The sequence below is a fragment of the Sturnus vulgaris genome, chromosome Z (genome assembly GCF_052056855.1).
Source record: "Sturnus vulgaris isolate bStuVul1 chromosome Z, bStuVul1.hap1, whole genome shotgun sequence".
NCBI classification, from domain to species: Eukaryota; Metazoa; Chordata; class Aves; order Passeriformes; family Sturnidae; genus Sturnus; species Sturnus vulgaris.
This window is the reverse complement of record NC_142283.1, coordinates 1,835,460-1,907,026: the sequence shown is the minus strand read 5'-3', so window position 1 is coordinate 1,907,026 and position 71,567 is coordinate 1,835,460. Positions and strand designations below refer to the sequence as shown.

Genomic DNA, 71,567 nt, shown 5'->3' with positions numbered 1-71,567 from the left:
CATATCCCATATCCCAGCCCACATCCTGCATCCCGCTCCGAACCCATCCCACTCCGCATCCCTGCCTGCATCCCACATCCTGCCCTGCATCCATCCCTCCCTGCATTCCTGTCTGCATCCCGCATCCCTCCCTGCATCCACATCCCGCATCCCGTCCCGCATCCTGCCCCGCACACCTCCCTGCATCCCACCCCTCATCCCACATCCCACCCCGCATTCCACATCCCGCATGCCAGCCTAAATCCCGTCCCGCGTCCTGCCCCACATCCCGCATCCCATATCCCACATCCCATATCCTGCATCTTGCTTCACGTCCATCCCGCACCCCACATCCCTCCCTGCATCCCGCATCCTGCCCTGCATCAACATCCCGCATCCCGCATCCTGCCCCGCACACCGCCCTGCATCCTTCCCCCCAATTACACCCACCCCGCATTCCTCATCTCGCATCCCACCCCGCATCCCTCCCTGCATCCCGCACCCCGTCCCGCCTGCTGCCCCACACACCGCCCTGCATCCTTCCCCCCATCCCACATCCCACTCCGCATCCCCCATTTCGCATCCCATATCCCACATCCCCCATCCCAGCCACATCCCATTCCACACACCCCGCATCCCGTATCCCTCATCACGCATCCGACATCCCCCCCATCCCGCATCCCCCATCCCCCATCCCGCATCTCGGATCCCCCATTCCACATCCCGCATCCCTCATCCTCATCCCTCATCTCGCACCCCGCAGCCCCCATCCCCCATCCCGCATCCCGCATCCCGCATCACTCATCCCGCATCCCCCATCCCCCATCCCGCATCCCCCATCACTCATCCCGCATCCTGGATCCCCCATCCCGCATCCCGCATTCCCCATCCCTCATCCCCATTCCCGCACCCCGCATGCCCCATCCCGCAGCCCCCATCCCCATCCCGCACCCCGCATCCCCCATCCCCCATCCCGGATCCCCCATCCCGCATCCTGGATCCCCCATCCCGCATCCCGCATTCCCCATCCCTCATCCCCATTCCCGCACCCCGCATCCCCCATCCCGCAGCCCCCATCCCCATTCCCGCACCCCGCATCCCCCATCCCGCATCCCCCATCCCCATTCCCGCACCCCGCATCCCGCCTGCCCGCGGGGCCCCGCGCTCCTCCCGCCCCGCTGGCCCCGGCCCGGCGGCCGGAGGTGTGTTTTCTCTCCGTGCCCCATCAAAGCCCCCTCTGTTGTTGAAATACGAGGCCGCTTCCTCCGCGGCGGAGGCGGGGATGGACGGGCGGGCCGAGCTCCCGCCGCCCCGAAGAAATGTCCCTTTGTTCGGCCGGGAGGGGCCGGTGCGGCCCCACCCGGGGCTCTCAGCATCCCCCGTTCGCCAGGAGGGTGGGCAGGACCCGCCCGACCCCCGGGGTGCCCCAGGCCGGAGTGAGCCCCAGGGGATGGGGACCCAGCCCCCGGCCGTGTCCGAGCATCCCTGGTCCCTGAACACCTCCCCTGGGGCCACCTGCACCTCGGTATTTTACACTGCAGAAGAGCACTGAGCACCTTTTTTGGTGTTGTTTTTCTCTTCTTTTCCCAGCAATTTTATTAATAATTGAATTAATTTTGTTAATAACCTCAAACTGATAACCCAGATACTTCTTTGTGGAATTGTCGGGGTGTCTTGTGAACTCGGCGACTCCTGTGGGTCCCTTCCACCGCAGGATATTCCACGGCCCGTGTTTATTTTCCCGGGGCCTGTTTTGTTGGGGTTTTTATTTTCCCTTCCAGCGGGCTGTGCTGTGAAGTCGCCGGGGAGGCGCAGCAGCGGTGACCCCGGCTGGGTGACGCTGGAGAAGCCCCTGTCCCCTCATCCCCTCTGATGTGCCTCTGCTCCAGGATGTGTCAGGCTCTGGCATTTCCTGGCTGGGCAGGATTGATGGGCTGCAGCCTCTTTTGATGGTGCGGGCTGGGACTTTGACACCCACAACGATAAAAGCTTGGCGGGGTCCAGGCTGGAAAATGATGTTGGAGATTTTGCGGAGTGGGTTGTGACACAGACACATTCTTCTGCCCGGCGCTGGGGAAGGAGAGGGTGGGAGGGAGGGAGGGGGAAAGGGGAAAGGACAAAATTAATCCACGGGACCAAGCTGGCTGGACCACCTGTGCTTTTTAATCGAGAAAATTTTAGAGGTTAAGAGCTCCACATTTGTTTCCTACTGCTGTTGGGAGATTTAGGCGTCAAGAACCTAATTTCTCTCAAGTGGAGGAAAGCAACACCTGCTTTAAAAAAAATAACATTATTTGAGCCCAAATTTGCCAACATAGTACATCAGCAAGGTTCGGCCTTTTCCCCCCTGTTCCTTTAATCTGCTCTTGTTTGATTTGGGGTTTTTGGTTTCGATTGGTTGCTTTTTAAAATTAGACACGTTCAGAGATACAACGACATCCACACCTTTTGCCTCCACTCGTAAGGTGTGAGATTCGACACGTGTGCTGTTCATGGCGTGGCGTTTAGGGGGTTAAAGCCACATACACCATGGATTTTAGCAGGCCCCTTTGGGGCTGTGTGTCCCGTGATGTGGACAACAATAACAGAAATTTTTGATGCTGGAGGAATGCTTTGGACTGGGGTGGTGGCGTTTAGAAACTCCATAAAGTCCTGGGATCAACGTTTGCTGGGGTTTTAGTGATGCCAGTGCCCTGAGCAAGGTGTGCTCTGGTTTTGGGGTGAAATGAGAAGAGATGGGTTCATTTCCTGGGTTCGTAATTCTGCTGGGAGTTGGGGGTAAAAGAAAAGAACAGAAGAGGATCCTGTTCGGTCCAGCTGTTTCCACCCCACTGCAATCCCCACTCCGGTTCTCCTGCATCCCTTTCTGGATGTCCAAAACCCGGGTTCCACCCCGGAGTTAATGGGAGCGTGGAGGGTGAAAAAAGGAGCGGGGGCTGGGAGCGGGCAGAGGCAAGTGGTCAGAAGTGTCGTGTTTCTCAGGGTGTCACACACCCTAAATCCCTAAATTCAATGGTCTCTTCATGAGGGAACACGAAAAACTTCTTTCTTTTCTCCCCGTTTCCTTTCCTTTTTTTTTTTTTTTTTTTTTTTTTTTAAATTATTTTTTTATTTTTTTTCCCTTCCAAGTCCCGTGTAGTTTTTAGCTCAGGACTTGCGTGGAGTTGAGAGAGGCTTATTTTAGATTTTAGGTGCGGATCTGGGCGGGCTGGACCCGAGGGGCGAGGACAGGGACCTGGAGGGAGAAGAGGGCAGGGTGGGACGGGGGTGGGTGTGAGCGACAGCGGAAAAACCGTGCGGGGTTTATTTTTTTTTTTTTTTCTCCCCCCCCTTTTCATTCCTGGGGTCTGAATGGAAGCACGTTGGGCTGTAATTAAGACATCTTGGAGGCGTACTTAACTCATGACGTGTTGCTTTTCTTTTCCTCTCGGTGAGAAAGTGGCTCTCTCTTCCCCGGATCAGGTCCTGTGCCACCCAGAGCCACAAAGAGACACTCGGGACACGGGGGCACGCACACACACTCTCACACACTCACTCTGACTTAAGGTGAGCACCAAAATCTTCCTCCTGCACTTCGCTGCCCTCCGGGTTCCAGCTGCTGGAGAGTCCCGAGAGCATCTTCTCAACTCGCGCAAGGTAAAAAAAAAAAAAAAAAGAAAGAAAAGAAAAAGAAAGAGAATCAAACTTTTGCGAAAGTTCTTTTTGGTTGCTTTTTTTTTTTTTTTTTTTTTTTTTCGGATGGGAAGACCCCGCAAGCAGAGCCTGTGGCATCGGCTGCAGGGCTGCCTGCGCTTGGAGGGATTTTTGGGAGCTCTAATTTGGCAGCTGAGGCGGGGGGCGAGGGTGAAAGACGGATTGAAACTGGCTAACTTCGGTGTCTTTGACTTTTAAGAGCTCTGTGTTACCAAAGGAGGGATCATGTTGCAGCTGCAGAAAGACAAAAAAGTCGTATACTTCTGCTCCGTGGCTTCCTCCTATGGGATTATTCTTCTCCTTCTCTATTCTTCAAATCCTATGGGATTTGTCTTTTTTAAATTATTATTGTTATTTAAAGTAATCAAAGTATTTAAAGTGAAGTTGGTTTTTGGGGTTTTTTTCCTCCATCTATTCAGATGCTTTTAGGAGTTTTTAGGACGTAGGGAGAAAGAGTGTGGGAGACTGAACAAACATTTCAAGGACTGGGAGCAGAATCTGCACAAAGTACTGCCCATCCAGCTAGAGGCAGGAAGATTTCTGATAAGATGTGATATGTTACATGCTGATGTCATATTTGGCTATTTATTGTCAGGGGAAGCCTGAATAACGCTTGGCACAGGTTCCTGTGCCGTCTCCACTCACCTCAGCGTTTCACAGACCTAGCTGCACTTTTTGTGACAGCTCCCATCATTTTATCTGCCTGTTTATTTGGGGTTTGGGGTCAAACCCATAGGGAGGTGCCATTCAAAACCTTTTCCATGGCAAAACTCCCTGTGTGGCAGGTTTAGACAGCCAGGAGAGCTTTTGTGAGTTTGAATTAAGGAGGTTTATGGCTATTTGTGTATAATTAGTGAGGGTTTAATTGCTGCTGGGGTCTTTCGGGGCAGAGAGTGCTGCCATACACGGCGGTGCCTGGTGTCGTGTAAGTGATACAACATTTTCAGGAGGCTCTGGGGACCTGGCAGCGTGCTCAGGAGAACCCTGTGGGCGACTAATAGCAATGAATTTGTATTTATGTCTACGTTTCCATGCCTGAAAGTGGGAAGAGGGGAGGTGGAAAGAGCCCTGTTGTTCTGTCAGGAGCTGGTGTGATGTGGTGGATGGAGGCACAGATGAAGTGAGGCTGTGTAGCTATGGATACAGACCCTCTCAATAAACACGGATTCTGGAGACAGGGTATTTTCAGCACGTGGGGAAAGGCAGATCACAGCCAACAAAACCACCCCTGGGTCTGTGAGGAAGGGACCAGGCTGTCCCATGCCAAGGTGTGGCATGCAGGAGGCGAAGTCCACAGGCAGTTCTGGTTTTCTCGGCGTTTTTGGGTCTGGTGGGGCCGCAAAAAGCTCAGTCCTGTAAAGCGCAGCTCAGCAAAGCTGTTCTGAGTGCATCACCTGAGACCCCAACCCTTACACACCTGCCTGTGTGAGTGCCAGGGGGAAAGGGAGGCAGGAAGAAGAACGCAGGAGAGAACAAGCATTAAAAAATAAAAACAGCTTGTGGCGCTTTTCAACACTACAGTTGGGGTGAAGTTGGGGGGCAGGGAGAGGTAGAGAGCAGCTTTTTCAAGTTAAAAAAAGTAAATGTAATAATGAAGACACTGCCAGTCTTCGCTGAAATTTTGCCAGTCTTCCTGATAAGATTCCCAAATGTGTAAGCAGATTCCAATAAGGAAGAGGAAAAAGCCCATCAGGAAGAGAAGTGTTGTCCAGTGCCATGTCCCCGTCAGGGGCTCACAGCAGAGCATCCTCTCATCACAAACACAGAGGGTTCCGTTTCCCCCCAGTGACAGTGAGCCTGGTTAAAACAACCCAAGATACTAAAAAAAAAAAACCAAAAAACCCTAAAAACCCAACCAAAAAAACCCCTAGAGAAGTACAAAGGCTTGGAAAGGATGGAGGGTTTCTATTGCATTGCAGCTGATAAAGTTGGTAAGAAGAGTGTTTTCTAATATGGGTCCCCGAAATTTATGATTTTTATGCTGATATGTGACCAAAAGGAATATTTCTGTCCACTCTTGGTCACAGCCTGGAGCCAAAAGAGCTGTTATCAATACTTAATGAAGTTGCTTAATCTCCTTGCCCCTCGGTAGAAAATCTGGAAGCAGTATGGACCACCCTTTAAAAGGTGCTTTGAGATCCTCAGCTGGAGAGAGACTTCGCAATTGCTTGCATTTAAATATATTAAAAGTTTTCCAATTCACTGTGGGGATTAAGGTGTGAAAACTGGAATTAATGTTTTCTATTCTTCATTTGCTTTTTCACTGAAGCAGTGCTTAAACTATCCCTGGAAGTTGAAATATTTAGCATTTCTGTTTCATTGTAAACCTGGCAGTGTATTTCGTTGCTCAAAGTCTATGGAAATGAAAAATTTTGTGGGGAGGGGAAAGGAAAAAAAGTCATTTTCATATGACAAGCTGCTTCTGTTGCTCTTGAGGAAGTATTAGACATTCTGTCTCCTCTGGTAGGAACTGTAGCACACAGTGCTGCTCTTGAAAAGGCAGCTTGTAACTCATAGGTAACAAAATGTTCTTTGGGGTAAAAAAAAAAAAAAAAATAAAAAAAGAGGCAAAATGAAAAAATTAAAAAAGCCTCTGAATATACTTAGGATTTCAATCAATGGTGTTTAAGGAGGATTAGAGGAAGCAGCTGGCTAAACAAATATTAGGTGTAGAGTGGATGCAGTGGTATAAATTAATAATGCAGTTCTTTATCTGCCGTATGAATGAGAGGTTTTGTGGAGATAAGGCGGCCCAAACACGGTCACTGGATGCCACCTAGTGGAAATTGCTGAGTCTTTTGGCAGAGTTTTCTTATGTTCACAACATCTGTAACTAATTCAGGTGCAATCTAACCGTGAGCTGTTAGTTTTATTCACACTTACCATTAAAAACACAAAATCAGTTGTTTGTTTGGGGTTGTTTTAAATTATTTTTTTTAGGGGAGGTTATCTCTGTGTTTTGAGTGCCTGTTAGATATGATAAAAATCAGTTTGGCTCTTACTTATAATTTGCCACTGACATGTATTTGCAGAGACTTTTTAAACCACTCAGTCACAAACAGCCACAACTGAACACTGAGTTTGATGGGCTGAGCTGTTAGTGTACAAGTGAGGAAATCTCTGTGCAAACATTGTGTCAGGATTTCAAAGCTCCTTCCAAAAATCTTTTATCACACAGGATGTGCTTTTCTTAACCCCCTTTGGGTTTTCTCCTGAATACTGTGTCAATGATAAGCAGAGATGAAGAAAATTTATAATTTCTAACAGCTGATAAAAAGTCATAAACTTTTTTTTCTTTTTTTTTTTTTTCTTTTTTTTTCATCTGCTGTTTATCTCCACCTTCCTCAGATGTCAGACACACTTATAACTTAAAGTGTATTTTTTTATTGGGGAAAGTAAAAACCTTTGTTTAACAATTACAAGTTTATTCAGTGGCAGGCATTCAGATGCTGCCAGTTCTCATAGCTCTAAAAATGATCCCGTCCATGACAAAGTTTTAGGGAGGCAAACATGCATCTGGATTTTGTGATGGGATTTATGGTGTGTGGCCACTTCACAGGCCTCTTCCTAAGCCTTTTTAAAAAAAAAACTTCCACTGCAGCCACCCCCTAGACACCCAAACGAGGAGCTGAATTCCTGGTTCTGATCCTACATTTTTAAAATAAGTGCCAAATTTTAAGATTGGAGCAAAGTCTTATTAAAATACATGGCAAAGTCAAGCCCTCTGTGCTTAACTTCCTTCTGGTTTTCACCACTGGGCAGGAAATCCAAAGGCAACATCACACTCAGCAGAACAGACAATTCCTGTGTCCTTCTTGTTCTGTCAGTTTTGAAAACACTTTTTTTGTTTGTTTGTTTGTTTGTTTTCTTTAGATTAGGACAACAGGATGGGTGTCTCAAACATGATCAATAGCTCTGAAAAAAAAGCATTTAAAGCATAAAGAAGTCACACAGCAGTAGCCTACCCTGGCTGCTCTGGAACCTTTTCCTATAAAATATTGCCACAGGAGGTTGTTAACAAAATCACGAGTTAATGGCTAAAGTCTGCTTTTCCATTAATCAGGAAAAGCTTGAGAATTAAAGACTGTGGAAGGCAAAATATCACAGCAGCAAATGAGCTAAGTGACTCAGTCCTGTGCTTCATAGGTGGCTTACCTTTCCTTCCAGCTCTGCCCAGCCTGGCACTGTGAGTCACAGGGGAAAGAAACACAAATTTCTTATTAATGAGAGCTTTGCAAGGCCACTGAGCCCCTCCTGGGACCAAGTTTTCCACTGGCACAAAGAGTCACTGCCACTTCCTGGAGCAGGGCACATCAGGGCAAAATCTGCATCATTAATGGCTTGGCATAGCAGGGGAAGAAAAAAAAAATAAAATAGTCATGAGACAGAAGAATGTCCCTGGATATATGTGCCTTGCTCTAACAAATGTCATCTTGGCATTTGCCTTGCTGCAGGAGACCATTATCTCGAGACATCTTTCCATTAATAATATCTTCTAATTACTTTAAACACATGCAGCCTACGAGGAAAAACGTGGAACATGGAGAACAGGTTAGAATGGAAATGGGCTTGACAGAAATTTTGGTGGTAAGAAACAAGAAGTTTCAAACTGCTCCGGCGTAAAAATAAGGAAAAAGTTAGAAACATGGAACGATTTTTGGAAAGGGAACCTAAGGGTCATCTAGTTCAGCTCCTCTGCTGTGGGGTCCCCTAGCTCAGATTTGGGTTTGATCAGTTTTGCACTGGGTGTTAATTTAATTTAATTTGTTAATTCGCGCTGCTTGTGTCATGGTACCTGATAATCCAGCTGGTACCTAAATTGTGTCAACAAGTGAAGTGTGCTGTGAGAAATACCTAAATCTGCTGTGATTAACACTTTTTTACATTCAGAATCCCTTTGCCTGCACACTGAGAAGTGCCACAGCCTTTGTGCATCCGCTGCTCTGTGAGGTTCTGGTCCAGAAAAACTGCAGATAATCAACATTACTCACGTCAGTAACTCAGTGAAATCAACAGGAACTCAAACACGCCTCAGTGCATAAAACTATTCATCCATTCGCATGCATAGCATCACACATGGCCGGTCAGGAGGCAGCTCATAAACCTCCAAATCTGCAAATCTGTTCGGTTTTATAGATACGAGCACCTATAAGGTGATGTCGACAAAGGATTAAACACGACTCTGCACATTTGCAAAGAGCAGAGGAATCAAGGCCTGCACCTGTGGAAGAAGTTCATGATTAATGTAGGAAAAATGACTTTCATTGCTAAAATAACTTCTCAGACTCTCCAGCTGAAACTCACTACCCATCTAGTCATTAACGTGCTACACTCCAATATATTTGTGATTGCTGGTGGGGTGCTGTGTGTTGTTTTTTTTCCCCACAAACATATTTTCAGGCAAAAAAGAATACCACCCCTGAGCCACATAAAAATAATACTGCCTAGAAACAGGAAAAGCACACTGAAAAATGTGAGAACGCTGCAGTGTTGGTCCCAATCAAAAGATTTATAAGAACCATATCAGAGAAAAATAATGTTTCAGGATGTGTGGAAGCACTTCTACTGAAATTTCAGTGATGCCCAACAGTGTCACCACTTTCTGATCATGCTGCTGGTGGCCTGAGGTGATTTTCTCAGCTTTTTTAAACACCCAAGGTGCCCCACACACAGCAGGGAAGGCCTGAGATTTTAATTTCGTGCTCAACCTGAAGGATTTATACACTCATTTTTTGTTTGGGGGAAAAAAAAAAACCCTGTGTTTCTGGATTTGCAAATATCTGGAGCGAAATGTCATGTTTTGCTGGGCCTCTGTGGCTTGTTTTTTCTGATAGCTTTGATTTTATTGGTCTAGAACATGTGCACAGAGCATGATTCAGCTTTTATCATCCAGTCAAGCAGGCGGAGAGCTCCTTTGGTTTGCCTTGGGTTTTTGCAGTTGCTGCTGCATTTATTCTTTGATTGGTTTCACCAGGGCCCATTCACGCTGGTGCACTGTAAATAAACTTGGTGGCCTTAAAGTTTTCCTCCAAGCTAAATCACTCAGAGAGCTGTGTAGATGCAGTGCCTGTGTCTGGTGCAGACCCTGCTGGCATGCCTGGTCACTTTTATCATTCCATGTCATTTTTTTTTTTGTGCTGTGGAGACTCCATGGTCACCTCTGTGAGCCAAGAACCAGAGGAAAAAAAAAAAAAATCTTGATCTCCCATCAGCATCTAGATTTTTATACATTTTTCCCAGCTGAAAAAGCAGATAGAGAGAACAGTAATTCACCTGATGTTGATGCAGCAAACATCAAATGAACGAGTTGTTACTTCCAGTTTCCAGGAATTTAATGTTTTCCCCCACAAGCAGGCAAAGAGAAGCATGCAGATATAATTTTTTTTTTTCTTTTTCTCCCCAAAGCCACTTCCACAGCTGGTTCCATCTGCATTTTAATGTAAGTTCTTCTCTGATCAAACCAGACAATGAGAAAGACTTTCAAACCCAGCAGGCCATTTCCCCAGCAGGATGGCAGAATAGCAAGTTTAACATCTTCATAAACAAGCTGGGGAGATGTTTTCTTGGCAAGACTAGTGTGACATGTTTTCCAAACTGGTTAGGAAATAAATGGCTCACTGTGACAATAGAAGCACGTTTCAAATGGGGTTTTGCCAGGGATGGTTGGTACCCTTCAAGTTTTTCATTAGTGACTCGGATAAAAGGGAATAGAAAATATGCAATGGTTTTCAGAAATTGCAAAGTAGGAAGAGACTGAATTATTTTTCCTTCAAAGTTTAAATGGTTTTGCCTGACTGGAGAAATAAAAAAAAGGGGGGGGGGGGGAAATAAAATTTTCATAGAACAGAGTGTGGCAGGCTGAGACACCAATAGAACAACCTAGAAAAATGCTTTGGCATCTAAAAAAGCAGAAAAATATTTAACTAAATCTAAAGAGGCAAATGGCAGTTCTCACTGTGTGGCCCAAATTTGTTCTTGAACAAATTGATTCAAATAGAAGATCTTTGCAGGAGCAGCTCACCCCAATCTGATTTCAAAATGCATTTGGGCTCTCAAGACTTGAAAATTATTTATTTTCAACCACATTCTGCAAATCTGAGACAGAAGAGGGATTCTCACTTGTGAACTAACTGTGCTGAGTGATCAATTTTGCACACCACACTGACAGAAACTTCAAATTTGCTGTTCTTCAAGACCTATCAAGCAGCCAATTATGCAGAGAATTGTGAGATAATGTCCCTTACATAGGACTTTTCCAAGGAATAATGATTGCCTATAAAAAGTTAAACTGCCAGACTTTGGGAAGACTCTCTAAGTGTCAAGAGAAAGCACAGACATTTATTTCCAGGCCAGGAGACACAGATTTTTGTCAAGCCATACTTTAAGAGTAACTTATTTTAGCTGCATCTGATGATTGATAGAGGATCTTTTATTTTATCTGCATTTTAATCTGAATTATTGCATCTTTTTTGCTTGGACTTCAGCCTTTTCCTGACATGTTACTGGGGAAATGTGGCTTTACTTCCAACTGACTGCATTCAGAAAACCTGCATTTATTCCTGTGACTTGCAGTGTGCAAAATAGTGATGTCAGACCACAACCCTCCTTCCACACACAATGACTTTCATCAGCTCTTCATTGTCATAACTTGAGAAACTGCCATGGAATGATGATGGACTCATTTTATGCTTTTTCATATAGATGATATAGATATAGATATAGATATAAAGATATAGATATAGATATAGATATAAAGATATAGATATAAATATAGATATAGATATAGATATAGATATAGATAGATAGATATAGATATATTAGATATAGATATAGAGATAGATAGATAGATAGATAGATAGATAGATAGATAGATAGATAGATAGATAGATAGATATTAGTAGCAACTTTCCAGTTAGCGAGTTTATAATGTAAAATAAAACAAAATCTTATTGTTGTCAGTTAAAAATGGTGGCCACATGGTGGAGGGCAAGAGCTCACCCTGAAAAATATCTAAAGAGGGGAAGGTCTCTAATGTGGAACCACATTGTCTTCGAGTTCCTTTGACGCCAAACAGACAATTTGATTTTTTTTTTGTATCAGGCTTGAATATTCCCGAAACTCTGACCCAAAGCCATTAGAAATGCGGGATCTTGATTCAATATATTTTGGCTTTCTGTTTGTGCCACCTATGAGGAATGGCTCTTTTGCCCATGGAGTCACAATCCCTTTATCAGGGAAATTTTTCAGATGTAAGTTTGTTATCTGGAGGAAAACCACAAGAGGAACATTCCTCTTCTTTTTCAACTAAATGTTTGCAATTTCAGCTAAAATGTGCAAATAAAAATGAGCAAAAGGACAAACTAAACACTCTTCTAGTCAACAGTCATAACTTTTTATTCTCGTGTTTTTAGGATACCTATTGTCATGAAAAAGGCAATTCTCTGCAGGTACTTAATCTCTTCCCAGACTTCACTAAGGACAACAGAACACACAGGAAATAAAAGTGGGTTTACCTCAAGGAAAATTTGGTTCCTGTTCCTCTGTCATGGAAGCTTAAATATGGCAGATAGCCTAGAAAGTATTAAAACAAACAAACAAAAAATTCTCATAACATTTTGTGGGTTTGTTTTATTAGGTCATCAGTTTTGGAGCCATAATATCAGATAAGGGCCTTGACTCCCAGTAGGAAAAGTGTTTTGGGACTTTGTGCTTGCAATGGAAAGCTCAAATATATGAACTGCTGGAGTAAATGGGGGAGAATAAAGAATAAAAAAGGAGAGAATATTACAAAATGATGCCAAAGCTCCCAGTTTAGCAGCATTTTCTAGAGACTCTCAAGGAAAAAGGAAGAAGGGTAAAAATAGTGAGGGAAAAACAAAATACATCAAAACTCTGGAATTGCTTTTTCCTCAAATCTGAACAGAGGGGTGTGAGGAGGAAGCTCAGCCCTTCTGTGCATGGTAGGCACTGCTGTAAAATGTTTAAAAGTCCTCTTAGAACTGTGTTCAAGTGAATGCAGAGAAGGAAGAAAAGCAGGATATTGGTACAGAAAGCACGAGGCTCATTTACATTTTCCTATTGGACTCTCCCATTTCCTATCACCCAGCCCTTAATTGCTGCTGGCTTTGACCTTTAATGCAATGCTCCAGCTCCAAGCTGATCCTCTTCTCCAGACTGACTCAGGAGGATGTGGGTGCTTGGGAGAGCCTTTTGGAGTGCTGCATCTCATCCCAAAATGACCCTGGATGTATTTTATGGAGCGGGATGAGCCAACAAACCTGCCTGGGGTGCTGACCTTTGCTTTCCTCCCTCCGAATTCTGAGAGGAAAATCGCAGCAGAGGATGGCCAGAGGTCGGCAGAACACTTAATTATGAATTCAGTGCTTGCTGCATCCCCCCCCAGCACAGTTTATCTTTATTAAGTCTCTGGAAAGCTGAACCCCAGCCCTTTGCTGCTGGTCTTTGTCACTCAGCACAAAAGAACATCCCAGTGCACAACGGAGAGCCCAGGCAGGGTTTCCAGGCTGTGGTTTTGGCCATCCCAGCCCCTCACTGCTCCGAGCAGAGAACTTGCTGTGCCAGCAGAGAACCTAGCACGGCATCAATCTGAGATTCAGGCACCTGGAAACTAGTATTAATTGTTAGCTCTTAATTATATATTGCTTTTAATAGGAGAGGGAGAGAGTTGCTGAGTGGCTGGGACGTTTTCCTGCAAGGATATTTTACTGGTGAGGCATTGTTTCAGTCCCCTGCTCAGGCTTAAATCCCCTTTGAATAAATTGAGGGGCTCTTGAGTCCCTTCATTCCCCCACCTTCCAAAATGAGATGATAAAACTCCCTCTGCTCACGGGAGTGGTGTGGGGACTCAGGTATTCCTTTGGCAGCCTCAGCAGATTATCTGCAGGTGGCACAGGGTCACCTATAAAATGTGTCTGTGCAGCCAGCTCGGCCAGGCAAGGCTAGCCATGTCATATATTTATATAAATTTCGTATTTATTTCTCCCGGTGGCACCGTCCCAGGAAGGTTTTCATGCAAGCCAGTCTGATCCTGGCCATCCCCAATGGCTTTGGGAGGGATTATAATGAAGGAATCCATAGGAGCTGCATGGAAAATACATCCATATCATCAATATCTGCTCAGTTGGTACCATGTCACTCTTTTTTTTTTTTTTTTTTTAATACAAACTCACTTTTTTTTTAATACCAAGTCATGGTTCCTGCAGGGTTTGTGAGATGTTGAATCACAGCCACTGATTCTAACTCCTTTAGAAGCTGGAGCAGTTCTCAGCTCCATATTGATTTGGGCTACCATCTTCAAATAGTCATTATTCCAAATTTAGGAGAGATGTCTGAGTGTTACAGGCTACAGTGGGAGTGAATGGGAGTGAGATGAAAGGATCTGGACAGCCTGAGAGTACTGGGAATCATCTAGGGGTAACAAAAAAAACAAAAAAAAAGGGTAATTATCTGTCCCAGAAACTTTCCACCTTGCTTCTAGGGAAAAATACAACAAATTACACAGGGAAGATATAGAAACCCTGAGAAAATCTTCATAAAATTAATGCAGTTTGTCACTTATAAATGATGCATTTTAGTGATCAAAATTGAAATTTAAAAAATGCGTGTAATAATAAAATTATATATGGAAATTATTGCATCTTTTGGAATGCAAGAAAACCCCTCTTACTCACTTTGCTTAAGATATATTATATGTGAATGCTGTGCACTTACTTTACCAAGATATAAATGTCTACATGAGTAAAAGGAAAATAAAACTCTGGTCAAAATGGCTTGAGGAATGAGGTTATTGCTCTTTCTGTAGAAGACAAAAAAGGCAGTTCTGGCTCAACCTTTGTTGAAATTAGTCCTGCAGCTTTCCACTATTTACTTTTCTAAAGGTTAATACAGCAGCCTGAAAAATGTTGAGTAATTACAGTGAGGGCTGTGTATGCTAATGTCTTCTGACTCATTGACTCGGAGGGCAATAAAATTTCTTTTGATTTTTCTGACTTTGTTTTCCTGTTAAGGTACAGATAGCCTCTGAAATTACTGAGTTATAGATTCATAGACATCATCAGAAGGATTTTAGGTATTTTTATTCAAAGCAGGTAAAATTATTTCATGCACTGTCCCCGTGCTCTGCTGATTTTCCTGTGGGTATGTGCTTGATAAAAGGAAAGTTCACCTTTATTTATTGCATGAGGAGATGCCATGGATTTTAGATAATTTGGGATTTTTCCAGATTTTAGCATGTGGAAGGGGACATTCTCGACCTTGGGGTTTCAGGAAAGCCAACGTGAACTTGGGCATACAACTTGGAAAATAAATTCCCCAGGAAGGAATTAATTGTGCTGCATTTAAACAGCAATTCCTACACTTCTGACAAGATATTTTCAGGATTTGAAACAAATAGGAGCCGTGGGACTCTCTGGGAGATGGCAGAATACTGCAATTTCCTCCAGCAGCCCTGCCATAGCTCATCTTCAGAAGGATTTCTTCAGGACCATGAACATTAATATGTAGCTCTTGCAAATTGGTTTTCATGCCTGCATCTCAAATGCCAAGAGAGAGAGATGGCAACTAGCATGAAGTCATTTAAGTGGATGCAAAGTTACAATTATATATGTATATAATTTGTATAATATAATATAATATAATATAATATAATATAATATAATATAATATAATATAATATAATATAATATAATATAATATAATATAATATAATATAATATAATATAATATAATATAATATAATATAATATAATATAATATAATATAATATATATTAAATATATATTAAATATATAAATAAATATATTAATATACAAATATTAAATATATAAAATATATTATTTATATATATAAAATACATCTATATTTTATATATATTCTATATAGATATAAATATAACATATATTATATATACATATTATAATAGACAAATTATTATTTATAAAATATACATACATTAAAATATATTTTATATTATAATATGCAGATATAATTATAATAACATGTGTATAATATGTATATTATATATACTTTTTTCTTATTATTATTTTTAATTTAAACTGGTGTTCTGGAACACCTTTAGCAGTCTCAAATCGAAGAGAAATCTTGTGATTTTTTTTCCTGTACTTATCCACAATGCAGAGAATCCTAAATATGCACATATGAACTCAATTTTCTGTGCCATGATTGTCCTGTGCACTGCTCTGAGATGTTGCACAGAGCCACCAGGAGACTCAAGGGAAGGACCAGCAAGGAACATTTGGCCAGAAAACATTTTCAGGCCAGGAAATTCCCCCAGCTACCTTGCAGCTGCTGGAAATGTGTCTTGAATTTTCTGCTGTGGATGTCTCTGTGTGAAATTAATACCTTTGCTTCAGTGACCAAGAGCCACGGACAGTGTTGCTTGACCTCTCCTTTTGCCTGCTGAAAACCAAACAATATTTATCTTTGACAGCACCCACTGGACAAAATTAAGTCACTTTTACTTTTTTTTTCTGGTGGCCAGACAAAGGAAAACTTCACAGCTTTATCCTTGTTAAATATTGAAGCCCAGAGGTCTCAAATATCTTTGTGTGCCTCAGAAATATTTTCATTAGTTTGGCGGTTTTTTGTTGGTTTGGTGGTTTTTTTGTTTGTTTTTTCTTTTTTTTTTTTGTTTTTGGGGTTTTTTTTGTGTTTGGTTTGTTTGGGGTTTTTTGTGAGATTTTGGGGTTTTTTGGCTTGTTTTCTTTTTTGTTTGTGGCTTTTTGGCTGCTTTGCCTTTCACAGGGTTTTTTCTGATTACTTTTTCAGGTTTTCATGGTTTTTTCCAGGTTTCAGCATTATCCCAGGTGTTTTAGGACATCTAGAGGAACCATTTATAGGTGTTGTAGTGGATGCTAGGGTGTTAGACTTTATTCCCTTACATCCTTAACATACAAGCACAAGCAAGGAGAATTTTGAGAATCGTTTCCAGCTGAATGTCCTTTTGAAAGGAGGGGAACACACAGGTAGGAGGAGAGTGCAAAATATTTATAACTTCTCATGCAGGGCAGGAAACCTGGGGAAAGGTAAAGAAAAATGTCATTTTGGCTAAAATTAAAATTAACTGAGAACAGCTATTAACTAAAATTAACTGATTAACATCTGCAGGAGCTTGAAGTGAGCACAGGGAGGTTGGATCCTGGGGTGTAGTCATGGATGTTTTTTTCTTCCTGGGATTTTTTCTTCCAGGGAACTGCCCTGTGTCCCTCCCTGAGCTGCAAACACACCTCTTGTCCCCAGAAGAACAAGACAAAAAATGGTTTCTTGCAAATTTTATTTAAAAAATTAAAAAAAAAAATGCTAGAATTTATTTATAAATAATTATAAAGAAAGAAATCAGCTGAAATCCAAATATTTTTCTGAATTCAGAGCGGGTAAGGAAAATCTGAGTTGTATGGAGGTGCTATTTATAGCTTTTATGTTCAGAGTTTATAGTAGAAATGAGATTATAATGGAAAGTATGTCAGGTTATGACTATGCCAGTACCTTTTTTCCAACGAAATCTAATTTGAGACATTTAAACAGAGGTGTTTGGAGTGGGAGACTAGCTTAGAAAACTTTTTTTTTTTTTGCCTTTTCTTACGACCAACACAAAATCCTTCATAAAATACGTGTGCCAGCCCTTTTATAGTAATAATGAGGGGAATTCCTGAGCTTTTAAATAACATCTGACTGCAGAGCCTTTGGAATGGAGATCACCCAGCACCTCAGAGGGAGGGCAGGGGCACAGCCCCAGCTCCTGGTTTCACCTGGGCTCCTCCCTTTTGTCCCTTTTGCTCCCTCTCCATAATGAGAATTCAGGTCCCCAACCAGGTGCTCCAAAATTTCTCTTCTCCAGTCCCCTCCAGCTCCTCACACACATTCTTGGAGGGAAAAAAAAAAACACAAAAAAACCCAACAAATCACAAACAAACAAAAAAAAACCCCACAACAACAAAAAAAAACCCCAAAAATACCCTAAAAAACCCAACAAACTACAAACAGAAAAACCCAACCAAAAAAACAAAAAATACTAAAAAAAAAAAAACCCTAAAAAAAAAACCAAAGCAAACCAACCAAAATCAAAACCAAACCAAACCAAAAAGAAACCCAAAAGCCAAAAAGCAACAACAAAACAACAACCAAAAAACAAAAACAAAACAAAACAAAACAAACAAAAAAAAAAAAACAAAAAAACCAAAACAAACAAAACAAAACAAAACAAAAAAAAAAAAAAAAAAAAACCAAAAAAACCCCAAAAAACCTCCAAAAAACCCAAAGAAAAAAACAAAAAAAATCCCTTGTTTTGTTGCCACAATTGCTGTCCCCTTCCCGTGGCAAAGAAGGTGTCACGTTTCTTTAATTGATTTTCCCTGCAGCACATCTGAGACACCGTGACTCCCTGAGACTGAAACGCCCCTGGTTTCCAGAGGCAGGGATGAGATCAAAGCCAAATGCCTCAAGTTAGTCTGGAAACACGAGGAAAATGGTCCTTACTCTATATTTGTACAAAAACATACCCATGGCTCAAAAGATGTATAAACCTGAGATTAAACCAGCAGGGCTCAAAGGCATTAATTCTGTGTGGGGTAATGTCTTAGGGGCACGTTGGAGGTGAGAAATTTATCTTCACTGAATGCAGGGTTCATATTCACATTCTTATGTCTGTGTCAGATCTAATTAGAGAAATGACCTGGGTTTTTCTGGGGAAGAGATTTCTACTGTCTACAGCCTTTCCAGTGAGACTAGATTATTAAAAAGCTCATCAAATTACATTTATGCTTCTCAGATTATTCCATTTTGATGCTAGGAAACCGCTTTTTAAATAGTGTCCATTCCTCAAATTGACCAAAAGGGATATTTTCTTTGATTGCCTTCATGTATCAGCTACTGGAATAATATTTTCTAATCTTCTGTTGTCAGTGACATTTTCTTTACTACTTTTTGCTGCATTAACAGCTATGGCCCCTAAAATGAGAAGATATTCTCCCCTTGGATGTGCAGTTCCTGTGAGAATGTTGAGCTAGCTGTTCTGCATGAGTAACCCATTTTAGGAGCAGATTAACCATGCCACAGGTTTGAAGGAGGGGTGGGCATGGAGGTCGCATCTGGGCTCTGCTCAAGCCCATCCTGTGAGATTCCAATAAATAAATATTCACTTTCTGCCTGGGACCCACAGCAGCTGCATGAGCTGCCCTTCTTTCCTCAGAGCAGGTAATAGCATATATTGATGCTTCAGGAGTGAAAAACGCAGGGAAATTATTTTATTGCAGGTTTTGTGTGCGGTGATTTCCCTCCTTGTCCCCAGTAGGCATCTCTAGACAAATTCCTGAGCCCTGGTTGGTCTCGTCAGCTTTTACTGGTGCAGTCATGCCAGTCAAAATACTTCTCTTGGTTTATCAGGGTGTTATCAACCACCAAAGCTGGGCTGGCCATCCATACATGTGCAATGTGCAGACAAACATTGCATTCTGCAATGAGCATTCGTTTTCCTCACCAGCTGCTGCCAATTATGCTCTTGGAGGGGTTTTTTTTTCCCCCCACACCAGGACTAACCTGTCAGCATCTCCCCACCCATCTAGCTAAATCAACAAACCCTCTCTAGTGTAGATTAAACTTAATTAGGGATTAGCAGAGCTCCCAGTTCTGGCAGGCAGCCCCCAGGCTGGGAGGTGGAGCTCTGCTAGGCTTGGTTTATGGAGACCTCAAAGGGGATAGGTTGGGGCATTTGGGGCTCCTTTTTTTAACCCCTGCTGTTTGGCTCTTTAAAAACCCTGGCAAAAACAGCATTTAGAGTGCAAAGCCTGACATTTGGGTGTAAGGGAATCCGTGCCTTTGGGCTCTGAGGAAGAAGTGAAGCTGAGCTGACCCCACATGATTTAAGGTCCTGGTAAGTGAGAGGTCCTAGAGCAGGGTCTCATGCCCCACGTGCTCTGCACTTTTTGTAGCTCGGGGAATTTATCCATGTCACTGAGATGAAAGCTGGCCCGAGCAGGAGTCAGTATCTGTTAATTTGTTTGATAATTTGTGGTCCTGGTGGAAAATCACAACCCTAAGTTCTAAGAGAAAAAGGGAAATGGATAAGCCTTGATGGTGCACAGATCCCTCGTGGTCTGACAAACACCTGAGGCAGGTGATGCTACGTGGGGTGGGGAGAAAAATGGCAAAGTTTTCCACTGGGCTGACTGGGGAGCATCTGGGCAGAAATGAGCAGAAATACCAACTTTTTAGGGAAATCCTCAGCAAATCCTCCTGGTCTCCCCTGTTTCCTTTGGGGCAATGGAAGCCAGCACCTACAACCCCTGCCATTAGCACACCAAAGGGGAAAGCAATCCTTTTTTTCCCAAAAGCAGCATTTTGGGGCAGGGATTCTCCTTTCATGCAGTTTTGGAGGTGCATTGTTTCTACTGCTTCACCCCAGGCCACAGTTTTAACAGCCCCGTTTGCAGTGAGTGGAGCTTATTATGGAAATTTGTCAATGTGTCTGGGGCAGGTATTTGGTGTAGAACTCGGTGGGGCTTTGGTAACTGGAAAAAAAAAGAAAGAAAATAAAAGTAGAGAATGGCTATAATGCATCCAGGCAAAAGTCATCCTTCCCCTGCGTCCAGTGATCACCAGTAATTGCTTAAGGGAAGAATGTATTTAAAAAAATAAATAGGCAGGAGGAGTGCAGACCTTCTGCCTCGTGTACCTTTGTGAGAAATCCCTGTCTGTTGTGGGGATGTCCCTGCCCCAGGATGAAGGTGTGCATTGCAAGGTGTTTAAAGTCCTGGCAGGTGCTTCTGGAGAGCCAGGAGTGATGCCTGTGAAGCTGAAAAACAGCCTGCACAGTCCTGAGGACATGAAAGCACAGACAAAAGCCTGGCTTTATTCTGGGGTGGCTGTAGAACTGCTGATCCCTGTAATTAACTAAGTTTGGAGGAACTCGCAATAAAAAAAAAAAAAAAGTGAGTGAATCCTATCCATTTGCCATTAATTTAATCTTTGAAACACAACTCGTTTTCAGCCTACTAATGTGGGTATTCTTGTTGACTAAGCAAGCATATGGCCTTGTCAGGCTTAAACCAAATCAATACAATTTCCTTGTTAATTGAGTTTCCCAATTCGGAGGTTGTCAAGAAACCCTGCAGCTGGGTTAATGTCTTGGTTTGGCTTGGTTTGGTTTTTTTTTCTGAAATCTGCAGAGGTTTACTTTATCTTCAGGACTGACCACAAGCCAGCAGATATTTCTGGCAGACAAAAATAAGTCTCAAGCCAGTTCATTTACCAATTACATCCATGTTTGTTTGGGGTTTTTTAATGTCTTCTATTTCATGTCACAACTCTACAAATTAAACCCCGTCCCTGGACTTTGGTTCTCTCAAACTCTGTGTACACTAAACTCAATCCTCTCCTGTTTGTGGACTTCCATGTATTATTTTTTCCAAATATATATGTCACTTTTCTGCTTCAGAATGGGTTTTCCTAGGCATAGACTCTTCAGCCGTGTCTTCCTACACCTGAATACCTCTGAACCTAAAATCTGATGCACTAGTGTAATTGTACAAGGGGCACTAAACTGCCTGCTCTGCAAGCCTTTATGCTTACACAGCTTAAGAGGTTTTTATTCGCCAGGATATGCTCTGCATCGTGATTTTACCAAGCAGCTGCCAATTGTCCTGCTAATGCCCTGCTTTGCATCTCCTCAGATTTGCTCAGACCATCATGGTTCTGCACCACGAGGATGCCAAACCAGGGTGGTTGCTCCAGGGAGTTCCTGCTTTTTTTGTGTGTGTGTGTGTTATGCCTTTTTTTACCAGCACGTGCTGGAATTACCTCTGTTTTCACAACCCTAATGCCCTGAGTCACTCTTAGGTGTCCAGAGTGGAAACAGAACTTTTCCTTTCCTTCTGCCACACCTCTGGCATGTGAGGGCTGCATTCACATCTTGCACATCACCACTGCAGCAGGCAGGCAGAAACCTCCTGCACCACCAAACCTTTCAGCCAGCCACAGAGTGCCTGCATTTAATTCTCAGATATTTAATGATCCTTACCAGGGGGGAAACAGCTTAGAGCAAAGGGTCCACTTAGGAAATTAGTGGAGTCAGGCACCGTGAGAGAAGCCCAGTGATGGGAAAGGTGCTTTGCTGGCAGGGCTGAGGGTTAGTGGGAGCAGGTTTGTGGCTCTGTGTGGATCGATGGGAAGCTCCATCTGAGTTTCCATCTGGGTTTGGATTGTGTCATTGTTAAGGAGCATCAGCCAGGAGCCTGGGCCTGCCATGAGGGGGAAATGGAAAAAAAATAAAAATTCTGCTTGAAACAGGAATCGATTGGCCTACTTATACTGAGGTTTTTTTGCCAAAAATATATATATATATACAATAATATAAAATAGTCAAAATATATAAAAGAACACATATATACAAAAATATTTGTATACAAGAACAAACAAAAGGGATCCCCTGTGCCATAACCAAGTCCTTATCCACATTCCCCTTCACCCCAGACAGTTTCTCACAGAGCAAGAAAGCTCTGATTTAAAGCTAGCTGTATTTCTTTCTCCCACCCTAAAACGTCTTTATGAAGGCTGTGAAGCTTTTCTACAGCTTAAAATCATAGCATTTCCAGCTTATACTTATTTATGGCCCCACTAGTTCTGCTCCCAAGTCTTAGCTGAAATATTCTTCAGCTTCTCTGGCATTTGCCCTCTGATATATTTATAGACAGCAATTATATCCTTACTGAGGGGTGTTTTGCCAGACTAACCAGGACAAGCTCCTTTTGTAAAGGGGTTTTCCTTTCCTCTGCTTGCAGCAATAAAACCCTTGCCTTGTCCTGTTCTGATGCACCTCCTCCCCATCCCAGGGCCCAGGAACACGGGCAGTGTGCCTGAAGGTGCTGCCAGTGCCTGGGAGAGGGAGGAGAGGCTGCCAAGGTGATGCTGAAATGCAGTGGCCACTCCAGCTCTTTGATGCCCCTGCCTGTTGCCAAAAAAATTCCATCTCCCGTTTCAGCACTTCTGGAGGCCAGGCAGCCAACCTCCCACTAATTCTGGTGCCACATGGCTGGTTCCCTTCCCTGGGCTCCTCTGGTGATGCTCTGAGGCAAGGTTCTGAGGCTTAGCACAGCTAAATCACCTGTGTTTTATAAAATTCTTCTCCTCCCTAAGCCCTCTCTCTTCCTTCTCCATCCTAAGAGATAATTCCCAATGCTGAGTCACAGCCAGTGTTCTGGTCCTTTCCTTTTCAAGCCCTTATCTAGGCACTTTTCTAGACAATTTTCACCTTATCAGAACTTTTCTGGTGTGATCTACCTCTAGTGAACCTTTTCTCCACTGCTTTTCTCCATTTACTGCTCACATCTCGTGAACAGCCATTCCCCCACAGAGATATTTCTGCAGCACTGTCAGTTTCCCAGCCTCAGTTTTCAAATTATTGTCCTTTCCTCCCGAGCCCAGTAAATCCTTTCCCTATTTCTTTCTAGTGTTGCTGTTCACTTATTTATTTCAAAGTGCAGAACTGCAGTCTGTCTTGTCAGTATCTGCAACTGCAGATATAGAGAGTCTGAGCCTTTGAAGAAATACTGATTTCTGTCATCTTTCTCACATCTGACTGACCAAGGATGACTGTGTAACCCTCTGTTATCATTGCTGTAAAACAGCAAAGAGCCCTTTTTTTTTTTTTTTTCCCTTTGAATAAATGAGTCATGTATTTTTGGACCCAAAACAAAAAGCAGTTTTCAGATCATAGTCTGAATTTGGTGTATTCTTATATTCTTGCTTGTAGTCCTACTATTGTTGATTCTTTTGTAAATCAAGCAAAAAAAAAAAAAAAGGAAAAAAAAAGGTGTGTGCTTGGTACTGAGGTGACACTGTTTACTTTAAAAATTTGGAAGGGTTGTCTTTATCTGGAAATGTTTTCTTACAAACATCCACAGTCTTACAAGTGTTTATTATTTGTTTTCAATTGAATTTAGCTAACAAGACTTTAACTAAACAATCATATGACTCATGTGTTTTTCCAGTGTTCTCAGGCCTAGGATACTGCAATAAAAAGACACTTAGGAAAAGCAGAGAAGGGGGGAAATGGTACAAGCGGACATCTAAATGCTCTCCTGTGTGTAAACATATGGCCAGCTATCACAGGGGCATCAGTATTTGGAAATGAGTGGTGTTTTTCGGTGGTGGACTCATGAAAAAAAGCCCAAATCTATTCTAGGTGCTGAAAAATTCTCCTTGCAGCGATGTTGCAGCTCCTCCTGACTCTAAAAAAAAAAAAAAAAAAACACATTAATTTCCACGACACCCTTTGAGCAACAGAAAGTTTGGTGTCACCAAAAGGGAGGCTGGAAATAGAAAATTAATCCCCACCTCCATCACTTCCACCTTCCCCTGAGGTCCCATTGAGGGGCTGAACTCGTGTCCCCCCCAAACCCTGAACCCCTGTCCCGACCCCGAGACCTTCTCCCCCCTCTCTGCAGAACAACTGATCCCGGCAGAAAAATGTGCTTTTTTGCCATTGGTTGCAGATTAATTCGATTATAAGGACTGCTGGAAGAGTTGTGCTTTCACAAGTGATCCCCACATGGCTTTGATCTGGCTGCACTCCAGCCAATTCTCCACCTCCAAATTTCCAAAGAAAACTCACGTGCACTTGCAGCAAGGAGCAGATGTTTGATGAGAACAGTGCTGTTGTAAAATTAAAGTGTTTACCTTCTCAGAAGCAGTGATTCAACGGGGACTTGCCTTGGCAATTTGAAAATATGCAGGGAGCTGTATAATCGATATTATTTCTTTGTGAAAGTGTCTTCCTAAAGTCATTCTCAATGACATTGGGAGTGCAGACAGTGCAGTTCTCAGACCACAGGACCAAAAAAAAAAAATAATAAAAAACCAAGGAGGGAGGACAGGACTGAGCTCTCATGGCTGGCTGGACAAGGAGTCCTGTTTTATGCCTTGCACCAGGACCAGTGACAGAAATGTTACAGTGCAAGTAATTCCTTACAGCAGGCTGGCACCAGCTCCTGCTCAGGAAGTCTGGCAGTGCATCTGCTCTCTCACAGAGGGGTATCCTTGAAGGATGTGAAAGCCACGTTTGTGTTTTTAATTTTTATTTTTTAATTTATTTTTTTTTTATATTGCTGTTGCAGTCAGCTTGGCCGGGGAAAAGGAGTGGGGACTCCACCAAATTTAAAAAAGTGGGGCAGTCAGGAAGGAGATGCTGCACCTCCCCTGGAGCAGGCAGGGAGTGTCTGGCTCATTTTCAGGTCTCAGAGCATTATCATTGCATGGACAATTCCCTAATATTCCTGTGGCTTTTCCAGTATTTCCTAAGCAAAAACTCTAAGATGAAACTCGGGGTGGTGATCAGGTCACTTGGTTTGAGTGGTCAAAAAGTTTGAGTGAGTTTGGAAACCATCTGCCTGCAGTGACACAGAATTTATACAAAGAGTATCAGCAGCTAGTTTATCTGCCTTTCAATTTAATTGAATTAATTAATTTTTGCCACATTTCCATAAAAGAAAATTTTCCCTGTCCTTTTAGGGGGGCTTGAGGCTTGTGGGTGTTTGTCATTTTCTTTTCCAGGTGCAATGACAGTTTTTCCACCCAGGATATGCATACTTGGTGGGAACTGGAGAAGGTTTGGATTGTGCAGATTCATCTTCTGCCTCAATGCCCCATCACAATTTCAGTGGCTGGGAGGGCATGGGAGGTCTACCAAAACTATTTTTTGTAGAAGATATATAAAAAAAAAATGTCCACAAATTAGAAGAACAAGTGAGAAAAACCCGTTTCTTGTCACCCTGGGTGCTGTGCCTGGCAGAATTTGGAGAGTGGTGCTGCTTTGGTGCTCAGTTTCCTGAAAATTGATAGTGGGAACTGTCAATCCTAGAGCCTCCCTACTCACATATCCCAGTCTCATCCTAATTAATTAAATTCCAAAATGTCCACTAGCCTGAATGGGCTTTGAGTAAATTATTTGTCTTTTCACTGCACACAAAACCCTCAAAAATTCTTTCTGTCTGATTAAAAAAATGGGTGGACTGGACTAATCATTGAATTTAAAGCACGAAATCTGGCACAGATAGTTTAGGTACAGAAAGGCAGTTCAAGCTCCCAAAAACAGCAGTTATAATGATAATAGTTAATAATGTAATTGTATTGTAAAGAAGTTAAAAGAACAGTTTGTAAGAAACTGCCTAATGTTATTTGAGACTAGAGCCTTTATTTTTTTTTTAATTATCTAAAGAAGACAGGCACCTAGCTGTTATTCACCTTTGGCAGGGGGATAGAGCAGTAGAAATTTAAGAAATTTGTGATCCTGAAGAAATCCAAGCATGCAGGAAAGAAAAGGCAGGACCAGAAACACCAAAACCGTGGCAGAAAACCCCAAGGCACTGAGTGGCCTTGCAAGAAGTTTTGCAGGGAAATATTCCTGCCACCAAGAAATCACCTTGAAGAAAAGCTGTGGGTAATTGCACAGGACCTGGGGAGCAGAAAAACCCTGATGAAAATCCAGTTTTGTAAATATGAGCAAAAGGAAAAAAAAAAAATGAGGGGGATAAATCAGGTTTTCTACTGATTCCCACTGACCTCTGTGCTTGCATATTCAAGAAGAGTTTTTTGCTGAAGAAGATGTCAGAATTCAAAAACAATCTGTCTGGAAAGACAGCTCTCAATATTTTTTTGTGACCACTGATTAGTGGAGATTGAAGTAAAAGCTTTCTCTAAAGGGAGGGACTGCAAAAATGTGCCAAATTTATAACATAAAAAGCAAATTTGCCTTTCTGTGTTATCAAAGGACATCCCAATGCCACACTTCTACCAAAATTCCTGAACTAAAAACATGTTTATGCAGAGCACTATTAAAATAAAATTTAGAAAAACCAAACCAAACAAAACATACCCCAAACGAACAAACAAAAAAACCCCAGAAAAAACTACCACCACCTACCACCAAAAAAACCCTCAAAAAAAAAAAATAGAAACAACAGAAACATACAAACAAACAAAAAAACACGCAAAAATTAAAAATAAATAAATAAAAAACAAGAATAACTCAAATAAAACTAATGGAGGCACTGAATGAACAGCATTCCTTCCAGGGTAGATTTTAATCCTGATTGTATTTAAAACCTAGAGCACCAAATTTTCTAGACCACATGACCTTGACTCTGCCTTACAAATAAAATGACAGAAGTGCTTTTGCCCTGTGTTTCTGGAATAAATTCTGGGGAAAAAAACCAAACAAACAAACAAAAAAAAAACATATCTGGTGGAAGGCAGGCACTTCAAAGACCGTAAAGACATTTTCTTTCTCTCAGCAAGCCATTTATCAGCATCCCTCCTGGTAAATTATTGGGCTTCAGGGGACTCCAGATGTGTCTGGGGTGTCATGCTGATTTTTCTCTGAGCTGTTCTTGCCCCTGGCTGGAGAGCCACGATGACAACCTGCTCTCCAGACAGAGACTGTCTGCCACCTCAGATGGCCCCAGATCTCACAAATCGCCTCAAATGCTGAGGTGCCAAGGAAAAAGGAGGCCTTGGAATGTGACCTTTAAGTCATCCTAATAGAGAGTGCAAACATTATTATTCCTATGCCACCGACTGCTCTTTCTCTTTGCCACAGCACCAGCAAAATTTTATTTTGCAAGAAGGGTTTAGCCCTGGGGACCAGCCTGCTGAGTGTGTCCTGCCTTGATTCCTGCATCCTGGGGGACTTTCTCCAGGAGGAAAAGTTGTCTTAGCAAGATAAGTGAAAAGCAGAATGCAGGGTAGGCATTGCAAGCGTGGTCATGGCAAGAAGTGGATTTTCACCAGCACTGCTGAGCTGAGGCCTCACACCTGCAGCTGGAAATTAATATTTTACTTTAGCCTTTGGAGAATGGGAGGTTTCTGGAGGAGATGGAGGCTGTTAAAAAACAAAAACCAGTGGGCAAAAGTCATCGTGGGTCAGTCAGACCACGTTGGTCAGGTACAGACCCACTGTGAGCAGCCTGGGCTCCTGAGTGGGATGCAAACATTCTGCACACACACAAAGCAGCTCAGGTGCCCCCTGTCTGGAGCTGGATTCCATGCTCGTGTTTTGACTCAGCTGCCAAAACCCAGGGCTTTGCACATCCAGATAAGATTTGATCTTTGGGAGCCTTGGGACAGAAATCTGTTTAACCAGCTGGATTGAAGTGTTCTGCTCCAGGTTACCAGTCCTAAGAAAAGCTGCTGAAGGGAATGTGTGAGTATTGGGCTGGTGGTCTTGTCATTCTATTACCCACCAGAAGTGTCTAAAGATGAGAGACCCTCCATTGCTGCTGCTGGCAGCATCTCCCTGAAAATACACATATTTTATTCCATTAATAGGTATTTCCCTCTGCTTAACACCACCTCCCAGACAGATCTGAGCTCCACAGAGAGGAGCCTGCACAGACTCATATTTTACAGGAGGTTTGTGCACGGGTGTGAATAATTCACGTTTGGGGGTTATTCCGACCCCAAATTATCAAGAGTGATTTTATGGATTCTGTTTTGCCTGTTTTAGGTGCCACTGATTCCTTTACTTGCTGAGCCTCGGTGTACTGGATTTAGAACACTCCACAGAAAGGCAGAAAGTTTTATTAGGCAGCCCCCTGTTTCTGCCCAATGAGTTTGGGTTTCTCTTGTGCCATTTTTAGTTCAGGCTTCCACAGCTCTTCCAACTCAGGGAAGCAAACTTTTGATGGAAGACATCACCACCCCTACACATAAGATTAAAAAAAAAAAATTCCTGTGAACAAAAAACCTTCCACTTTAAAAGCTTTTAACTGCTGCCAGAAAGAGAATATTGAGGTAGGTGGCCCTTTTCCTCACACAGTGGATGTTTGCATGTTCTGCAGCTAGACAGCAGCTGCAAAAGTAAATAGGAAATATGTTATTCTATTCAAAACAGACGCTGGTAGGTAATGCTGTTTTTCAGTGCTCTGCCCCTCAGAGAGATTTTTTTGTCACTTATGCAGACAAATTGCCTGAAAGCATTCTGCAAACTCTCAGAATATTATGTCAAAATACAAAAATTGGTGTTTACAGCCTTTTAGATGTGCTTGTAGTAGATGAATTAAGGCTATGCAAGTATTAAAAAATGGTGATTAATGTCAGAACTTCAAAATGTGTCTGAGGATGAGCATTTCTTGAGAATTTAAACACAGAATGTACAGTGACCTTGAACATTTCCCTGAGCCTTGAGGTTCTCCCTTCAATCTGCTTCCCAGCTTCTTTGTGTGCCTGCCCAGGGAGATAGCAGACTCAAAAACTGCAGTGATTGAAACCAGTGGGAATTTATTGAGTATGACTAATCTTTACCATTTGTAATATTTTAAAAAATTAATTAATAACAATAATAAAAAAAATTCGCCTAATCCCAGCCAAGGTTTTATTAATTTTAATATGAAAGCATCCACACCTATCATGCCTCCTCTGAGGTCCTCCCAGGCTGCTGCAGAAATGCAGCCTGACTTCTTCCATTGCTTTGGCTAGAGGCTGAGGATGTGAATTCCTCTGGCTAATTTGCTTCTTGGATAACCTACAAAGCACCAGGGGTCACATTCCTGGCCTGGTAACTCTGCCTTGGCTCAGTGCCCTCACTCCCATCGTGGGGAATCCCAGGAGGAGAGTGGTACCAGGATGTTCCTCACTTCAGGCACACACTTTTCCTCAGCTGCTGCCACACATGGCACGATTTCTGCCTTTTGAGAAATCTGAAATGCCACCATCTGGGGTAAATCCTAAAAAAAAAAAAAAAATAATAATAATAATAAAAAAATAAAATTTGTGGTGGTCTGTAGCCACGAGGCTGCCATGCCTGTGGCACTGTGGGCTTGTTCTGCTGGTCACTGAGGAAAAGGAAAAACAGACCCCCAAGTCACCCTGCTCCAAGTCATCCTTTTGTGATGCTATCACAAAAACACTCCAAAGCAAGACCATACCTGCCTGGAGGCACAGGTGAATATCCCTAAAAAAATACCCCTTCCTCCCGAAATTGCATAATTTTGATTCGTTATTAAAACAGATTTTAATAGTTCTGTAAGTCACCACTGTGTGGTTCTGCAGGGAGGAGTTTCCCCCATCGGTTCAGGGGGAAACTGAACTGTGCCAATGGGGTTGCTGTCCCCAGGGAAAGCCCTGAGGCTGTTTCTCATCACTAGTGATGAGAAAAGGGCAGAAATGTGGGCAAGAAGTGAAGTCAAGCTGTTAGGGCTGATCTGCAGAGCCCCTGTGGGATTTTCCTCACTCACAGAGCCCAGAGGTTTTGCCTCCAGGAGGCTCCAAGCTGCAGGTGGAGGTGGGAATATTCCTCAAGCACACCTTGCCTTCCACACCAAAGCTCCTTTGTTAAACAGGCTACATCCTAATCAATAAATATCATCCAGAAAAAAACAACTGTCAGGTGTTAGTCAGTAGCCAAAAATTAAAAAAAAAAAAATCATCCCAGACTCCAAACCTACAGCATTTTTCACTCTGAGAGGGAACAGGTGGTGTGGGGTTTGTGCAGGGTGTCCTGCTGTCCCAGCAGTGCCACCGTGCAGGAGTGATGCCTTGGAGGGGCTGCCTGGAACAGGGGCTAGACAAAATTAACATTAGAAAAGTGGGTATTTATTAAAGGTCTTCAATAGATGCACCTTGGGCTGTCAAAGCCTCCCAGAGGCTGCACTCAAGGTGGTCATGAGTTTTTTACACAAAGTTTGGTCCATTTATATATCAGGGGTTAATCCTCCAAATACAGCTTCAGGTCATTAAGTCATTTACCCCCACTTTGCTCCCTCACAATTCACTTTTGTTTGTACTTTTTGGGGCCTGAGGTGTGTCCTCGAGTTTCAGAGGGATTGTTTTGTGTGACCAGAATGTGAAGACAGTAACTAACACTCTGTATGGAGTTTAGAGTTATACACTGAAGCAGCACAGGATTTGAAAAATATCAAAGGCTAAAATCTTAAAGCATCAGAAGGGGCACCCAGCTGCCCTGGAGTGACCCTCCCTGAGCCCAGGCTGGGGCTGATGTGCTCTAGAGGGAGCCACATCTGTCCTTGCTCTCCCAGATGGAGGTCACCATCCTCCCAGGCTTTCCAGGAAAAAAGAGGGAGTGGCTGCAGAGCCTCGACTTACTGAGCCTGGACCACCTGGCAAAGAGAGTGCAGCCAGCACTTGTCCTACCTCTGGGCACTCCACAGGAAGGATTCAGGGATGCTGAATTGGTTTTGAGCTCCCACCCGAGCTGGCTGTGAAGAAATGGAAGGGCAGGCAAGTAAACGTGCATGTTATGATATGGAAAAGTGGCAATAGGATTTCTGCATTTCGGTCTCTAGCACAGGTTGGCTCAGGTTACAGTATTTAGATCTGGACTTGAAGCACTTCAGGGTTTGTGTCTGTTTGGGGGTAAGGGACCTGCTTTCAAAACTCATACCTGGTTCTGACTGAGTACTCTGCAAATTTTGTGTGTTTCTAGGTCTGATAGAGAGAAAAAAAAAATAAGGAAGAAAGAATTATCTCTCTGCATTTGAGAAAAAAATCATATTAATAATGCCACCACTATTTGATGATGGGGGGAATCCTACTCTCTTGAAAGGCAAAGTTGGGAAATAGCTACCTTTTATTTCAAGGAACCAGATTCACAAAAATTGCAGCCACAAAACAACAACACCAGCAGCCCAAACCCTCCACACAAAACCCCTTGTATTTTATGCCTCCTTTTCTATTTCGGGTCCTCATTTGCCTAATTAGCTCTCGGAGGCTGGCAGAGATTTTTCCCTGCAGCGCTGAGCTCTGCTGACTGCAGAGACCCTACCTGGCACACTCAGTGAGTGCGTCAGCATTCTAGGTGGGAATGAATGAAAAAAATCAATCAGGGCAGCTGCAGTGGGAGCATATTCAACTCTAACCCACTTTGTGCATGGTTCCAAACATTTCATTCTGTGTTTAGGCGCCTTTTAAAAATGGTAAGTGGATATGAAGTAAAAAAATTGATCTTCCTAGTCAGCCTAATAAATGTTTTGTCATCTTTGCTGCTTAGCTGGAGCAAATTTGCCACCCTGACTGCTAAGTTAAGCTGCAGACTTGATTGAAACGCCAAAACCCACAAGAAGATCGTTTCAATCTTGAAAACCTATCACCAGCAGATTGCATCATGCAGTGGATATATATACAGTGATAGAGCCTTGATTGTTTTAATTGTATTTGCAGATCAGACCTAGAGTAGGTCTGGAAAAACCAAAAGTACCCCAGAACCTCTTTTGAAACACAGGTACTGCTTACATGTGGTCTTGCAAAGAGTTTGGCTTAGGGATATTTGTCTGAGCACATTTCTTTTTTCCTGTTGCATTTCTGCATAGGCAGAGTAAAATATGGAGTGCCAGTTTCACTTAATTATAAACCACGATAAAATGGTCCAATATTCATGCCTAAAAAAATATCAGCTGTTGCAGCTTCTGTCTCCTGAGTGGGTTCAATACATAAAAAAAAAAAAAACTCATAAGATCACTGCTCTAACAAGTTGTACTTTTAACACTGAAAAAGGTTTCCAAAATTTCACAATCCTCTTCGTATGTGATGCCCTTACAGTGAAGAAGATTCTCTTGGCTGTAAAGATGAAGAATCTGCTCTTTCTGGTGCTGATCTCTGCCTGTTGGGCTGAACCTCACCCTGGCAACTCAAGTCTGGAGCATGAACGAATTATTCACATTCAAGGTAAGGAAATAAGTGAGAAAATACCAATATCTTCATATCGCTGAGGTAAGCAGGATAATGTGCTTAGTGATCCTTGATTTACTTTTTTTTTTTTTTTTTAATGCTGTCACACTGTTTTTTAAATACTTGTATTACTGGTGACAAAATGTTTTCTTTTCTGGTTCTGTTGCATTACTATTTATCCTAAGAAAAGTCAAAAAAAAAGAAAGTTTCACTGTCTAATAGCACTTAATCACAACCTTGCAAAGATTAGTGAGTAAAGTACAGCATGATTTAAGACAAAGAGAACTAGCATGCATCCTAAAGTAATAAACAACTGCAGTGGGTGAAATACTTCAGTTTATTGTAGAATAGATTTTAAGAGTTCTGTCATACACAGCTCTCCACAGCACAGAAATTTACTGCTGTGGTTTATTTAAAAAGGCTCAGCACATCAGAGATCATAATTGGACAATGTAAACTAGGGGGGGGGGAAAAAAAAAAACGTAACTTACCCTGAAAGAAACGTGCCTTTCCTCATACCTTTAATTCACACTAAATATTATCCTGGCCTTCAGCATAATCCTGTTTGGTCTGTGTTTGAGTCCCAGAGATTATAGCTGTGGCAGGATTTGAGCCTGCAGCACAATGCAGCTGTTTTTCCCAGCCCCAGCTTCAGTGGTTGAGGGTTATCCTGCACAAGAAGAATCAGGGGGGTTTTTGCAGTAAGGACAGGCAGAACGAGCAGGGATTTTCCTGCTTTCCCTCCCACCTTCCTTGAGCCTGGCTAAAATTGATTTTGCCAAATTAAGGAATGCAGAATTAGTGTCCCTTCTCTCGCCTCTGTCTTTGTAAAGTTCGATTTCCTTCTCTAAAACAGCCAGAAAATTGTGCTCTTTGGAGATGTTTGTGTAAATATGAATTAGCAAGCAGGAGCAGGGTTACCAGGAAGGGCTGAACCTTTCAGAGGAGTCCACAGGAGAGTCACAGAAGTTAAAGGCACCCTGCACCCATTTAAACAGGGATTGTCAAGGTCAGGCAAGGAGTTACAGAGAGCTGCTCTCCCTCTGAGGAGACTCACAGGATGAAGGTCAAAAAGGATGTGCTATGTCAAAATGAAGATTGCTCTGAGAGGATGAGCACTTGCTCCCCAGGGAACATTTCAAATCAGACTTCCACGCCCAATAAACACATATTTTCCCTTTCCTTGTACAGCGCAGCTTTTTATCTCTGAGCCCCACCTTTTTGGGAAATTAAATTAGTGTGGCAGTCAGGGCTTTAGTGTAATTCATGAGCCATACAGGTCAGCTGCCACTAACCCAAACAGCTCAAAGCTCAGAGAAGTTTCAAGGTGAACCCTCCTCCCTCCCCATGCAAACTCACCTGCCCCTCGAGAGTTTATTCCTCGAAGGAGAGCCGGGTAAAGATTCAAATTTGAGCTCTGCCAGCTGGTTCAGGCTCTGAAATGCACAGGCAGACCACAAATCAAAAACACTGAGACTGCCTGGGACGTGGCATTTTCCCTTCTGATTTTTGCCATTCCTCTCTGCATCGTGGAATCCCACCAGGGCTGTGTAAAAAGATTTAAAGATCTACACCTGGAGATGGGATGGAGACCAGGGAATGCTGTAGGAGACGTTCAGGTGTGGGGTTTTTTTAATCACATTGACAAACCCAGCATCCCTCTCCACAGCTGAAATCCAGGAGATGTTTTGCTGAACTCTGCCAGGGTTGCATGCCTGGGAATTACAAAAGGTGTGTGAACCTCGTGTATTTAAGTACTTACCCAGAGGTGAAAGGGATTTCCTGAGGCAGAGAAGGAAACTGTGTTATATTCCCCATCCTTCACGTGGTGTAATCCCCTGCAGGCTGAGTTTAATTTGTTAAAAAGCCAGGTTTCAGGGCTTCTTACTGAAAAAGGGTTCTGCATCCCACTCTTCTGATATGGAAAACACCCTCCTAATTCTCCACGTTTATTTTATGGCTCTGATTCTTCTCCAGCTGTTGTTCCTTGGCTTCCAATAATATTTTTTCTTCTTTGAGGCTCACTTTAAAGCATCAATAAGATAACACCATATCCCCACAGCTGCCATTTGAGAGCACTTTTCCAAATTCTTCTCTAAGTGTATCACCTCCTGATCACTGCACTAATTGGGCACTGTAACCTGAGAATATCAGGAATTCATCTTTACTCTGGTTCTCATCTGAATTCTTGAGTGCACCCAGCCAGGATTTTATTCCAGATAATACCCTCGTTTGGCCTTAGTATTTCTATTAAGTATTTTATTGTTAAGTTTTCCACTTATCCAATGCTTCTGTTCTTCAGACCTTGGATCAAATTTGCAGTTCCCAGCTGTGCTGCAGTGCTGATCAATAGTCTGTGGTGATAGACAGTATTTAGCAGTCAGTCCCCCTCACTGACACTTGAAATTAACAACTACCAGCTTTTATATCAATAATTCTTCACACTAGACCTCAAAAGGCTGGGTTTTGCATTCAGCATTAACTGTTATCCTACTTTTTCCACTCTTCTTTCTTCAAATATTTTAAATACCCACCCTTCTCCCTTCAGTGCTGCTCAAGAAGACCTGTGACAATTTTATTTATCCAAAAGTCACAACTACTTTAAAAGGTAAAATTAGTGGAAATATTAGAGAGATTGCACTGAAGGCAGTTCACTGGCCTTTTTCATATTTTTTTTCATATTTTTATTTGCTCCAAGCAAATGATACACCACATTCCTCAGCCTTATATATTTATTTTTATTACATACCTGGTATCAGATCACTCTAATTTTGTTTGGCAAATACCTTCTTCACCTTATAACTCTTTCTAGTATTGACTCTATCCCTGTTGTTCAACGACTTTCCTTCAAAATTTTCTCTAAAGTCCTGTTTGCTGCTGAGATCAGATTAATTAGCTGGTTAATGGTTGAATTACTTTCTTTACATGAATTTGTTGTTTTGCTGGTACTGTCCTAAAGTGGCAGGTGAGGTCACACCTTCACCATCAGGTTTGCCACACCCAGTCTGGTCTGGGTACCTCAATTTTCTGCCCCTCCATCAGTGTGAAACCTCCTGACAATTCTCTCCAACTCTGGTTTGTCAGCCAGAACAAATAGTGTTTAATAAATTATTATTGTTCTGCAATTGTGCTTTGCTTTCATGGACACAGAGCTCTGCCTTTCAAATATCCACTCTCTGGAAAAGAGAGTTTCTTTTATTTTTGCTAAACATTTTCCCAATCTCTAACAATACCATAGCCGTAGTTCTACGCCTCTGTTCTCTTTTAAATATTTCATTTTTTTCCTCTGGAAATTATTTGCTGTTTTCATCAGCAGCTCTGCTCCTGCTGACAGTGTCAGTTCTAGCTCCTGGTTCTCTCCTTGTTGGTTAATGCAGTTAGTTCGAGGAAAATTTCTCATCTGCAAGACAGTTTTACCTCCCTAATTTTCACAGTGTTTTCATCTTATTTCCTCTGTCCCAATTGCTTTTTTAATATATTTTTTTTCTCCTTTGGTTTTATTCCAATGCACAAAATTTATGAAATACGTAAAGTTGCATTTTATGTCTTCTGTGGCTCTATTTTCTTTTTCTGTTTTCTGTGCTGAAGCCTGTGGTGGATTTCATGGTTTTGGTCAGGCTGCTTGACTCTGTCCCCTTTCCCCTCGTAGTTTGTCATTCCAGTCTCACTTTTGGGGATAAAAAAATAAATAAATAAAAAGAGATAACTGTATTTAAACAAGGTGTGTTGTCCTCCCTGCCCCACATCCCGGAAAAAAACCCTCAGGGAAACATCAATTTCACTCTTCAGAAAAAGCCACAACCATAAACAAAATAATCTGACCAATTATCCAAAAAAAAAAAAAAAAAAAAAAAAAAAGAGCATCCCTCAGAGATAAGGGCACTCCCCTGGGTGTAGCTGCCCTGAGAAATAAGCAGAGTTGATTAAGCCACCACAGTAATTCCTGATTTAATTACCCAAGGGGAGACGGAGCCTTTAACACAATCCCAGTTTGTTCAGGTTGTAGAAACACAAGAAAAGGCAGCAATGGGAACACAAAGTTTGGCTAATGGAGGACCAAATTTGACATTTTAGCTTTCCTCTGAATGTAAAAAAATCATATTATGCAGCATATTATGCACTCCTTCGCCTATCAAGATCTCTGCATACACTTATTTATGCATACCAAAAAAATATTTCAACATGGAATGAACAGAAAACTTTTAGTTCTGCCCATTTGAAACAAACAAACAAACAAACAACAACAACAACAAAAAAAACCCTAAGCACATCAGTTACATCAATTAACCAATAACAAAAGCAGAGGGAATCTTTGACCAACTTATTCTCCAGTATGCTGAGTTTTATTTACAGTCCATTTATTTTCCTTCAAATCAAGTCAGCACCGACACGGAGCAAGAATCTGAACAGAGTTTCTGGAGCAGCCAAAAATTCCATAAGAGATTAAATGCACTGCTCATCTCACCTCTTACACTAATCATTATCTGCTCAAGATAATCTTATGTTCATGCTTTTCCACTTTAATTTTGATTTCTTTCCTTCTTCCCACCTTTCTTCATTTCTCCATTGTCCACGACACTGACATTTCTTTCCATTTTCTTGCCTTTGTGTTTTCTGCTTTATATCTGGTGGTGGGTTGTCTTTTTCTTTTTTTTTTTTTTTTCTTTTTCTTGCCTTTTACTTTTGGACAGTTTGGATGATGCCAGGATGCATTTGGCTGTCTCTTGTTGCAGTTTCTTTGATTTCCACACAACCTGCTCTCCTCTCCAGCAGGGGATAGGAAAGTCAGCAGAGAGCAGAAATTCCACCTGCTGCTGGAGTGGGAACTCACTGAAGGCATCCTGCTCTGGAGCAGACCTTAAGTGAGAGGTGCCAGGATATTTGAGATATGAAAAAAAAAAAAATATATATATATATATATATATATATATATAATTACATAAACGCAAGGATTAGCACGGAACGCAAATTTAAATCATTAATTTGCCTTTGCTGGTTACGTCAGTGGAATTCAATATTTATAAATAGCATTTAAGGGTGATTAAGGGACTGGAAGGGCTCCTTTGTGGTTTCTGTGTAATATTTTGGTTTTGTCAAACCAAAGCCACCCATGAAGATTTACTCCTGTGAGGAGGGAGTGCAGAGGCATTGCCTTGATTTCTGCTCTGCTCTGTGACACCTGATCTCCACGAAATTTATCTGCACCCAACCAAAACACTCTTAGAAGTTATTTAAGGCAATCGTTTAGAAGAGACGAAGTTTGTTATTTCCCTGATGGTTTTATGTGCTCCTAGGTCTCCTAGAAACCTAAACCTGAGCTAATATGTGCACTTTAACAATCCCCCCACAACGTTTTACTCACGTTGAGGAGGTGGAATCAGCTGAAAAATGTTTTATTGCAGCCTTGTAATGTCTTTGTTGCAAAGACAGATCTCTTCTCTCCCATATATAACCCAGGTATTTTTAGCTGCACTATTATTTGGAAACTGGAGCTTCTAACTAAGATTTATCTAGCATTTCTCTTACCAATTTTATATCAAAACTTAACAGGAGTGTGTTGGGGCTGTTCTGTCCTGTCTGTTCAGGAACACAGGAGTTGGATCTTTGCCTTTTCTCTCTCATGACACAGCAAAACTGCATCAGGGCTTGAGCCAAAAAAAGAGCAAAAAAGTACATCCTTTACCAGTCCTACAGATGCTATATAAAAGCTTTTAGAATTTTTTTCCAAAAGCAGAAGTAAAAATTCAATTAGCTTAAATGCATATAGAAAAATTGTGCACTATGTGCAAAAAGTATGTGTAATTCTCCCTCAGTATTCTTTGAGTGATATATCCATATATTAGTACATCAATAATGCACTTCTTTACACACCACAGCAAATGGCAACCACTGTTCCACGTGTTCTGTTGTCACAGAAAATATTTATGAATTTTAAGTAAACATTTTAGATTACAAAAAAAAAATAAAATTGAGGATAACGACTTGCCACTGCTGTGGGAAAGGTGAGGATATTTTAGCATGAGCTCAAGTCCCTGGTAACACTACAGGAAAACCAGAAACAACTCTGTGTTTATTTAAAGCAGAATAGCACAGGATATTATTAAGCTAGGATCTTGCTAATAGCACAGAATATTTAGGGAATATATGAATTTATCTGACAAAACACCTCTGTGATATCATCCCTGGCTTATGATTTTGTGTTTTTCTGTCTGTAAAAATGCACATCCTTTCCTACACTGTCACTTGGCAAGGCGCTCCATGGAAATGCTGGAATAATCAATTTTTGTGGCCAGCTTTAAGACTGTGGATACTCCTGGTGGATAAAGCAGATAAAGCTGCTTGCCAAGGGCTGTGGTGTGACTGATCCTCTCTGCCCCACACTGTGTCCTTGGCCCTCCAAACCTGCCTTGACATCTTTCTGGTGTGCAGAACCCAGTTCAGGGAGAGAAGTTTACAAAGGAAACCAGAAGAAAACCTGTCAGCAACGGAATAATTAAAACACATACATACACACACACAAAAAAAAAAAGAAAAACAATAAAACCCCGAAACCAAACAAACAAAAACTCCAAACAAAAACACACACACACACAAAATAATAATAATTTTAAAAATAAATAAAAAAGAGGCCAAAAATACACAACACAACCCAACAATCAGCCCACAACTAGAAAGACAAACAAACTTTAAAACACATCCAGTAAAATTTGGAGCTAAAGCAATAAGGCAGCAGGTGAGACTGAAGTGAGAGCTCCAATAGAGCAAGCCCACCAAGATTAGAAATGGACAGAAATGACCACCAGAGCAGGAGGAGGAGGAGGAGGAAGAGGAAGAGAAGAAGAGGACAGAACTGGTGCCCAACCTGTGTCTTACCATTTGAGGTAGCAAAATATCCTTTCTGCACTTCATACCAGATTTTGCACTGCTGAGAAACAGCAAAAACAGCCCAAAAATCAACTTTTTGAGCGAGTTTTCATTTCTGGCAGGCAGCCTTCCCCGAAATCTTGGGGAAAGCAGCTCCCAGAGCCATGTGCTGTCCTGCACATCTGCACATCTTCTGCATCCTGGACGAGCTCTGTTCCAGCCAGCTTGCACTGTGCTGCCTTTGGCATCCAGCTAACTGCACCAAGAGCATTAACAAAAGGCCACAGTCAGTCAGAGTCTATAGCAGTGGAAAGAATATTGCAAATTAGTCACCAGGGTGGTCTGGTTCTGTGCTAACAGCTGGGCTGCTGCTTGTCTGACCTGCAAAAAGTGCCTGGAAGGGTGAAAAACCTCACCTGGGAAATCTTTCTCATCCCAGTTCTGCCCCTGGAGCTGAGAGCAGGTCACCAGGGTGTTGTCACCTCTGTCCCCAAGAGAAGGAGCAGCTGGAAGCTGCCCAGCACTGCTCATCCACCTGCTGAGGCTCAGGAGTGACCCCTGGCACCTGCCTTGTCCCCAGCAAAAATCCAGACTGTCCTGTCTGTGAGGACAGCTCCTTAATGAGGAGCTTCATCCAGGGGTTTCAGAGTTTACAGAGTTGTTTGGCTGTCCACATCACAAATCCTCTGGTGCTGTTTCTGGGGAAGAAGTGTGATCCTCCTCAAGTGACACCCAGGAGTTGGTCCCATCATTTTCCTTCTTGCAGTCACCTTTTGGATATTCCCGGCCATTTAGAGACAAAATTAGTTTTATTTAGGAGGATTAGCCTTGTCAGGAGCAGACAGGGAACCACCACCCTTCAAACCAGTGTTTCCTCCATCTCCCATCACTGTTTCACAACAGATGAGTCCTTGTTTCACTAAGATAACCCAGGAAGGAAAATGAATTGCTCATTTGGGCTGAGTTTCACAGCAGTAAAACCAGAGACAATTACACATTTTAAATGAAGTGTTTCTGGTTTGCTCTGTGTTTGGTTTCTCGTGGGTTTGGGGTTTTTTTAATGTGTCAGCTCCAGGAAGAGCAAGACCATTCATTTCGCCACGCTCCCAAAAACGTGCAGTTTAGGTAGATTTAGCCCTGGCTCTCAGTGGCTACTGGATAATAAAGACCTCTAGGCCTCTTGCCAAACCCCTGTCATGTCATTTTTAATCCCAAGTCCCTGCTGCCTGCATGTTTTCTAGCCCAAACTGTGCCTCATTCCCCTGTCTGACATCCGCTTTCCTTCAAAAGCCAGAGATCCTCCCTCCTCTCCCAGATCAGGAGAAGCAGCAGCAGCAGCAATGCAATTTTCTGCCTTGCTGTCTTTTCAGTGAGAAGGGCACATCATACCATTTTCTCTTGAAAAAAAAAAAAAAAAAAAGAAAGAAGAGCTGTCTTATACCAAACTTGGGGATGGAGGCTCATTTCAGGTGTCACATCTCCCTTGGAGCATCCATGGGCAAAGGAGATATTCCAGGACGAGAAAAGCCTTTCCTTTCCCAGCTTGCCATCCCTTCTGCTCTTTACAGCTGAGGTGATGGCAGCTGCAGAGGGCCAGAGGAGGTGGAACATCCCCAAACTGGGCTGCTGGAGTCAGAGGTGACAGTGCTCTGGGCAAGCCTCCAGGCCTTGCTGGCACAGGCAGAGTTGTTAGAAAGAGTGAGCATTAACAGCCTGAGTCAGAGCCTCCCTCCTGCCCCAGTCCTTTCTGCTAATATTTAGTAACATGGCTATTTCAGTACTAAAGACCCAGCATAGCTGAGCTCTGACTCAGATTTCCTGGTAATAGCCACCCCAAAGCACAACATTTCTCCTCCCAAGGTGGACAGAGGACTGTGGAACGTCTTTGTCCCCGGAGGAAACAGGAAAATTTGCAGACAAGCTGTGCTGGCTGCCTTCACTTTCTTCCTCCTCCTCCTCCTCCTCCTGTGGAAACTGCTGGTAAGGCTTTCCATGGTGCCTTGCCTCAGATCACCTCTCTCCTTGGATGCTCTCCTTGGAAAGGGGGATGATGGATTATTGGAGCATCCCTGAGCCTCTGGAAAAGAGGGCAGTGAGAAGAACATCATCTAAAAAGGGCTGCAGGCGACCTGCTCTGCAGCTTTGGTTTTTCAGCCAGGCAGGGAGGTCTCTCACCCTCGCAGCACTCAAATTTTCTCATTCTTGAGGAAGCTTGAGCCTGTTCCTGTGCAGGGAACAGCAATGCTCTGCACACAGCACCCCCCAACAAAGAACTGTACTTTTGAGATTCCTGTTTTCCTCAAGCAGATGCACATTTGCACTCAGCAAGTTTGTTTTTACAATCACCACCCTCAGAGGCGTCTGCAGGAACACAAAATTCTGCATTCCCTGGGGTGCAGCCTGGTGCAGCACTGGACAGAGAGGGAAATCCAGCTGAGCCTGCAGTTCAGGCAGATATTTAATTTAACCAGCACTCGGAAGCCTGGGGCTGTCTGGAGATATTTATGATCCAAAAGCCTCCCTGCACACCCCTCCTGCTGTAGGACACTCACAGATTGGAGGGGTGGGATAGAAATTCCAGGGAGAGCTCATCACCTAAACCCTGCCATCCCTCATCCATCCCTGTCCTTCAGCCCCCCACATCTCCCTGCCTGATGGCATTTTCCCATCAGAAACCAACCCAGATTCGTCCCCAGCAGCAGAAAATTGCTGCTGGCCTTCACATGGCCATCCTCTCAGCAGCCTCTGTTTTTTGGGAGCTTACCCACAGCTCCTGCTGGATTTGGGGAGAGCCAGGCTGAGCCTCAGGGTGGGGAATCACATTTCTAGGCAGCCACAGCCATGTGCTGAGCGTGCACAGGGGGTTCCGAGCTGTTTCTTCACAGCCTGTGAAGGCAGAGGGAGGTTGATGGTGCTTTCCCAGCAGGCTGGTGATTTTTTTGGGGGGGATTTTGGTCCGGGACCAAACCCAACAGGAGCTCTGGGCTTGCTCAATCAGTTTTGCAAACTTCTCATGAGGAGCGATGCAAGAGGTACTGAAAGGAGGGAAAATTCTCACTTTTGGGTATGCCTGCTGACCAGCACATGAAATCTGCATTTTCCAAGGTTTTCCCAAGGCAGCACAGCCTGCAAAAGTCCCAGAGACCCAGGGCTGGAAGCAAGAACCTGCCCCAGGTGGCTCTCCAAAGCAAAATAATTTCACAGGGTAACATTTGCTGTTGTGACCTACTAGAGGGTAGGAAAGCAGGAAACCTGGGGTGAGGAGGAGAGGAGGCAGGCAGCCACATACAGGTTTACATGAAAAGTGAGATCAAAATATAAAAGGTAAAATAGTGACAAGGTTTAAGGAGATCAGAAAAAAAGAGATGAGGAAGAGCCACGTTGGGATGATGAAGAGAGTGGGAAGCAGAGGATCAGATTTTACATTTGAAGATTAACTGGATTTCCTTACTCTGGTCAGAAAAGGAACTTACAGTCAAAAGTTAGAATAAAACACAAATACAAATGCCTAAAATGTCTATTTTAGAATTTTGCTGGCACCTTTCCTGTCAGTATAAATAATGCTGTTTGATACATTAATGGCTTTTCTGCTTTGAGAGTAGGATTCTTTGCCTCCCAGATTGTGAGGAGCTCTGTGTGCTGCTGCCTGAATAAGCTGAATCCCTCCAGAAAAATCGAATTATGTAAAATAAAAAATAAAGCACTGACAGACAACTCTTGAACATGAAAAATATGGGATGTGTTTTGGAGCCTTTTATGCGTGATGGCACTCATAAATCAGCAGTACAACTCCATAAATCTATTTACAAGACCACTTCTTCATGGACATAGGACTGTCTCTGCATGTGTGAGGGGCACTGAGATGCTTTCAGCTGAGCAAATAATTATTTATAACTGGTTTGTAAACTGTATTTGCACAAAATGAGGATGGTGATCCTGCAGATGCAGGTTGTTACATCTTTGACCACACCCATTCTGCGAAATGCGTTCGCAAACGTAAAAAGAATTCGCAAAAAAATAAAACTCTTGGCGGGGGAGAGGTGGTTTTTTTTTTGTTTTGTTTTCCACTTTTTTCCTCCTTCACCCCTGCAGAAAATGGGCCCCGTCTCCTCGTGGTAGCAGAGCAAGCCAAAATCTTCTCCCACCGTGGTGGCAACGTGACTCTGCCGTGCAAGTTCTACCACGAGCACACGTCCGCCGCCGGCTCAGGGACCCACAAAATCCGCGTCAAGTGGACCAAACTCACCTACGATTACCTCAAGGAAGTGGACGTGTTCGTGGCCATGGGCCACCACAGGAAGAGCTACGGGGGCTACCAGGGCAGGGTGTCCCTGAGGGAGAGCAGTGAGAACGATGCCTCGCTCGTCATCACCGACATCAGGCTGGAGGACTACGGCCGCTACAAGTGCGAGGTGATCGAGGGGCTGGAGGACGACACGGCCGTGGTGACTCTCAATCTGGAAGGTAGGTGACACCTGAGACACGCTTTGAGACAGGCTGGCCTGGTGTTAGGGAATTCCTGCTTTTTTTTTTGGCTTTTTTTGGTTTTTTTTTCTCCCCCCACTCTCCTGGCACTGGCGATGTTGCGTTGTCAGATGTCGCGTTATCGCCGGCGGAGCGTTGCCTGTGATGTTGAATCAGCTGTGATGTTGAATTATCAGTGATTTTTGTGTGATCCAGTGATAGCAGCAAGCTGAGGAGGCAGGATTGGTTGTGCTCTGGGGAATCTTGGCCTGGCAGCCCACAACAACAATCACAAATTAGAAGAATATTAAGGCTACTATAAATGACGCTAGCCCACGGCGTATCCAAATTCCAGCCAGACCTGGTGTGAGAGGAGCCAAGAAACGATGAGCAAACAGAGTATCAAGAGTTCCAGATGTTTTTAGTTTGCTCCTGTCATTCTGCAGAAGCTGCTGCATCTTTTTACCTAGGCGAAATTATATCAAATTCCTCCTCCCCAATAGTAATTTTATGAAACTTCGGGATATTTTAGATCATCAGGCAAATGCAAATCTTCCTTTAAAGATGAAAAATGTTACAGTAGTTATCCAGAGACAGTGGGTTTGCATTTTTCCAGCCTTATAAGTAGATAAATTAGTTCTTTATATTGTCTGCCGGGACAACTCCTACATGTAGTGCCTAGTAATTTTCTTCAGCATTATTCTTGAAAACAGTAGAGTGAAAAAAATAATGAAATGGGTTTAAAGAGAACAAAATTTCAGCTTTCTTCACTTCTTATGCAATTCAGATACATTTTATGAGTTTCAATGCATGTAAAAGAGTGTTTGGCCCTTTCTTTTTTTCCCAAAGCACTGCAGTGAACACAGAGGTAAACTAAAAGTTTCATATCACATATTCTTACACTTACCAGCAAGTGTATGCCAGACGGATCCTGAGAGAGGGAGAGGAAAGAAAAATTAAAAAAAAAAATAGAATAAAATGAAAATAAAAAAGAGGAAAAAAGGAAAAGGGGAAAGTGCAGAAAGGGGGAAAAGGGGAAAGAGGAGAAGGAAAAGGAAAAGGAAAAAAGGAAAAAGAAGGAGAATGAGAAAAGGAAAAGGAAAAGGAAAAGGAAAAGGAAAAGGAAAAGGAAAAGGAAAAGGAAAAGGAAAAGGAAAAGGAAAAGGAAAAGGAAAAGGAAAAGGAAAAGGAAAAGGAAAAGGAAGGAAAGGATATAGCTTCCTTGCACAGTTAGAATGTCTGAGTGGTTCTTAGAACCAAATAGAAATAATGGGCTTCATTTATTTCTTTACATCCATTCTTCCAATCCTGGCTGGAGGCTACAGGAAATTCCCATTTTGGATTGCAGAAAAACCCTGCCCAGTTTCCAAGCCAGCAGGGTAGTTAGTGCTTTTAGGTTGTTCCACCCCACATAATTCATCTTTAACAGGAACATACCCTGTTCTTTCCAAACTTTTGAGATAAAGGAAACCGGACATTTACATGTTTAGCTTAAGTTCTCTAAAGCAGTGATGAGTGAAGACAGAAACGAGCTGGAGGAGAAATATCTTTATTATTCTCTGCTTTGTTCCTCTTCCTCTCCACTGGGGCAGGCTCGGCAGGGGCTGCTCAGCCCCAAAAAGGAGAAAAAATCCTCTTGGCAGTCTCAGCTGCACCTGAGTGAAACAAGGCTCTCCTCACCTGCCCAGGCTCTTGTTTCCCCTGCAGTTCATTGTTTTTCTGCTGTGAAAAGCAAAAGAATTGTGCTGTGAATGCTTCCCGCTCTGCCTGGGAAGGGGAGATGCTGATGGATGTGGAAGCAGAGGAAGTTTGCCTGAAGCTTGGCACAAATGCTTGTGCACATGCAGAAATCCTTACCCGACATTCATTACTGGGTTAAAACTGCAGCGAGAAAGCAATGAGGAATCATTTCTTTACTGCATGCAGTAGCACAAGGGAGATTTGTTTTTAAAAAGGGAGATTTTCTACCTTTTTTACTCTTACTGTTTTGTAATAAACACCAGTCTTGGATACAAGGTCAGGGTCCCTCCTCCAAAATTAGGAAATTCATAAGTACAGGAGGAATCATATTTCTTCAGCCAAGTATGTTCCAATCTGTGCTCAAATGAAAGTTTATATATTTTAAGCAGTGTCTAGCTAACATAAGGAACAATGTTTTTTCAGTGATTTTTGTCACACATGGGACAGGTGTAAGGCTGTTAATTTCTTACATTGTGGAGTGGTGTTTCTTAAACTGTCAGGAACATTTTCTTTGCAAAACCTCATGGTAAAATGCAACATTTCAAGTAAGATAAGAGTGCTGAGAGTGTCGGTGTCAGCCCTGCTTGTGTTGGCTGAATCCAGTAATTCTGGGTCTATGCTACACTGAAGTTTTCTAATAAAAAGATAAGTATTAAAATATAATAATATTACAGTGGAGATCTATAACTTCTAGAATAGATTCCTCTGTGCTTATTTTTTCAACACCCCTGCAGCTTTATGTAGTTCTGACATTAATTGCCATTTCATCTATTTGAGCAAAGCAGAACAGATCAGGGGGGAAAAAAACCCCCAAAATATTTAGACGAAAAATAAAATATATCAAATTCTAATATAAAATTCTACAGCCTGGTGCAAATAATCAGGTTAAGTCTCACAGTGGGGACGATTTGCATCAGTAGCCTGGTGTCCTGAGGTGGTGGCCTTAAGGATGTTAATTGGCAGCAGGACAAAGCCATTTGCACCCAGGAATGCCCAAGAGCAGTGCAGAGCAGCTGATGTGTGAGTTCCCTGCACAAAACCCATGGCTCTGCATCAATATCAAAATTGTTGACCTCCACCTCAATGGACCTTTTTTTTCTGCTCCCACTGTGAGAGCATTTTTATTCTTCTTATTGTTATTCATTTTATTCTTACTAGCCTTAAAGGCCTCCTGGGATTGCCATTAAAGAAACCATTCATGATAACTGGGCACTTTTAGCTTTGGAAGAAAACACTGAAGTTAGATTCAGTCTGAATTTGTTACATCTCTTGCATTTTTGTGATGTGTTCTCTTCATTTTATTCAATTTAGAACCATGGCATTTTTTTCCCTAGACCAGAGAGATTGTGCTGAGCATCATCTAAAGCTCAGAACTGGGGCTCACTGCAGTTTTCCACAGCCACCAGCGTTAGGATCTGTTCAGTCATGCCATGATTCCCATCCTGTTTGTAGCCTGAAGGACCAGCACTGGCCTAAGGGCTCGTGAGGCTTGGTCTGGGCACAGCAGAAATGTCAAGTTCTGAGGAAACCAGGACGTTCTTTACAGAGAATCAACCCCATCACCAAAGCCATTTTGTCTCTGAACTGGCCTTACTGTCCTCCTGCACATAAAATATGGATCATGAGTTTTGCACTCTTTGCTCAGTGCCCTGAAAGTCAAAAGCCTGACATATTAAAAGGTCTCAGACAGCAGATACTGGTGTCCGAGTCATAAGCAAAAAAAAAAAAATACTTCTCAGCTTACATTAAATTTGATTTATGGCAGCTTCTTACAGTACTACACTAGATTTTTTTTAGGCCTGTGCTTTACTAGTTTAATTCCTCATGAATACCTGCAATGGATCTCACTGTACCAGCCCTCAGGTGCTGCTCAGGCACAGGTTTTGTGTGCCCTTCCTTCAGGAGAACCAGGGCAGGGCTGACAGAGAAAGTGGGACAGTGCTAAACAGCCAAAAGCAGGTTTTTACTCTATTAGAATTATTTTCTTTAATGGTTTCTCCCTTCAAAGGGTGGTGACAGTTGAACTCGATAAGTTGGCAGTATGGGCTATAAAATAATTACCTTTTACATCCAACACTACTGGGAATTTGAAGATCTAGATAAAATCATTAAAAGCCTCTACAGAAAGCAGCTTCTAGAGAGAGGCTAACTCTCTGTGGCTTCCCAAAAACCAGAAACCACCAGCATTCCTGTTCTTGCTTTGAGGTATGTTAGCTTTAGGTCCAAGAAAGGAAAAAAAAGCAACGAAAAACAAGCATCCCTTTCAAAACCACACTCTTTAGTTCAAAATAGCTCAAACAGATCCATAAGCTTCATATAAACAAATTTTTCCAAATTGTCAAAACAATCATTTTTTAATCTGTTCATTTGGTATTCAGCTGGATGTAAGCAATGGGGAATTCAGAGCTGAAACCAACAGGAAATCAACTCCATGCTCTCAAGAGCAGGAGAAATCAAATTTAGCCTAATAATGTCATATGTGTTTCCTCTGTATGTTGCTGTTACATCCATACACACATCAAAAAAAAAAAAAAACAACCTACTTCTAATATCCTCTGTGTGATAATCTGTTTTACTCTCTGATGAAAAAGTAATTTTATAGGACACAGTCTTAGTGGGTCCCTAGAACAAGAACCAAAGAGGTTCTTTGAACCAAAAAAAAAAAGAACCAAAGAACCAAAATTGTCTGAAACTGATGACCCAAAAAGAAAGTGTTAAAAAATCAGATGCAATTAGGCTAAGAAGAGCAGAGAAATTCAACGGTCCCCAAATTTTTGGTAAAGGCTGTAGAAATACACGGGAATAATGTGCCCTGGGTCAGATCTGTGTATTTCCTGCGTTTTTGTTGGTTGGAAGTAATCAACCCCACTGACAGTTATGGGGTGCTGGAGGGACACTATTTCAAGGCTCAGTTTCATTTTTAGGGAGATGGACACCTGCTGACAGCTCTGACAGGCAGGAAAACGGAGATGGAGACTCTGTGAAAACGAGGGGGTCGCCAGCTTGTAGGGAATTTTAGGAATCCAGCATGGAAAATTTTGCCATTGGGTGTATGAACCTGCCAGCATAAAACTGTACCCTACAGTCCAGTAAACAGCAAACCTTACTGTTGGCCCATGTTTATACTGGCTGCAAGAAAACTTACTTTTCAGTTTTGGCTAAAACTCAAGAAAGCCAATTTCTTCACTCTGGCTATAAAAAGACCTTCCTTTTTTATATATTTTTTTTCTTTTTTTTTTTTTCCTCCCCATATGGATCAACAGAAATTTCTGCTATTCTGTTTCCACACGTCAATACCCTTGAAACTGCTAATTGTGTGTGGTGCTGGCTTAATTAACACCCGTAAATCATTACAGGAGTTGAGATTTCTGAGGTTATTGCCTCACCTTCTTGGGTAAATGCTAGAGCTCCTTGCACTGACAGTGTGTGTGAAGTGACCACTTGTATGTAAGGCTCCAAAATACAAATAAGACAAAAAATACAGCAAGTGGAGAAGAGTTTGCTCACTTGAATGAGAAATCCATAAAAATATTGGTATTCCCGTGGGCAGGATACACGATACATCCAGTTCTCATGTTCTGATTTGGTAGAAATCCTGATTTCCATGGCAGGATTCATTTTTGTGCACTGCAGTTGCTTGGTCACAGGTGCATGCATCCCCTCGTCTCTCCTCAGAGATTCATTCTCTGCTGAGCTGATGTGTCTCAGGTTCTTCCTGTCTCTTTTGGGGGGCAAGGAGAAATCTTGGGTTTGGGAGAGCAGAGCCACACCATGAACTCCCTGTAATGGGAATTAATATCCCCACTTCTTCAGGGTAGGGAATGGAATCACCAAGGTCAGGCTAAGGTTCCTCAGCTCTGCCTTACCACAGGGTAACCAGATTTTAACCTTCTGAAGCTGGAAGGTTTTTTGTCTCTCTCCCTTTTTTTTTTTTTTTTTTTTTTTTTTTTTTTTTTTTTTTTTTTAAGCCGGATTTGTTAACATTTGGGAGAGGGTGTTTTGTCTAGTGGCAGAGCACGGGGCTGGAGTCAGGAATTGAGGCTCAGCCTGTGCTTTGGGAACAGCAAGGAGCCTCAGGACAGCTTTTGTCCATTCAGGAACAGATGGGATGGATTATACTCTGATGGGTTTGTAAGGTCCAGGACTGGGGAAGACGCCCTGTGATTAACTAAGGCTCAGCACTGCTAAAGTGTAAGAGAATGGAGAGATGAAAATCGAGCTCTCAATAAGAATTTCAGCAAGGTTTGATAGGGAAATGAAGAAAAAAAATAATTATCAAAATTGCCAGGTAATGCAAAGCTGCGTACCCAAAGCACAATACCAGTCAAAGCACATACCCAGTCAATTTTCCTCAGCAGAATCACCCCTGGCCACCCCCAGCTGCAGGGTGAAATTAAAGCTAATCAGTTGCAGGCTTGTACTGCAGATGAACTCCAACAAAAAGTCAGCTTCTATGCAGTCTGCTCCAATGTAGCCCAAAGCTAATATTACAGTTTAGTGCATATTTATGTTATAAAAACATTATGTCCCAAACTGTCAAACTCAGATTTGTAACACATTTACACACACAGTCAGCCCCTTTTGAAAAGTGATTTTGGGAACCTTAAGGAATCAAATCTGTTTAAATAGTTATCAATTAGTTGTTGCTCAGTTTTTAGAAGTATATAAGTTTATGTCTTGATCTTTCCTAATTGTAGGGTGGTGGTTTTTTTTTCATGTATATGCAAATCAAACACATGTACTGGAAGAGGAGTCTGTTTTCTGGGGAAATGCAGTTCTGAAAAAATAATAAGCCTTAGATTTTGAATAAAGCAAACAGGCTTGGATTCCTATTACATTTGCTAGATTTTTATTATACCCAGTGATATTTCTATCCATTAGTAATGACAAAGAATGGATTTTTTTAAACAAAGATATGATGAAGGAGAAACAGAGATCCAGGAAAATAGGAAACATCTTCGGTGTCTTGTTTATGAAGTTAAATTTAACACACATTGTGTTACATTACATTCTTACACTGCAGTTCAGAACATCACACAGCAGAAAAGACCTTTAACATAGGATTTACAAAAGGAAAGAACTGAAGCAGACTCTCTTAGTAATTGATGAAGGAGAGCAAAATATTGTATATTATTACCCTGCCAAGTTTACATTTCCATGCTTTATTTTCTTGGGCCAAGTCACTGAGATTTAGTAATAGCAAAGATGTTGTTTAACAGGAATAATACTTGGATGACAGAAGGGTGAGGGAGAGGAGAGGAAGCAAGGGGTCTTTAGGAAACTGGTGTAATAGATACAGAAATGGGTTAGAATGTTCTGAAAGAAGAGTGGCTTCATCACATGGTGACTGCCTTGCTGAACCACTGAGTAATTTCTCTGTGCTGCACTGCCCTGAGGACAATTAAATTGTTATAGGCAAGAGGATCCAACAGCAGGAAAAAAGTGAAAAAGAAAGGGGGATATTCTAACAATGCAAAGTTTCTGGCTCCTGTGTTATCTTGTCTTCAGTCCCCCTGAGTCCTACAGCACTCAGCTTTACAGAGATGTCTGAGGATAAACACTCTGAGCTGGATCTTCTGTAACACCATTTTATTCCAGCTGATTATGAGACTGGGATAAAGCCAGCTGTAAAACTTAGGTCTGGGTTAAGTTTCTAAGCCCTGCCAAAGATTAGGGTGGTCTGATCCAAACTTTTATTTCAAAGTTTCTCTTTTCTCTTTTATCAAACCCACATGGGGCAGTGATTCCTTTCTGAGACGTCTTTCATGCTCCAAGGAACAACGTTTTACTTCTGATCTTTTGCATAAAACAAGCAGAGGAAGAAGAAAAAAAAAAACCTCTGCAGGATGAGGGCAGTGACTGTGATTAAATGTCACTTTTGAGACCATTCTGGAGGTGTCCCCAGGTTTCCCAGCCCCTCTTGGATGTCCTCTGTCATGAGACCCTGATGGGCACCAGGCAGGGCTTGGGGACAGGCTGTATCCTTATTATTCCCCTTATTTTTTTGTCCCCCCAGGGTCAGGATTAAACGTGTGAGATGGTATTCCTTGTTTGGACTCAGATGTTTATTAGTTTTTATTCATATTACAGTCTCACGAACTGTGAGTTCTACAGTTCTTCAGGCTAACAAGCCAAAAATGGAGCTCTACCTTTCTCTCTACAAGGCCTTTTATGGCTAAACTGTCCAATTAAGAAATGCTACCTAAATTATTTTTACTTTAAACCCAATAACCAACCACCCCCGGCTCACAATGCAGACTTTTTACCCAATTAAACAATATTACTTAGATCCAATAAGAAGGTGAAGAAGAAGGACAAACATCTGCCCTAAAACCTCCATCTTGTTTTATACATATTGCTATATTCTAAAACTTTAAACTCTAGGTTTTCCAGCAGGTGATATTACACACTTTTATTTAAACCACACACCCATAATCTCAGTTTTATCATTCAATTTTGGAAACTTTCCCCAGAATTAAACTATTTTAACCTGATTGCCTTGGGTTAAATGCAGTGTTCTCCTGGGGGTCAGTGCCTGTCAGCACAGAAAGACAGAAATTCTCAGTGACCAGGGTTCAGCAGTGTCCTTGTCCCCTGGTGGGGAAGGGAGCATTTGGCAGGGCCATGCACAGTCACCCTCTCCCAGGGTGAGCCATCAGTGCTGCAGGGAAAGGGCTGTCACACATGGTTTCCTACCATTCCTGGGATAATGGGAAATTAAAAAAACAAAAAAACAAAAAACAAACAAAAAAAAAAACCACCAAAAAACAAAACAAAACAAAACAAAACAAAATGAAAAAAAGAAAAAAAAAAAAAAACAAAAACAAACAAACAAAACCCAACCAACCAAACAAAAAAAAACTAAAAGCAACTGTCTTGAACCTCTCAAGAAATCCTGGCAAGCAAGGTCTCATGCAAAGAGCACAATGCTCTTTTATGTCAATCAAAACATTTCATCTTAATATTTATGGGTAAGAAGAAATAATTCATGGAAATTCACCAATTCATTCAACAATTTCTTCTTTCTAAATAACTGCTAGGAGCTCCCTTACACTCATTCCACACAAAAAAACCCCACCCACCCAACCAACCAATCAAACAACAAAAAACAAACAAACAAACAAACAAACAAAAAACCCCAAAAACAAAAACAAAACAAAACAAAAACCCAAAACAAACAAACAAACAAAAAACAAACGAACAAAAAACCCCAAACAAACAAAATTAAAATAAGCTAACAAAAATAAACCCAAATAAACAAACCCCAAATAAATTTGAAAAGTAGAGCTATGCTAGGGTTCAATTGACTCCTTTTTAAAATGAGAAATTGACCTTACAATCGATAAATGGAAATTCTGTACGAAAAACTTGCAGCTGGAAAATTCCAGCTGTCCCTGCTCCTCTTTAGGCACTGTGAGAGCAGGGAGTGAGACCACCGTGGTGACAGCAAGGTGCAGGTGGGAGCAGCACCTGGCAGGATTCCCATTGGGAAGGGGATGAGGGGAGATGAGCCAGCTAGGCAAAGCAGCACAGAACCACAGAAAATCACAGAATGAGCCAGGTTGGAAAAGAGCCTTTGGATCATCCAGTCCAACCTGTGAGCTCACACCTCCTCATCAACTAAACCATGGCACAGTCTTTTATCAAACCCCTGCAGGGATGGGGACTCCTCCACCTCCCTGGGCAGCCCATCCCAGCAGGCAATCCCTCTTTCAGGGAGGAATTTCTTCCTCACATCTAACCTAAACTTCCCTTGGTGCAGCCCAGGAGGCAAGGGACCGCTTCAGCTTTTGACCTCTTCCCAAAAAATCACTGCTGCTGTGTTGCTGAGGGAGTGTTTTTCCCCAGAAATAAACCATCCCTCTGCCACACATCATGGAGCCAACTTTTACTTCCCCTTTTTTCCTCCTCCTGATGGCAATCAAAGCTGTTTCCCTTCTCTCTGCTCTTTCAGTGCCTGGTAACTTGTCACAGTAGGGACAGACAAGGACACTTGTTTCCTTCGTGCACCATGCTGAATACTGGACACAGCTCATATTTATATGGTTATAGAAACCATATTTATATGGTTATAGAAGGCACAATTCTGTGTCTAATTCCAGTTGGTCAGCAACTCATTGCAACTCAGTTCATTGGTTGGTAAAGGCTTGTGTAGACATACAGAAGGGGGAAAGAGTTAATGGAAAAGGTTTATTGCTGAAAGGAATTTTACCAAGGCTCTTGGTATGGAGAAGAGAAGAAGGAGAAGGAGATAAGCAAGAAGAAACCTGCAGCTGGGAAAAGTATTTTTAGAAAAGTTTTGTGAAAAACAGAGGTGGAGATGGTTTTACACCAATGAACGAAACCAATGGATAAAGTGCAAACTTTGTAGAGGGTATAAAAGAGAGCATGCTGTTGTAATAAACAAATATTAGCCTTCTGAAATGTAATGTGTCCTTTCATATGTCGTGTCCACCCCACCAGCAACATGGATGTCCATCAAAACTTCTCTCTCTAACGAGGTTTACATATTGTCCCCTGGGTAAAGGACAATTTCTCACTGGTGAGATCCTTTCTCCCCACAGGTACAATCTGTTCCCACAGGAGTGGATTGATGTGCAAGCTGATTCTCACTGTCACAACTCCTTTCTTATGGGAACTTACCAAGCCAGCTGTTAGCTATCCCTAGCCAAAGTACCAAGGCCAGAACCATGAATTTACAAGGCCTTCCTTGTAAAAGTTGATGAAAGTTTGACAAGAAAGTCTCAGAGATATGCATACTTAGCAGAAAGATCTTTTAATGTATAATCTGAAGAAGAAATAGAAATGAAAGCAAGTTTTGACAAAGAAGAAAAGAATTGCTGGGCCAGTCTTACTGGATAACTAAGAAGGCAAAGGGTACACGAGTTGGAAGGGGTTTTTATGGCTCAGTGCAAAGGACAAACCCACCTCAAAGAGAAGATGTTTTTACCAAGCAAAAAGATTTTGCAGGCAAACAAGATTGCCAATGTTTCACGTAGAAAAAAGATCTCTAGAATTTTCCACTGCAAGAAAACTGAAAAACAACTTCCAGCTTAAACTGTAACATACTAACTTTTTGTGATTGGAGAATAGTAACATGAATATGGTAGTGTCAGTAGTTATGATAGGCTATAGGTAAGAGTAAAGGTATTGATTGGTTGTCATGTATTAAAAGAAAAGTATATAATGCATTGTCACCAGAACTAGTGTGGCTTCAGATAAGCCTACAGCTGAGGCTGGCAGCTGTGGGCTGGGCTCTTGTCACCCATGACCCATGAATTGCTGTGTCCTCTGGATACAACAAATAGCATTTTTAAGAGCAATCTGCAGTCCTGCATCCCTCTTTACAGCCCTTACACCTTCCTTTAAAAAGGTTTTACCTATATGTGACACTAACCCCTCTTTCCCTGTGATATGTGGAACAGACTGTATAACTGGTAGGAAATTAGAGTTATAAAGTAGGTATGCATTTATTCAGAGCTGAGATACATGGGGGATAATTCCTCCCAAAGCATGCACCCTGAAACTTCAAACTACTGCTCTATTTATGCCCTAAAACCCTAGGATTACACAATACACCTAATACATATTCATATCCTAGTCCTGCCTAGTCCTGCCTACTCTTGTTTCATTTCAAAATGAACCAAAATTCCTTTTGCTCTTGTGTCTCCCCAGTTCAGGGGTTGTTGGGGGTCTCTGATGAAGGCTTCCAAACTCTTCATCTCACTTGAACTTTTCAGCTTTGTCTCCAGAGAATGCATCTTATCCCTTTGGGCACATTCCAGACCTTGAGATTAGTTTTTGATGATTTAAGCTTTTGGATCTATCACTTATCACTGGTAGCCTTGCACCCCTACACCCCGTTTGCAAGTCCTGCCTCACTTACCACAAACCAGTCTGCCTCTGCTGTCGATTTTTCCAAGCATAGTAAACGCCATGCATTCCTCACCATCTTGGCTTTTCCACGAGCTGTCCCTTACTCTTCCACTCCCTTCTCTCACCTTCTCCAGGCGTGGTCTTCCCCTACTCCCCTCGGCTGGGGAGGTACAACCTGAACTTCCACGAGGCTCAGCGGGCGTGCGCGGAGCAGGACTCGGTGATGGCCTCCTTTGACCAGCTCTACGACGCCTGGAGGTCGGGGCTGGACTGGTGCAACGCCGGCTGGCTGAGCGATGGCTCCGTGCAGTACCCCATCACCAAGCCCAGGGAGCCCTGTGGAGGCAGGAACACCGTGCCTGGAGTCAGGAATTACGGGTTCTGGGACAAGGAGAAGAGCCGCTACGACGTCTTCTGCTTCACGTCCAACTTCAACGGTGAGAGCGCTTCCCCCGCCCTTCCCTCCCAAATTGCTCTGCTCCAAACGCCGTGCTGCACTTTTGTTTTAGGGTGATGGCTTGGCAAAATGTTAGTAAATAGTCTATACCTGCTAGGATTGTCAGTAACCAAACTGGAAGTCAAGAAAATACCGTCATAAACTGATGGGAAAGGTCACTGCAAGTGTTATCGGTAACCAAATTGAAAGCCAAGAAAATATTATCATAAGCTGATGGGAAAGGTCACTGCAAGTGTTAGATGTAGTACAGCAGGAGATAGTTTAGGTTGTCTGACCGCAGATCCATAAAATCCATACTTAAAATGGATTTTTCCACAGTTTGGCCATGATTTAATCAATGTATTCAAGAGGAATACCTGTATCAATTAGCCTTCATTTTTAATTCAACTCTGCATTTTCCTGAAAACCTTTCTCTGTGAAAGCACTTGTTAAAACACAGCTGGGAGCTGTAATGGGGCTGTTTCACCATTCTGTTCTGCAAGGAACTCCAAGGGCAGAAAAGGGTGCTTGGTTTGTCAAAGCTCAAGTTAAACCTGGAAAATGCTGGGAGTGAAATAATCAAAGTGTTAAAATCATTGTGCAATTTCCAGGGGTACACACACGGAGTTAAGCTGTCTTTGCCACATGGTCACACAGGTTGTTTTTTACAGCTCAGGACTTGTACTGGCAGGATTTTCTAATATCTCCCCTTTCACCCCATTAAAATTTGCACATACCCTCTTAATGCTGCTGTGCAACCAGTTTAATTCACTTAGAGTGATGAAGGGACATGCAGCTCGTTTATTGAGGTTTCCTGTTGAAGCCAATACTAATTCTGTTCATATTGCTTAAATATGCCACCAAAACAAAATTCTGACCATCACTTCACCTATCCTGCAGTGTGAAGCAGCTCCTGCTCATGTACCAGGTCTAATATGACTAATAGTTCCTTATCAGGAGACCTATTTCTAGCTGCAGTTCTTAATAATTTAGATTTCTAATCTTAGTGCACTGCCAAGCCTCTGATCACTTTTGCTCTGAGGCTGTACTGCTGTAAACCTTGCTTTAGCAACTGAAAACTCTTTTTTTTTTTTTTTGCTATTAATTGATTTGGGTTTTTTAGGTATGAAATGAAATTAAATGACCCAATCTCAGCTTGCTATCATCTATGGGTTTACCTAGTGCCAGGAAAAGATTTAGCAAGCCTTGCTGTGAATGTCCAGTTCTCTGCAGCATCCTACTTTTGGATAATTCCTACACAACTTTGCACATGTTTGGCTTGCAGCCCACTCAGACCATGCAGCATGGCCTTTTTTAATTTAAAGCACAGATTGCTTATCCACACTGAAGCAGTTTTGTCCTACAGAACAGCAAAAAATAAACATAAGCCTTGGTTTCAGAAGATGTGCTCCAGTGCTAAATCTGCACCACCCTCCACAGAAAAAGATCCATCCAAACAAAAAAAAATTAAAAATTTAACCAAACCAAACAAAAAAACCCCAACTCCCCCCAAAAAGTCCAAAAAGACCCCACCACAAAACAAAACAAAACAAAAAACCACGCAATAAAACCCCTACCAAAAGAAAAGAAAAAAAAAAATAAACCTCAACAGAAAAACCCAAACAAATCCTCAAGCCAACAGTGTTACATTAGGTCCAAAGTGATCTGAAACAAAAGTTTGGCTGATTTTCTTATCATACTGCTTTCATCCCATTAAATGCTGGCTCAATTTTTCTTGCTTCATTTATCCAAAAGTGGAATCCTCCATGAACTCATCTGTTCTATTCAAATTTAACCCTATACTGTATAAAGTCGCCAAGGCATAAATTAATCAAACAAAAACAAAATACAACAGCTACACTTTTTCTAATGCTTGCAGAGTACAACCTTGAGACTACTGCTCACTGATCACCACTCTTTTATACACCAGAAGCTGAACAGCATCTCTTAAGGAACAAGAAGCATAATTTCTGGGAAAAAGAAAGAATATTAAGTACTGAGTAAGATAAATATTGTCTGTGCGGTGATAGAAGGAGAAAGAAAGAGGGAGAAGGAGAAAGGTGAGGTGAGGATAAGGTAGGAGAGCAGTCAGAGACAAGACACTGATGTGAATCTCAGCCTTGAGGAGTCTTGAAACTAACCTGGAGACAGAATATTACACAGCAATGGGGGAGAGAGAGAGAGAGAGAGAGATTGATATATTGATACATTGATATATGGATAAATAGATATAGATTATATAAATATAGGTATGTAGATTATAGATTTTATAGATTAAATAGATTATAGATTAAATAGATTATAGATTATATCTATAAATTATAGATAGATTATATAGATAAATATAGATAGATGATATAGATATAGATATAGATACAGATATAGATGATATAGATATAGATATAGATAGATATAGATATAGATATAGATATAGATGATATAGATATAGATGATATAGATATAGATATAGATATAGATATAGATATAGATATAGATATAGATATAGATGATATAGATATAGATGATATAGATATAGATATAGATATAGATATAGATATAGATATAGATATAGATATAGATATAGATATAAATATAGATATAGATATAGATGATATAGATATAGATGATATAGATATAGATGATATAGATATAGATATAGATATAGATATAGATATAGATATAGATATAGATATAGATATAGATATAGATATAGATATAGATATAAATATAGATATAGATATAGATACAGATATAGATATAGATATAGATATAAATATAGATATAGATATAGATACAGATATAAATATAGATATAGATATAGATATAGATATAGATATAAATATAGATATAGATATAGATATAGAGATAGAGATAGAGATAGAGATAGAGATAGATATAGATAGATTATATATAGATAGATATATAGATATGGATAGATGAAACAGATATATAATATAGATAGATATTCCCCAAAACTCAGTGTCAAATGTCTCTCGTGACGTCAGCTGAAAATCCAGATTTCTGCTTCTCTCAGTTTCCATTCCCTTAACTCACCAGATCACCTTTTCCTCATGTCCCTGCTGTGTTCTCCACTATTCCTTGTCCCAAGCTCACCTCCACAGCCACAATTAACCCAGCCACTCTGCCAGCTCCCTGTTTCCAGCACAGAATTTTGGGTAGGCGTGTTTAAAAAAAAAAAAAATTAAAAAAAAAATAAAAAGGCAAAATTTAAGGGGAGAAAAAGAAGCTATTTCTGCATGACCTAATATTGATTTTCTCAGCTCAGGAACAGCCAAGGAAAATGAGAGGTGGTTAGGACACAGTGCATTCCCAGTGGCTGCTAGGAGTCTCCTGATAGTAGGAAACAGAGGAGCCTTCAACTTTATGTAACGGAGATGGGAAAATGCCAGGGGCCACAGGAGCAGGGAAGGATAAGGAGAGTTAAAAAAAAAAAAAATAAGCTGAGGGAGCTTCTATTAAAAAAGAGGTTGAGTGAGGTTTACATGCCTTCTAAATGTTTCCTCTATAGGGAAAAAAATTCCACAAATACATTATGATCTCATAGAGATCATAGAAGAAAAAGGTTCAATTTCAAATAATTCAGCTGAAAAAGCAAAAAATATTGGTCTGAAATACATGCAAAGCTTATTTTTTTACCTGAAGAAGAAAGGTAAAAGCTATGGTATTTAGCCATTAAGGTAAAAAAATGAAACTGTAGTCATCAATGCAGTGAATTCAAATCCAGGTTCAGTGTTTTCCCTCTGGAATCACTGGATCTGAACTGTGATGACCAGGATGCACAAAAAAATAGTGGTTAAAAATGAAAGGATTATACCATTAGTAAAAAAATTAACATGTTTTCCTGTTAGCTGCACAGGGAAATATTTTGAGCAAGACCACAATATCAAATAATCTTGTTATGAAATGTATTAAATTACCCTCTATGATGCCTTTTCACAGACTAAGGCAAATACAATACTCACACATTTTGTTCTGCCCCTGTAGCTGATTTATACTCAAATCTTTCTGTGGGTTTATACGAGATTTGTTCATGTTTTATATCCAAGAGCATGAAATCAATTCATACCCTTTATATCTAATAGTACCAGCAAGCTACCAGTTTATAAGAATATGTAGTGATGTGTTTCACAAGACAAAGCAAAGAGTAACACCAACCTGTGGCTATTTGTGAAATCCACCAAAACGTTATGAAATAACAAAGTATTTTCTGCCTGCACTGGGTGGAAATATATTTCTCAATCTCATTTTTACATTCCTGGTGCTGATAAGGGCTATTAAAAATTAATGCACACAAGCGGGGAGCTTAGATTTGGGAATTCCACGCTGGAATTTCCTGGTGTCTGAGGGCTCAGCTTTTTTGGCACAGCCAATTTCTCCTTCACTTGTCCTGCCCAGAGGAAACCACTTTAATCCACGTCACCTTTAGAAGAGCTGAGGGTTCCTGCCCTGTGTGGTGGCACAACCTGACATGATCCAAAGATTTTTCCAGGGCTGAAGATCATCCCAGTTTTTCTCCTTGCCTTGTGCCATGGAATGGGGATGCTCCTCTCCCATGCAATCTCTCCAGAGGATCAGTTTGAGGAAATAAATGCAGATTAATCCGTTTTTTACAATCTTCCCCACTGAGCCTAATAGCCATAAACTAAGGAATGTATAATGGAAGAGCTGGGTGGTTACTGTCTATTTATTTTCAAAGGTCTACTGAAGGACAGCACCACTTTTTTTTTTTTTTTTTTTTTTTTTTTTTTTTTTTTTTTGGAAGGAAAATCCATGAGAATCCTTTGCACTGAGAAGTGCTAAAAGAGCTAAATGTAAATATATTTATCAGGCCCTCTATAATTAGGCATTTTCAAAGAAAATTAAACAAGGTACAGCTTGCATCACACTTTCTCCTCATCAGCATGCATTTTGTTATATTCTTTGTCCACAGAACCATAGTGCATAATTGATCTTTCATCAGCTCTAGGAGAGTCAAGTAAAAATCTTGTTTTAACAAAGTTAAGAACACAAAGAATAAATTTTAGAGAGCATGTTAAAAGCACAGCTGTGAGCCACCTGTTTATTACAGCAGTGACAAGCCAACCACCTCTGCCATTTAAATGGGAGAAAGCTGTGGAAAGTCCTGTCTGAATAATGCTGACTGCTCATCTGACCATTTCAGAGTATTTTATCACTGGGAACATGTGGCAACTGTTCCAAAAAGAGAAATTAAACCCAAAATAGAATCACACACCCTTTATTAGGGGTGGTTGCTTCTGACTCACTAGTATTGGCGTGTTTAAAAAAAAAAATTCTTACATATTTAATTCAGAATTAGCCATTTGAGAGGATCACTGGATGTCAAAATATTTACCAGTCTTAAATATCTCTCTCCTTTTTTTTTTTTTTAATAGAAACTTGCTAATAAACCTCTCGATTTAGCACTGAGCTTGAAGGAATCTCCAAGTGTGATTCATCCCTCAAACTCCCACAGTCACAAGGGTGTGTGGGGTATTTAGGTCAGTGGCTGGAGTTTTCCTCTTTAAGCTGGTCTGATACTCAAAAAATCTTAAAATAGCTGTTCTAGATGGGGCCTGGGCAGGTTTGCACAGACCCTCTGCCCCATTTTTGGGTGTGAGGAGCCAACTCAGGCAGGATTCCCTTTGGAAGTGACCAAACCACCAGGAATTAATGAGAGAGACAATAAATTCCTCCCTCTCCTGCCACATCAATTAATAAATTCTGAGACTGAACAGTTAGGAAGCCTTCCCAGCTATTATCAGGGGGGGAAAAAAAATCCCTGAAAATCTGTAGGGAGTTTATTAATGGAGTTTTAAGTAATCAGACATTCTAGATACACACTGCACCCCTGTGGGGCTTACTATTAAATTTCTCTTGTTTGAGGAAGGAGCAGAGTATAGGAGTTTTTATTATTGATGTCATATGTCAAAAGCCTGACCTTACTGCAAATCCCGAGGAAATTCCATTCCATTGACACATGGTTTGAAGAGGAACTCATAAACTAGGTGAGGTTTACACACCATCAGTCCAAACCCCTGCTCCCCTAAATCAGAAATCCTTTTTGCTTTGGGGAAACCTCTTAGCAGTGTATCAGCCACAGGATTCCATTTAGTAAGCATTCTCTTCAGCAGGTTGTAAATGCTCTCAGCCTGCAGAAATGGAGTTAAAAATCTCTTTTACAAAGAGATGATTACCTGTTCTCAATAGTTTTCTGTGGAAAATCTGCAGATACTGTCTTTTACAGCAATGAAATTCTTAAAAAGTCCCTTCTCCACCACAGCTGCAATGTAAAGGCCTTTTTTAAAACTGTTCTTATCTTGATATACAATTTCCAACCTTTAGACAGGGTTAATTCAATTATCTTTATATTGTCATCTGACCTGAGTTTCCTTGATTTAGAAAAAAAATCCTGTTTGATTTTTTACAGGAATCTGAAGCTGACATAGCTCTTAACTTGCTCGCCACTTTTTCTTCACCAAGACAGTAATCTCATACTAAGCAGAGTTCTGTGTATTACCTGTGATTTTTGTGAGGCAGAAAATGGATATTGTTCTGGAGTACATTGTTATTTAAACAGTAAAGAGTGTGCTCTGGAATTAGAAGGTGCCCACAAGAGTAAAGCCCTTTTTTTTTTCAGCTAACTCTCCTCTTCAGGAACAGGCAGATTTAAAAGTCATGAATTTATTTGGAAATTGTTGAATGCATTCAAAGGAACACGATTCTTCTGCAGTCCACTTGGCTGTCAAATCAGTGATGATAAATAACCCCAAGTATAATGAATGAAATTCTTACAATGAATGTTTATTGCCTTGATAAATGGAATCAATATTAATATTATTGCTGTGTGTGGATTAGTAGGGGAGACTTTGCTTTTTGGGCTTTATTTTCTGGCATTTATTTTCATTATCTTGAGACAGGGAACATTTTTCTTAGCAGCACTATCAGCTCAGTCTCGTGGTGTGGAGAGGATATACCCTTTGATGCCTAAAGAGAAACAGAGCTGCAGAACTGCTGGTGAACACTTACAACAGATATAATTTTGCTCTACCACAGGCTCAAACTCTGCTTCTGAGAAGCTGTTCGATACTTTGATTTTCTCACTAAAAAAAAAAAAAAATTTTTTTTTTGCTTGTATTTAATCAGAAAAAGGTCACCACCTCATCAGACAGCAAAAGAGCATGTGTTACCTGCAGCTGCCCTCCCCTAAATGCTGTTACTGAGTATAAATTCAAGTGGAGATGCCATGCTTTATATTAGCAGAAATAAATACAGCATTGCTAGCATTGCCCTTTTTTTTTTTTTTTCAAATAATCTGTTTTCTGTACCCGTGTTGGGTTTTTTGGGGTAAGCTCTTTTTTCCTCTTGATACTTAGCAACTCAGCATACAAAAAAATCGCAAGTTTTATTTATTATCCTCCAACTGACACAGAATCAAATTAACAACTGTTTGACATGGTCCTTCAACAGAGCATTTCCATTTCTCCTATTTATTTGTTATTATTATATATTTTATTTAGTTATCTTATTTATTATTATTTTATTTATTATTATTAATTTATTATTGTTGCCTGAAATCAAAACAGAAGAAAACCCTTGCCACAGTATTAAAATGGTAAGATAAAAAAGCAGTTCATTATTGGAAGCTTCCAAGTGGATATGGCCACACTGATATCAAATTTCTACAGTTTTTATAAGGTTAATTTATTAGGATATCCAAAAGGTACATCAAATAGGAGATTCCATTGCCCCTTGGGTTGGTGCAAGGGCTTCTATGCCCCAATTCCTGTTATTTCTTCTTGTAGGTCCTCTAGAAAACAAAACCAAAAAGTATTTCAGGAATGTGTTAGAAGGTCAGCTTATTACTCTAATATCTAAGAGAAACAGTAGGAAAAATACCAGGAGCTACATAACTGGTACACAGAGCTGTGGGTGTATGAAAAGTACATAAAAAGTAAAAATCTTTAGGCAACACCTTTGAGGTTCATAGAATCAGGTGGTTAGAGTCAGATGGGGGTTGGTCTTTTTTCTCCAGACAACAATTGACAGAACCAGAGGACAGAGTCCTAGGCTGTGCCAAGGGAAATATAGAATGGATATTAGGAAGAAGTTTTTTATGGAAGGAGTGATAAAGGACTGGAATGGTCTGCCTGGGGAGGTGGTGGAGTCGCCATCCCTGGATGTGTTTAGAAAAGGATTGGATGTGGCACGAGTTTAGTTTGTTTTGTTGAGGTATTAGGGCTGGGTTGGACTCAATAGACTCAATCTTGAAGGTTTCTATCAGGTTTTATCTTCTTTTTGCCAGGGTTGGAATTAAATGCGCAAGACAATATTTCTTGTTCAGATTGGGATGTTTATTAATTCTTATCTATCTATATTACATTCTCACAAACTGTGAGTTCTACAGCACCTCAGGCTAACAAACTAAAAATGCAGACGTATCTCTCTCTTTACAAAGCCTTTTAAAGATAGACTATCCAATTAAGAACAGACCACTAAATTATTTTTGCTTTTAACCCAATAACCAACCACCTCTGCAGACTTTTCTAAACAATTACACCTAGACCCATGAAGAAGAAGGTGAAAAAGAAGATCAAGCCTGTCCTAAAACCTCCAACTTGCTTTATATATTTTACTATTTTCTAAATATTTTTTATATATATTACAATTTTCTAAAACTTTAAGTTTTCCTCCCTGTGATATTACACACTTCTATTCAAATCACACACCCATGATCCCAGTTCTATTGTTGCCTGGAAAGGCTGACCTAGAACAGAGACTAGACAGAGGAAAAGGAATAAAACAGGAATTTATGGAAAGGATTCACCTTGGGCAGTGCAAGACCCTGGCCAGGGCTACACTCAAATCAAATCCAAGATAGATCTTGGTCATGAGTTTTTACACTTTTATAAGTTTTGGTTCATGTACAATATTGGGGTCAGTCATCCACCAACAGCCCCAGGCTATGAAATCTCAGCCCCCTGATTTTCTCCCCTTCCCTTGCCATTGTTTATGATTTTTGGGTCCCAGTTTTCCTTGATTCTCCAGCTAGAAAGGAATTGTTTTGTCTAACTACCCTGTGAAGAGAACTTACTAACACCTCACGTGAAGTTTCAGAGTTACACACTAAGCAGCAGAGATTGTGAAAAGTACAAAAGCTAAAACCCAAGGCATCACTGTCATTCAATTTTGGAAGTCTCTCCACAGCCTCAGGTCAAAATCTGTGTTCTCTTGGGGAGTCAGCACCTGTCAGCACAAAAAGCCTAAAATTCTCAATGGCCAGGGTTCCAACAGTGTCTTCCAACCTGGTGATTTTGTGATTCTGTGATTGTGTGATCCCAGGATTTAAGGCTGGAAAAGATCCTTCCAGCACTGCTGATGCCTAACCTTCATCCCAGTAACAACTCTTCCTTCCTCCTCCCCTCTCCGGGTCAGTGCCCTTTGGCACAGAAAGCCTAAAGTCCTCAGTGGCCAAGGTTCCAAGAAGTGTCTTCCAACCTGGTGATTCTGTGATTCTGTGATCTCAGGACTTAAGACTGGAAAAGACCCTTCCAGCAACTCTGATACCCAACCTTCACACCTTTAATGACTCCTCCTTCCTCATCCCCTTCCTGGGTCAGTGCCTCTTGGCACAGAAAGCCTAAAATCCTCAGTGGCCAAGGTTCCAGCTGTGTCTTCCAACCTGGTGATTCTGTGATCCCATGATTTAAGACTGGAAAAGACCCTTCCAGCACTGCTGACTCCCAATCTTCATCCCATTAACGACTCCTCCTTCTGCCTCCCTTCCTGGGTCAGCACCTCTCAACACAGAAAACCTAAAATCCCCCGTGGCCAGGGTTCCAACGGTGTCTTTCAACCTGGTGATTCCATAATCCCAGGACTTAAGACTGGAAAAGACCTTGCCAGCACTGCTGACGCCCACTCTTCATCCCACTAACAACTCCTCCTTCTGCCTCCCTTCCTAGGTCAGCACTTGTCAATACAGAAAACCTAAAATTCTCAGTAGCCAAGGTTCCAACAGTGTCTTCCAACCTGGTAATTCTGTGATCTCAGGATTTAAGGCTGGAAAAGACCCCTCCAACACCGCTCACACCCAACCTTCACACCTCTAACAACTCCTCCTTCCTCCTCCCTTTCCTGGGTCAGTGCCTCTCAGCACAGAAAGCCCAAAATCCTCAATGGCCAAGGTTCCAACGGTGTCTTCCAACCTGGTGATTCCGTGATCCCAGGACTTAAGACTGGAAAAGACCCTTCCAGCAACTCTGATACCCAACCTTCACACCTTTAATGACTCCTCCTTCCTCTTCCTCTTCCCAGGTCAGTGCCCCTCATCACAGAAAGTCTAAAATCCCCCGTGGCCAGGATTCCAATGGTGTCTTCCAACCTGGTGATTCCGTGATCCCAGGACTTAAGACTGGAAAAGACCTTTCCAGCACTGCTGACGCACAATCTTCATCCCACTAACAACTCCTCCTTCCTCCTCCCTTTCCTGGGTCAGTGCCTCTCAGCACAGAAAACCTAAAATCCTCAGTGGCCAGGGTTCCAACCATGTCTTCCAACCTGGTGATTCCGTGATCCCAGGACTTAAGACTGGAAAAAACCCTTCCAGCAACTCCGACACCCAACCTCCATCCCGCCTAACGACCCCTCCTTTCTCCTCCCTTTCCCCAGGTCGCTTCTACTACCTGATCCACCCCACCAAGCTGACCTACGACGAGGCCGTGCAGGCGTGCCTGAAGGACGGCTCCCAGATCGCCAAGGTGGGGCAGATCTTCGCCGCCTGGAAGCTGCTGGGCTACGACCGGTGCGACGCGGGCTGGCTGGCGGACGGCAGCGTGCGCTACCCCATCTCCCGGCCGCGGAAGCGCTGCAGCCCCAGCGAGGCGGCCGTGCGCTTCGTGGGCTTCCCCGACAAGAAGCACAAGCTCTACGGTGTCTACTGCTTCAGGGCCTACAACTGAGAGAGTGAAACCGCCACGGCCTAGAGCGTGAAAGTCGTATTTTTTTTTATTTCTTTTTTTTTTTTTTTTTTGGTTCGGTTTATTTTTTTTAAGCGTGTGAAAGTTTTCTCTCTCTCTTTTTCCTTTTTTTTTTTTTTTTTTTGTTGTTGGTTGGTTGGTTGGTTTTTTTTGCATTACGAACTCATGCAAGCTACCAAAACTGTGATAAAACCTCTTTTACTTACTGTATAGAGTCATTTTTCATAGACACGCCCTCCCCGCAAACCCATCGGTTTGTCTTTGGTTTTGTTTTAGTAATTTGTTTTGTTTTCTTCTTCTTCTTTTTTTTTTTTTTTTGGTGAAAGTATCATTCCATAGATATTTTAAATTAATATAATTTAATGGGAGCTCTAGGTAAGGAACTTTAGATTCAAATTCTTTAAGCTATGTCATCCAAAAAAAAAAAAAATTTTAATTTTCGTGAATGGGGCATGCAATAGAGCTTGACAATTGCTAGGGCACAGTTATGGAGTGTAAGGCTACTCAAAGCAGAAGCTTTTAAAAGCACAGATTTTACGTATTTGTACCAGTTTGAGAAACACTGCAAATTGCTTATGACAGGAATTTTAAAATAAAACAATCTTTTTGTTTAAAGGGGATCAGTGAGGTTTCGCAAAGAAATCTCACAACAATATATGTTAGCAAATAACTGTTTTCACTGGTTCACATGGGAACAACAGAGAGTTTAATAAAAGCAGCTGAAATGGTCCACAAAAATAGGACTAGTTTTACAATTTCAAACATTGCCTTTCTGAAAAATAAGCTCATGGTCCCATGCATAGGAAGAAGCACAATTAGTTCTCCTGAACATTTCAATTGTGTTTTTGTTGTGTATAAATCATTGAGTGAATAATTAACTAACGAGAAAACTCTTGTTTTCTTCTTATCTCCAATTTAAGATGCCTGAGAAGTGTTGTATTACCTTTGAGTAGCTTTACTGAGCTATTTTTAAACTCTTAAAGGCCATTTGCTAAGCAGCATAATAGCATCTACTCAGGGCAGTTGTATAAATGAACTGCTGGACAGAGAAATTGTAAACTTTAGCAGCTTGATTTTACATTAGCCTTTGAAATGTTATTGTCTTAATTAAAGAACATTACAATATTTAATATTTCTTAGCTATTTACACATCACGTGAAATAAAAATTAGAAAAAAATATATTTAAAATGGTGACGTCTTAAACAGACTATTAGACAAAATCTGAAACCAGCCATTAAGTTTTAGAAAAGAAAAAGAAAAAAAAAAACAAAAAACAAAAAAACACTTCATTTCCTTACATCTTACTTGTATCTAAAAAGTACATCTGTTTTTTAAACTATCAGTGAAATAATATAGTATCGCTAGCCCTGAATTATTTAGTTAGTCCTCCTTAGAGTTAACAGAAAATAAAGCTATTGAAATACTTCTTTTCACTAAATCTGCAGTGGTCTAGGCAGAAGATGTTTACCTAAATCTGCCAGTGTCAGAGAAAAACACGCACTGTGCATGGTGCCTAGGATTTTCAGATTTTCAGAGCTGCCTAAAGCACTAGGTCCTCCCTAAGTACCAGTTTGAGGGAATTTGGGATTTCTAATGCAAACTCACCTTCGGATGCAGCAATTCTTGGTGCTCATCTTCAGATACCTTAATGCAACCAGTATTTTCAGAGAGCAGGTGCTCGAGGCTTTCTGAAAATTCACTCCACTTATGGTGTCTCACTCAAGCTGGATATCCAAAAAAAAAAAAACCAAGGCAGAGAGGCCATTGATTAAAAATATCTTGGTCTCAGGTGATCTCTTCAGTGGTTTTTGATGTTCTCTATCCAGTATTGGTTCTACCACTTAAAAATGGAGAACTGTTTTTCCTACTCTGCGCTTGCTGACTACGAAGAACTCAGAGGACCAACATTTGTATTTACGCCAAGTTTTATAGCTACCCACTGTTTCCATAATTTAAATGAGGTGTAGTGGTATTTATCCAGCTAGGACACAACCTGTATGCTTTCATGAATGGTTTGGTGTAGCTATTTTCCCGTGGATGTGAGTAAATAAATCTCTTTCCCAGAGTGGTTGTGGTTCCTGTTTTAAGACTCTGTGAGCAAACCAGGAGCAAGACATGGAAAGGGGCCGTAGCATTGAGATGTATTTTATTGGAGTTCATTCCCATTGAACTCAGAGGCAAATTTCCATCCTTCTGGGGATATTTGCATCCTCTGTGGATATCTGTCCATACTTTACAGATGGAGCAATCACAGTGCCAAACCCCTCCCTCCCTTTTTTAATCCACTAGGAATTGGATTTTCTCGAAACGCTGTCCCTTAGCTTATGAATAGAGACTTACAACAGGTCAAGTCGCTCAAACCACCCAACCTTTTTTTGAACAGCCATTTTTTAAATCGGTGCCCATTTCACACATTTTCTCAGGCCATTCAGAGCCCTCTCTGAAACCTTTGGAGAAAAAAAAATGGAAATGGAAATGTTAAATATCCAGCTAGGGTAAGGAGTGGGGTATGCAGGAGTGGACCATGAGCAAGAGGAATGCGTGTCATTCCTCCACCCAACCTTCAGAAAATTTTTAAAAATTGCAAACTATTCTGCAGTTTTTCTTCTGAAGTTTGGACGGGGAGGTTGTGGGATGGGAAAAGCTGTAGAGAATATCCAAGTAATTACCACAGCTAGATCCAGAGTTGCTGTAAAGAGGGGAGCCTTATGCAGCTGGCTCTATCCTCCCCAAAGGTCTGCCACATCTGGAGGAGGCTGCATGGTTTTTTTATTGCACAGAGGAGAAGAGACCCTCATGAATATTTTTTTTTTACCTCTCCAAAGAAACCCCCACAGGGTTTCACCCAGACACTTTTTTTTATTTTTTAGGTCTTTTTGATTGTTTCTTTTTTTTTTGCAGGAATGGGGATTATATTTTGCCTGCATTAAAAAAAAAAAAAAAAAAAGTACACATCCAACCCACTCGTGGGGCTGGCTGAAGTGCCCTCACTGCTAGACCAAAGGCACTGCGGGAAAGGCCAAGCTCAGCCTTTCACCAACTTTGCAACGCCCTGGAGATGGCTGGTCAGGTTCCTAAATCACAGCAATCTCAGGCTTGCTCTTGTTTTTTTGCCTTCTGTGTCCACATCTTCCCTTACGGTCTGGGCGTAGCATCCCCCTGCCCTGCTTCCAGCATCCCCCAAATCCCAGCACAACCCCAGGACGGTGTCTGAGCAGGCTCTGCACACCTGCCCAGGGGACTCCCCCTGGCTTGGCAGCACGAGGAGGGCAGCGAGGGGGCCAGGCTGTCCAGAGGGACACCGGGTGACCACGGATTGCCGGATTTTACCGAATTTTTGCCGCCGGCGAGTTGGCGCCGGAGGCGCCGCTTGCTTTGGGGTCACAATTCCAAATTTTGGGCTCACACCCGCCATGCTGCTCAGGAGGAGCTCGGTAGTCGAATTTGGGATCAGGCTAGATTTAGGTCTTGACCTTTAGGTACTGGCCTAAGAATTAGGTTTAGGTCTGTGCATTGACACGACGCTATAACGCGGTTATAACAGATAATTGGATTAGCCTGGTGAAAATAAGTTTGTGTGTGTGGGGGGAAAAAAGCAACAAGTGTGTAAAAAAAATAATTAGTTCTAATGTAAGCAGGTATAAAAACCATAAGAAATGTGTATGATTACCTGAGAAGTGGGCACAAATAGACAAAAAAGACACGAATTATATTTATTTTTACAGCCAATGACTCCATTTCCTTTTGTAACGTCAAATGTCAGGATGTTTTCTTATTTTCAACTGAGCTAGCTAGGTGCTTGAATAAAAACTTCAAAAAGCAGCTTAATAACTGGATTAAAGCCTGTGCTGTTTTCTGTTCATGAGAGAATATTGTTGGCGTCGTGTTCTCTGTCATTATCTTCTATTTCACAATGTATCAGAATTTTAATGCCCATGAATTAACAACAATTAAATCATGTTGTTCTTTCCAATATGATGACTTCTCCTTATTGACTGACCATTCTTCTACTTCTGTCCCAGAAAACACAAATAGGGAAAGGAATAGACCAAAATATGAAAATACTTACTTTGTCATAGTAAACTACATGATTATGAAACTAAGGGGTGGGAGGGGAAAAACTACTCTGTGAATATGATTCACAAAGAAAATAAAGATAATTGTATTCCAGATCCTTTGGCTTATGCTTCTTTGAAGCATTTTTAAAGTAGAAGTACAAGTACCAATTTCTTCTTTGTGTTTTCTGTCATGTTCTAAAATAAAATAAACCATAAAGAAGGAAGGTGCTTTTTAAATTTTTTTTATAGTTATGGTTGATATGACACTTCACATCCATCTCTAGAAACTGGATGTAGAATACTGTTTCATGAATGAGGAAATTTATTAAATTATTGATATAATCCTCCAGCCTTAGAAATCTAAACCCAACAAAAATATCTCTTTCTCAAGTGAAACCAGAAACATTCCCATTGTCAAGCAAGAATTAATTATTCAAAGAACCTGGCCAGCTTTTCAGCTTCTCTAGCCACACTATTTCTACATTCTCTTATTGATCTGTGCCAGAAAGTTAACCCTGAAACTTGCCTGCACTGCACCACTCTGCTGGGAAATACTAATATTCCATAGGGTTTTGATACACTGGCCACGTTTAGCAACAGAACAAAAAAAGCTTTGGAAAATCTGTCACTCAGAATAAGGGAAATCTGTGTTATCATTAATAAACACAGATTTAATAATTAATATCCTTTACTATCCTTTAATAATTGATATCCTTTACTTTCTGACAATGCAGTTTAAAAAAAAAAAA

At 41.6% G+C, this 71,567-nt stretch overlaps 1 protein-coding gene and 2 long non-coding RNA genes across 5 annotated transcripts; 1 reads left to right on the top strand and 2 right to left on the bottom strand.

The window, feature by feature from the left end:
* Positions 1-1,611: 1,611 nt before the first annotated feature.
* LOC148219558 (uncharacterized) lies at positions 1,612-7,858 on the bottom strand. Its single transcript, XR_015799519.1, has 3 exons — positions 7,828-7,858; positions 3,515-3,605; positions 1,612-2,049 (listed from the first exon to the last, which is right to left on the bottom strand). It is a non-coding gene; the product is annotated as an uncharacterized LOC148219558 (long non-coding RNA).
* Positions 7,859-28,961: 21,103 nt separating this feature from the next.
* Positions 28,962-33,917, bottom strand: LOC148219557 (uncharacterized). Its single transcript, XR_015799446.1, has 3 exons — positions 33,742-33,917; positions 32,874-33,052; positions 28,962-29,423 (listed from the first exon to the last, which is right to left on the bottom strand). It is a non-coding gene; the product is annotated as an uncharacterized LOC148219557 (long non-coding RNA).
* HAPLN1 (hyaluronan and proteoglycan link protein 1) lies at positions 32,267-70,935 on the top strand. Of its 3 annotated transcripts, none has more exons than XM_088156436.1 (5): positions 32,280-32,379; positions 42,479-42,481; positions 43,339-43,710; positions 55,461-55,763; positions 66,452-70,935. In XM_088156436.1, exons 1-5 carry the CDS (start codon positions 32,280-32,282, stop codon positions 66,739-66,741), a joined length of 1,068 nt encoding a protein of 355 aa, XP_088012562.1. In that variant the 3' UTR covers positions 66,742-70,935. The 3 variants fall into 3 exon arrangements, with proteins under 3 accessions (XP_088012561.1, XP_088012562.1, XP_088012563.1); XM_088156437.1 differs by lacking the exon at positions 42,479-42,481 and adding an exon at positions 33,807-33,809; XM_088156435.1 differs by lacking the exon at positions 42,479-42,481 and having other exon boundaries at positions 32,267-32,379.
* Positions 70,936-71,567: the final 632 nt, after the last annotated feature.

Excerpts from the sequence above, each read along its gene's own strand:
- HAPLN1 (XM_088156436.1), top strand. The coding sequence starts at position 32,280 with ATGAAGAATCTGCTCTTTCTGGTGCTGATCTCTGCCTGTTGGGCTGAA. Across the intron at positions 43,711-55,460 it reads GGTGACTCTCAATCTGGAAG|GCGTGGTCTTCCCCTACTCC; the intron begins GTAGGTGACACC and ends CACCTTCTCCAG. Across the intron at positions 55,764-66,451 it reads CTTCACGTCCAACTTCAACG|GTCGCTTCTACTACCTGATC; the intron begins GTGAGAGCGCTT and ends CCCTTTCCCCAG.